The sequence below is a fragment of the Daphnia pulicaria genome, chromosome 8, assembly GCF_021234035.1.
Source record: "Daphnia pulicaria isolate SC F1-1A chromosome 8, SC_F0-13Bv2, whole genome shotgun sequence".
NCBI lineage: Eukaryota > Metazoa > Arthropoda > Branchiopoda > Diplostraca > Daphniidae > Daphnia > Daphnia pulicaria.
In genome coordinates this window covers 6,488,727-6,558,313 of record NC_060920.1, presented here as the reverse complement: position 1 = coordinate 6,558,313, position 69,587 = coordinate 6,488,727, and the positions used below count along the sequence as shown (strand labels likewise).

Sequence of the window (69,587 nt, the reverse complement as noted above, 5' to 3'; positions counted from 1 at the left end):
TGCGTTAACCATTTTATTGTTGGCGACGAGGTTGCTGCATTCGTGAATGGTGTAATTGACGTCCCTGGTTATGTTGTTTTTGGCGTAACGGACTGCCACTAAGCTGCTGGTGTTGTCGCTGAGCTTGGCGTGGTTGTTGTTGGATTCGAAGGGGTCTTGCAACTTGAACTTGTAAGTTACGAGCCCTTGATTCTCTTGATAGTGAATGGTAGAGCAACATTAATTCCACTCTTCTACCACCCCAGCCAGGACCAATAATCAGCGCTTTATGCAAAGATAAGTGAAAAGTGTTAGAAAGTGTTAGAAGATAAATACGAAATAAGTAGATAGCATTTTAGACACAACGACGAAAAGCGTCAGGTTTTGTGTACAACTGTGGTGTTTAATTTTACTTCTACTCCAGTGGTGAATGTTGGGTCGATTTTCTTCAATTGTTTCTGTATTTCGCGATGAGCTTTGAATTGTTGCGTAAGAAGGGGTTAGTGGAAAAGTAAACCATAAAGAAATCGTGAATACGACGATGGTGGTATTGATTACCCGTTACAGCCCTAGCCCTATAGTTATATCTATTACAGGTAAACCATTATTAAGTCAAATTTATGTCTGGAAAATTCAAGAACCAATACCAAATCCAGACAACTAACAACCGAAAACTAAGTGTTAAAGCAAGAACAACACTTTCCGTGTCGCGTGTCAAATGAGCAGACTGACGCTAGCCTTGTAAAAAATAGCGTAACCGTGGGAACGAAGGTGATTTCAAAATAAGATTGCACTTCAATTATGGCTACTCAAAAAATTCTGTGACTACATTTTGTCTGTGTTACAATGCATTGCAAAGAATGCAAGTTACAGGAGAAAATGAATTTTTACAAAAAAGAACTGAAGTTACATTAAATTTGGGACATCCAGCCACCGCACTGCTTTCAACATTTTGATTTTGATTTCATGATTAACGTTGTTGACCATCAAAGACGTTGCTTACCACGTTGTTGACGACGTTGATTCCTATGCCTCTGTCCACGCTGACGATTATTAATTTGTTGTGGTTTCGTGGTGCTGGTTAAGATCTTTTGAAACTTGGTGGCATCTTGGTTCTCTAAGAAGTGAGTGGAACATAAAAAAAAGCTGTACACTTCTTCCTCTCTAGCCAGGACCAACTATCGTAGGTTGCTGCAAAGAAGTAAGTAACAAGAGTGCAGTAATAGAAATACCAAGAGGGGAGATAGTTAAAGCGACATACCGATACGAAAAACCATGTGTTGTGCACGACGAAGTTGTTGAATTTATATTAGATTCCATAAGCGGTTTATCTTCTTCATACTTTTTTACATTTGACGTTGAGCGTTGCACTGATGGGCGAAAGAGAGATTTGTGGCAGCATCCCAGGAGCATTGTGACATTCTATCCCAATGGTGAACGTTGGATCGATTTTTTATCAAACTTCTCTGTATTTCGCGATGAGCGTTGAATTGTTGCGTGAAACTAGGATTAGTGGTCAAATAAGCCAAGACATCTAGGATACGGCGTTGATGATATCCATTACCCGTTACAGCCCTCAACGTCGTCAACCAAATATTGTTGTTGGCGACGAGGTTACTGTATTCGACGTGTCAGCTTATGTTGTTATTGGCGTAACGGAATGTTTTGTTACTTGTACGGTACTTGATGTTGACTGGAACGTGGTTGTTGGTGTTGTTGTTGAGTTTGGCGTAGTAGTTGTATTATTTGAAGTGGTTTTGCAACTTCAACTTAGTTCTCTCAAATGTGGTTAATTTTTGTCGAAGGCTTAAAGCTTTGGTAGTATACACATCTTTAGATTTCCGCTACGAAAAAGAGACTGAATCAATACCATTTTATCTTCTTTTGTTTCTTTTTTGGGTTTTCGTATTCTACTTTTTAATAAAAATTAGCTATTGAATTTACTAAGTATTGATACTTGTTACTTTGTTCCTGTATTTTAAGAAAAATTGGAATGTCACGATCCAAAATTTTAATTTTTGTTAAAAAAATGTGTTTCTTAGAATTCTGAATCGAAGACTAATATCCCTTTCAACTTCGTCCAGTGTCTTCCAATCTGCAATTGTGGAATTACATTACAGAAATTTATTTTTAATGCTAGAGATGAGGCAACATTAAAGAAGAGCTTCCATATAACCATGGAACATTGGTTTTTCTATTGCCATAGATTACCGTTAATAATTTTCTATTGCCATAGAACATGAATTGAGAATAAGAATAAAATATTTCAACTTGTTAAGAAACTAAAAGATATTTTGTTTAAATTGATATTTCATCTTGTGGTCAATCCCGTTAAATCCAGAGTTTAATTTTTCTTGGTTAGCTAACATGGAAACTACATAATATAGCTATATTACTCAAACGTAATTGTATCATCCTGCTGATTTTAAAAAATTTGGCTTTATGTTTATTCTACCAATTTTGCTTTAGTGAGTATGCGACAGAGGCAGTTGTTACACCCAATCAGCCTGAAAAGAAATCCATGGGAAAAAGGATCGTCGTGATGAAACGAGTTGCACGCCAAAAGAAATCATCTGCCACACTCATTTATCCTAACTCGATCAACAACCAAGTTTTCAAGGGAATGAGAAATAGGGCATATCAAAGTATTTAAACGTATAGATTGCTTTAATAACTTTCTATCAAAATTAATAAAGATATTTTTTGTTCAGCCCAAGAAGATGAAACTAATTGATGTATGGAAGGCCAGAAAATGTTTCGTTTTAAACTTCGTTTTAACTTCTCGTCTTTTACTATCCAATCACGTCAACAATAGTCATTCAAATTCTAGTATATTTTTTTAATTTAAATTTTAAACGAACTGTTTTTTTTCCAATTCCCATGTTATGTTTGTGGTAATATATTCACAACTAGAGAAATACTGAGAATACACAAAACACGTCTTCACGAAGGTAAATTTCAGTAAATACATTTTATTCGTTTCTAGCCTAAAATCTCTTTAATTGCACTTTTTTAGTTGATGAAAAATGTTGTGATTTGTGTAGTAGGGTGTACAGAAATAGCTTCTGTTTAAAATTACACGGAAAGTAGTTCACCATTGCAATTATAATTATTTCATTTAATGTGTGAAATCTTTAATTAGTTATAAATTTACTTATCCTTAGATGATTAAGTTACTTGTGACGAGGATGAAAGTTATAGGAATCTATGACTTTTAAAGGAGCATAGAATTCGAGTACACCAAGGTTATATAAAAAATTCAATTTGTTTCACATGTTAGAAGAATCTAATAACTATTTATTTTTGAAAGTCACGAAAGTTATTTGTGATGCTTGTCTAAATATTTTTAACAATATTCAAAATTAAAATAGTCACAAAAAATTCGTTCATGAAGGTTAATAGTAATATTTCTTTTGCTTGCTACTTTATGTCTGATCATAATTGAAATTTCAATTAATTAGTTGGGAATGCTGTTTGTGGCGAATGTGGGAAAACGTTCAAGACAAATAAATATTTAAGGAGTCATAAAATTAACGTTCATGGAAGTTAGTAATATTTGTTTCGCTTGCTATTTTATGTCTGATCGTAATTGAAATTTTACTAGTTGAGAATGCTGTTTGTGGTGGAAGTGGGAAAAACTTCAAAAATATTCATTGTTTGAAAGCTCATAAATGCAATGCCCGAGGCGACAAGTCGGTAAGATCTCCTTTCTCTTCGCTTTTGACCACTGATCTCTCAAAACATTCAAGAGAAAACGTACATTATGGTGAGAAACCTCAACGTTGCTAATGTTCCTTTGTCTTGTAGAGAATACCGTATGGTGGCTGCGAAGAGGGCTTGCTTGGCAAATAAATTCCTGTACTGTTGCCTGGCTAACTCAAGGTCACTGTTCACAAATCAGACTGTCATACAGAAACACATCATTGAATCTGATCTAGACCTTATTGCCATCACCTTAACCTGGCTGACCCCTGAACACGGCGAGGAGATCCTCCGATCTGTCTGCCTTGACGACTTCAGTGCAGTCAACATTACAAAACCTGGGAAAAGGGATGGTGGCCTGGCTATCATCCATCGAGACACCATCCGTGTAAGTTCGCTTCCGATGGAAGCTCACACAGTCACTTTTGAACAGCTGGCTCTCTCCCTCCAGTTCAACTCAAACGGCTTCAACCTTGTTGTTTTTTACCGCCCACCTGCTAGCAAAACTGACGTCTTTCTGAGTGAATATTCTAACTTGTTGTAGGTTCTTCTTGCCCTCCCTGGCCGTTCGCGGATTGTGGGTGATTTCAACATCCACATAGACAACGCGTCCTGTTCCATTTGGTAGGGGATTTCTCTACATGGTCAAATTATTTGGTCTATATTCTGCATGGATGAAGCTGGCCCCCGCCCCCGATCTAACCCAGCTGTCCACACGATGAGCTTAGCTAAGGATCGTCTTACACAATAGCAAAACCAGCAAAAAAATACTTGATTAACACCTTGGGAAACTCAGTAACCTATAATTATGAAAAGCGAAGCATGCAACCATAAATTATCAATAGAAAAGTCTTCTCAGATCGTGTAACAGCTAGGCATACTATACAACCAAAACTGCGACAAAGAAAACTCTAGAATGGGAAACAACAACAAACAGCGGCAAGTGACCACCCCTCAATTAACAAGAAATAAAACGCAAAGCCCTAGCCTAAATCTACTCTTGATTAATAAAAGCACAACTTGAATCAATGACGATCCCGACTCGTTACAAACAGAATCTCTGGGAACCAGAAAACATGCAAAAGGTGGCAACAGAACGCATCGAGGCCTCACACACTCAAAAACAAGCCAAACCTATATAGCGTTAGGCATAATAACATACCGATTATAGAAGGGCACTAAAATGGACGCTGATGAAAACCTTCCTTAAATAAGTACACAGGTTTTTTTTAATAAGTTTAATTGATAATTTTTTAATTGTGATATAATTAAACGATTGAAAGTGATAAGGTCAAGCAATGCAATAATATAATTAACTCTTGTTATTTTTTTTCATAATCTACGTGGATAAAAAGTGATTAATAGTTCACGATTTCTTTGATTACTCTCCAGCTTTATGATGCAGCATTTCATCAACGTCTTTCTCTCCTTCTCTCTAACAACCATTTTATTTGAATCTCTGTGGGAATTGCGATGTGTATACTTCTGTGTTGTGTTTTTTTTTATTTCTAAATTGTTTGGGAGTCTTTCTTTGCTTTGATTTTGGAATATTATTACTTTTTCATGGAGGGCCCGTAGTATGGACAAGTCAGAGACCAACATGCACTCCCTTTTTAACCACAGAGGAAGAATATGTAACCGGATGTGAGTTATAAAAAGAAGCCAGATGGATAAACCGTCTACTATAAGATAGAAGGCAGGATAAAACTTTTCTGGGATTCTGACGGAAAGCCTGAAGATTAGTGGAGCAAAAATGGCACCCTAGCTGGCAATCGGGCGGATGAGAAACAAGTTTTTTAAGCAGACAACTTAATTGAATCGTTAAAGGAGACAATGAAAGCATGAATGTGACGAGTAGAGCTGATACAATGGATTGCGTTGGGGCTAAGAATTTTACAAAAAACCCCTGCAGATTTGAAAGAAAAATTGGTTTGTAATACAGTTAAGGAGAGAAGGAAGGCAAAAAGCTGTGTGAGCCAAAAAACACAGTAACCATACGCCACGCAGAATGAAATAAAGGGGTGGTGGATAGCACCGGATATACTTAATAGAGCCAATAATTTAGCCTCTGTCATCGAAACGGAGCCACCCACAAAATAAATATTAACAAACCACGAATCAAAGGGTTTATGAGAAAGTAAATCAGTATTCATCCCAAGTAGAACACGATACATTAAATATCTTGTAGATTTAAAATTTTCTTTCTGTCTTTAAGTTTGCTTAGAAAAAAGGTATCATTGGAAATTGTCTCAGGTACTTCGCCAAGACAATGATTAATATAAATTGTGAATCAGATATTAATTAGCCATTACAAAACAAAGTTTTGTTTAAAAATTTACAAAATTTCTCGACCTAATGGATCTTTGAACAGAATTTATAAGTCGATCATTTTTTGTAGATAAGTTGATTAAACTCAGTTTTATTAATGAATTGATGACTTATATTACTTAATTTTTAACTAATACAAATTCAAGCAGTAACTGAAACATAGTCATTGTAACATAAAATTGACTCGTACAAAATAGTCCATTTTAAACGGCAGGTACATAAACTGCAGCAACAGTTCGTGAGCTGTCTCATTCTGCAAATCAGTTACATATATCCTCAGACCAGACGCTGGAAGCAGATATATGATGGTCTCTTAAAACCGTAGACAAAAGTCTATCAATTGGATAAGATGATGAAGATTCCATGCTGTTTTAAGCTATTTAAGGAGCGCATTACCTTTTAAGCTAATTTGACTAGAATTATCATTAAAATGCTAGGATAATAAGATGCGAAGAGCCTTTCTGGGTTTTTTGCAATATGGCAACTCTGAAATGTGTTCTTAGATTATTTGTGTTGAGTGATGCGCACAAATGTTCGGTAGAGGGCACCAAAGGCGAAGGAAGAAGGTCTCATTCCGTCTAACACCGTTATGTAGAGAGGTTCTCTTTCATGTCCGTGCATGTTTAATTCCTGACGTATGTAACCAGATATCATACTGGTTCTTTAGTCGCTTATTTTTATGAATCCTATTCCCGTGATGAAATAGTTTACTTGCTCTTTTTTGCCTTTACGAAGAATTTTTTCTATTTAGTAGTTTGAAATAATATGTCAGGGCTATGCCGCTAGGAACTAGTTTTCTCTACAGGGTTCCCATTTCCACCCTTTTTTAATTCCTGTATTCGAACTTCCTGCTATTCGATCTTGGGCGACAGGGCCTTGGCGACGGTGGTTAGGTAAACTGGGCGGAAGAGGGTTATAATCACCGTCGCCATCGCAATGATTCGAATTGCGGTGAAAATGAGTTTTTGTCCTTGAGTTTCCTAACACCACGCCATGGCTTTCGATACCGCGCCATACTTCCCAACATCTAAATATTCATGCCCAATACTTCTTTTTTCAATTATATCCCAATTTACATGAAATTAATCATTAAAAAAATAATCACATCCGGAGAATCCTGAAGAATATTTCGGAACTAGTAGACTACCGAGTTTGCAACCCAACGCCATAAGCGTTTAACACCACGCAATGACTTCCAACACCGCGCTTTTAGTACAGTTCTGATAACATGGATCCAAAGGTCTTTCAAGAAAACTCAGTGACGACCCCGTTGTTGATTACGACCACCCCGTTGTTGACCACGACGTTGACCACGACCCCGTTGTTGGGCAACTCGTTGTTGACGCTGAGGACGAGGACGTTGATGTTGGCGGCGTTGACGGCGTTGTTGGCCAGCTTGTTGTTGTTGTTGTTGTGGTTGTTGTGGAAAGGGTGGGCCAGCTCGTACTTGTTGACCACCTTGATGTGGTTGAACTCTAGGCTCTCGCTGGAAAGATAAGTACATAAGCATGAGTTGGGCCCTCCCTCCTCCCCAGCCAGGACCAATGATCGGAGCTTCCTGCAAAAAGGTAAGTGAAAAGGTATGGTTAGAAAAATACCAATACGGGTAAGTCCAACAAAGAATATAACAAGATAATTAAAGAAACTTACATGTACGAAAAGCCAGTTATTGTGTGTCACACAATTGTTGAACTTGTACTCAGTATCATTGGTGAAGGTATGATTGACCTTCTTAAGACTCCTTTGGATCTCACGATGGGCGTTACATTGGATGATGAATGAATGGTTTCCAGAAGCCAAAAACCTCATTGCTTGACGAATTCGGCGCTCATGATACCCATTTCCAGTGACCGAATTGGCCCTGGTTTAATCAATCTCACGAATTACCATCTTTGAATCCGAGAGTGTCGAATAATCAGAGCGCGTGCGAGAGAGCAAGGCGAACAAGAGCGAGCGAGCGTGGGAAAAAAGCAAGCAAGCGTGGGAAAACAGCAGACTGGTTCAAAATGGCGGCTCTTTAGGTAATCTGTATATGTCCCGTTTCTCACATCCGGAGAATCCTGAAGAATATTTTGAACTAGCAGGCTACCGAGTTTGCAACACTACGCCGAGCTATACTGTTTGAATTAAAAACACAATTTGCCACAAATTTTCGTCAAATTCTTAAAAAAACACATTCAGAATTGGATACAATAAACGCTTTCTGCTTGAATGTTCCTAAAAAAACAATTTTTTCTCTTATAAAATTCCTGGAAAGAAAAAAGAATCATCTTCGCTTTGACTCGAATCTTCTGATTCACTGCTATCATGTCGTCTTGTTCTGTATGTGACATTTTCTAGCTCAGGGTCCTATAATTTACATAAGAAATTAAATGTTGGATTGTCATTATCCTCGCAAAAAGTTAGCAAAAATAATTAGCATTTTTAACGATTTCATCCGCTCGAAATGATGGGTCAATAAAACAGTGATCTTTTCGGAGATGACAATCCACTTCAATCTGTCTCCTTCAAGATCCTGCTTATCGGGATGATAGTGAAGCAACGCTGTCTTGTACCGAGATCGCATTAAAGGCTCAGTCGACTTGGTTCCTCGCTTCGGCGGATGTTTGTCGTATATATGATTAAACAGCTCCTGGTCCAATATCTTGGATGCTTCTTTTAGTTCATCCAGGGCTTGTTTCAACTCGATAAGAATAGTTTCTCTTTCGTCCATGTGGCGGCTTGGCGACGAATTCGGCTCGTTGCGGTCAGCTCTCGCAGTACAATATGGTATATGTTGCATATAATTAGTTTTACTTCCGTTACTAATTATCAAGTATACCAGGCAATGTTTACACTGTGCCTTCTAGAATTGAAAATACCTACTCATTCATACAACTTATTTTTATCTTCTTACACCGGTCTCACCCACCACAGAATTTTTTTTCGACACCACATTATGGCTTTCAAACACCAAGCCATGATCTCCAACACCACGCCGGGACGTGTAACCTCCCGTCATGCCCTATATTTACTCAACAAACAAGTTTACGATATATTAGGTCGAATCCTTATGTATTTTTCACCTTCTTCCAAATTTCAATCGACAACACATGGCGTCCAAGGTTTTCCAACCACAAATTAACATTAGTCAACTTCAATCTCGATGCCGGACTCCCCATTGCCATTACCTATATAAACATGCTTATTTAAATAAAACAAACTTTCAAATTAAAACAAATAATACAATTAACAGCTTGATAAACAATCTCGACTTCGGATCCGCTCGATTCCTCACTTGAATCTTCATCCTCGAATGTGGTATCCATCTCCTGCTCCAATTGGGCCAAATAAATATATGTAATGTACGTATTTATATGGCGCCTTTCCATTATATATCATGGGATTTGGTTAAGGTCTACCACGTCCGCCATCGCCATCAATCCCCTTCCCGCCTATTCCAACTGGGCCACAAGATTCCATAAGATTTTCCTAAGAAGGGAAAATAATAGTTTTTAATATTTAGTTAATATTTTAATTTTTTAAAACTTACCAATAGAAATGCCCACGGGTGGTGGACAACAATGTTGTTAAGACGCCGTTCCTGCCCCAACTGATAAATAAACTATTTAAAAAGAGATTATACTGTGATTACACTTCAATGCATGATAATGTATGAAATATTTACATTGAAATATTTTATAAAAGAATTCTTGTTAATTTGTTGAATCTCTTTGTGAGTGAAACTTTCCGTGAATCCATGGTTGTTGCAAAACTGGGACACATTCTTATCCATTCCCAATATACAGTTAATATCTGGTGGCGGACTTTCAGGAGCCCGAATCTCATAACTAGTCTTTATATTTTTACGACCAGTCATGTTTTTTTTGTTTCTTTCAGAAAAACAAGACAAGATATGATGGGTGTGAATTACGAGAATAAGTTGACGCTCAACTAGGTGTGAACAACTTAACGTTTAAGAGAGACTACGTGCGATATCTAGGGATGTATGATGTATGGCAATCCGTTTAACCACAATTTTGTCTGCTCTTGTCTGCACCCTCTTTTTCCTTTTTTTGCGACACCTTGCCATTTAGCGCTCATCACTGAAACCCCCTATTTTTGTCTTGCAGACTTCTTCGATTCATGTTTATGGGGGCTGGGGGTGGCGGAGGGATTGGTGGCTGGCGATGGTGGTTACGACGTCGTGGGGGGTTGGGAGGACTGGGCGGAAGGGGTTTGTTGCGACGGCGACGGCGGTTCTGTGGGCGTTGGTCTACCGCATCTGCTATAAACATCAACTCTTCTTCCCGCCCATTCCAACCGGGCCCTTCAATAGGATGTTAAAAAATAATAATAATTTTTAAATTTTAATTTATATTTAAATTTGTTTTTTAAAACTTACCAGTAGAAATACCCACGGGTGGTGGGCAACAATGTGGTTAAACTGCCTTTCTTGCCCCACCACCAGTTCGGGAAAGATGATTTTGAGGTTCTTCTGGAGCTCCCGATGGTATATACACTGTACCGTGAAATTTGTTACCCGAGGAAAGGAATGGAGGATATCCCGAACCTGCCTTTCCGCGAAAGTGACACCGGTCACCGATTGGGCAGCCGCCATTTGGTCAGCAGCAACAATTTACGATACCACATCACACTTACAGCCAATATTATGCCAATGATAGTGTGATGTGGTTAAATTTAGGGCTCTAAACTAGACTTTTATTTAACAAAGAAAAAATTCACGGAACCACGACCGGGAACATCCTCTGTACATACATAGATACAACTTAACTACACGCATTGCATACACACTTTTATGAATGAGCACTACCCCAGACGGAGTCTGGATGCTCATACCAATACAAAAAAAATCATGAGCACAACCCCAGACTCCGTCTGGATGCTCAGACCAATACATTAAATGCAAAACAATTACATCATAATATAAAAATTACTCACAGTACACACTTAATCCAACGAAATTTAAAAATCCATCACAAAAGAGTGTTAAAAGTCACACAAAAGAGCGCTTTACACCTCTTCTTCCGTAATTGGACCGAATAGGTCTTCGGGTAAAAATGTTTTCCGAAAAAGCTTTGCGGTTTCAACTAATTGGATCGTCACTTTGGGCGATTGTCTAGCGGAAGTCACCACCCGCACTGTTGGTGGATTGCCTCGAGTTCCACTTCCTTCACAGCGTCATAAGCGAAAAGTTAGCTTGTTTTTATGAATATTGAATGTCTAACCTTAAAGATAAACCTTATTGGTTTCGGCAACCAATTATTGTTTTCCTTTCCAACACCTCCTCTGAAACATATTGGTTAAATAGAGATAGGATGAACGCGATCATGATAGAAAACAAAAACCGACAAAAATATTACAAGGGGTACACACTTATTTGTTTCTGGGGCTGATTGAATCCCGGAGTCGGAAGAGGTTTCGTAAACAAGTCAGCAAGTTTATTTTTTATTGGAGTGTGGATGATCCCGATTTCCTTATCATGATGTTTTTCGCAAAGTTCGTTGGTGGAACTCGGGGTTTTTCACCAGACGAATTGCACCTTCATTGTCACATAGGAGTGGGGTTGAACCGTTTTTTACGCAAAGAATTTCAGATAACGGCGAGCGTAGCCAGACTGCTTCTTTTGTTGACTCACAAGCAGCAATAAACTCAGCTTCCGTAGTGAACAGGGACATACAACGTTGTAGCATGCTTTACTAGGAGATTCAGCAGCCACAGAGCATGAAGAAACGACGATTATCAATATTGCATAGTCTGAATCAAAATAACTGATCAGTTTTTCTTGTTTGTTGCCATCAAAGAGAAGACCAAAATGTGACGTTCCAGTGAGATAAGCCAGGATCATTTTGACTCCATTCCAGTGTCCTTTTCCGGGATTCTCGAAAAATTGAGAAGCTTGGCTTACCGAAAAAGCGATATCTGGGCGAGTCATTGTCATCACGTAGATGAGACTTCCGATGGCTTCACAATACAGCACTGGAGGCGCATTTTGGTGGTCATTGACTAAATCTGCAGGAGCATTTGGTTCTACTGGTTTAACTTTTGGGAGACAGGATTGCATGTTGAAACTTTCCGGAATTTTTTAGATGAAGTCAGGCTGTGAGAGGTGGAGTTAGCGTTTTCCATGTTCTCTGTTGATGTCTAGTCCTAGGAAACGATTGGCTGGAAAAAATCGTACTTCAAAAAAGTTTTAGATGTTCAAGTATGTCAGTTAGTGTGTTTGCCCTGTTACTGCAGACTAAACCATCCTCAAAAACAATGAGAACAAAGGTGTTCCTCCTTTTGACGGTGATAGTAAACACAGTGATCGGACGAGCAGCGAAACAGACCAAACTTGACTAAAAACGCACTGAATCTCTTCTCTTCCCTGAATCTCTTGGTAATTCAATCCACATTTTTTAGTGAAGCCCTTGCCCCTTGGCCACAAGTCTGGCTATGTAACGGATTAGAGTATCCTTAGAGCCAAGTCTTATCTTGAAAATCCACTTATCTCGTATCGGAACTTGAGGTTGAAGAGCCCAGGTCTCATTTGTCTTTAAATGTGAGTAATCGTCATCTATGGCAGCTTTCCAGAGGAGTGAGTCATCAGAGGCCAGTGCTTCGGTGTATGTCTGCGGTTCCTGAGGATCGACTAGTGATATCAATCCTAGTGACTCTTTCCATCCTCTTTATTTTTCTGTGGGGACGGGGTACTCGTAGTGAACGCCTTGGTTCCAGTCTGGATTGTTCTTGAACGACTGCTGGGACGTCCGAAGCAATGTTAGGGACTGGAGCGATCTCACTTGGTCTGGTTTCTTCGATGGGGTTGGTACTAGATTCCGTTTAAGTGTCCATCTGCTCTGGTGAAAGCATCGGTGATGAGAATTCGGTTGTAGCTTGGGTAAAGACACATGTGTTGTTTTTGCCGGTTCAGGAAGTGTTAATTCAGGTTGTGTCTGAAACGGGGAAAACGTGTTTAAGAACCTGTATTGTATGTGGCAGGAAAAATTGTGTTAGTTTCATCAATGAACACATCGCGACTGGTAACAACTTTTTGTATACTGGGAATCCACTTTCTAAATGCTTTTGAAGGTTCATAATAACCTACAAATACACCTTCACGACTTTTTGGATCTAACTTCTTGCGAAGTGATTCTGGGATGTGTACAAGTGTCCGTGAGCCAAATATGCGTACATGAGATACATCTGGTCTTTTCTTGTACCATAATTCATATGGAGTTACTTCGGCTGTGCTTGAGAGGACTCTATAGTCGTCCTTAAATGTAAAAAAGTATCTTTCCCCAGATGGCGATAGGTGTTCCATGGGACCGCAGACGTCGGAGTGGACTAAGTTGCCTACCGTGGTTGCTCTTAGTCTACCAATGGGGAAAGGAAGACGAGTCATTTTTCCAAGTTTACAGCCAACACAAAGACTATGGGACGGGGTAATGTTTTTGAGATTCAGCCCGTCTGTAAGACTTAGAGCCGACATTCTTAAGATGGTGTTGTCGGATCTATGAGCGAACCTCTCGTGCCAGGTTAGCACGAGAGAATGGATAAGTGAAGATGGATAAGAGAATGATATGAGAATCCGATAATGGACAGGAATGTTTTGCAGCCATAGCATCATTGGTCTCCTCCATATCTATTGAGATGTTGAGGCAGTATATGGTGCTTCTTGTTCGCTTTCTAAACAGATGAAGTTTTCCATCACTGTAGAGGTGTACTTCGTCGTTCGTGAAAGTAGCCTTTACGCCTTGTGATGTTGCAGCGCAAATTAAAATAGATTGGTTCATGATTTTGGGATATAGAGTACATTTGGAATTGGTATTACAGTTGTAGTACCATTGATGGTTGACTTTGATTCTATGTCTCCTTTTCCTCTCACACGTAAACGTGTGTTGCCAATTCCAGTGAAAAACCATGACTCATGTTCAACGGGAATGAAATTCTTGAGTACTGATTTCAGATGAGTCATACTTTGTGTCGCTCCGGAGTAGGCGAACCATAGCTTGTCTTTATCGTGAATTTGAGCAGTTGATGGGAGAAAGGACTGGTAGCTGAAGTCAGCAAGGTCTTGGTTGTTGTTTGTCTCTGAACGGGGTTGTTGTATGTCGGTAGCGATGTTTGAGATTTCTCTCTTCTTGGCTTCTTCCTTTTCGGCTTTGATTCGCTCACGACTCGTTGCGATGAAGCGGCTCGTCCCTCCACAAAAATTGGCATTTTCGATTGGGCTGGGACAGATGTCCACTTCTTCTGGCTCCAAAACCTCCTCTGCTTCGTTAGCGTTGTCCTCTGAATAACGGCCTTTGAGGTTGACTTGAGAAACCTGGATAATTGGTTGAACTAGATTTGATATCCAGACAAAGCTTGCTAAAATTCTCTTCTTTAAAAAGACACTTAGTAAACAGAACTTTTTTTTGGTCTGACGGTACATTGTCCCAAACTGACAGAAAGTATCTGAAGCTAGACGGAATAGTGATAAGGATTTTTTTAGAAGTTGGGATTCAGATATAGGTTCTTTGAGATCATTCAGTTGTGAAGCCAGTTGTTCAATGGTTGATATGTGTGTCATAACATCATGTTCTAGAGAGAAGAAAAGGGAAAGGAGTTAAAGAAAAATTTATACACGAAGCAAAGAAATGTCACTGATACCTGGTTGGTATTTGTACTAAAAAAATTCCCGCAGAAAAAGATGCTTGTTTTCTACTGCACTCTGTGCTTAAACTGTCATCTATGTCAAAACGAAAAATCGTTGCCTCATGTCATGTGAGGTTCTGCATCCAAACAGTGTACTCTGTTGCTTCCTCGCGATGAGGGAAAATAAATAATTCCTGGCATTGAAATCTTTCGACTTCCACTCATCAATCATTTTCTGCTTGGTAACAGCTCTCTTGACTATAACCTTATATAGTGAAGGAAAAAATACACGAGTAAGAAAAACTTTTACTTTTAACTTCCAAACATGTGACTTACTTCACCCAGGGATCTTCTAGATACCATAAATGACATCAATTAAGCCACGTGTCTCAAGAAGTAGCCTGCATCCAAATTTCAATTCATGAAAATTATTTCCATCACATTTCACCAAGTGGCTAATGTCTTTTAGTGTTGAGCTGACCATTCTGACGAGTCAAAGGGCAATTTGTCTGATAGGTTTACATACACAAAAGAATATATTATTTTCGGAATTCTGACCCGTAACCTGTTAGAATGAATAAACCGAAGAGTGTTTTCTTGATGGTCGTTTTGCCGGATTGCAACAGTTTGTACACAGTCATTGAAGTCCAATTCCAGGGTCGTCACCAACAGTTATAACTGATCCTAATTGGGGTAGTTGTCGAATTTTTCTTGATGTAATGCTACAGGTTTTCAGTCCGTGAAGCAGGCACTATTTCAATGAATTGATTGTCCAATAGGTCTTGAATCGACTTGCTGAAAATTTGAAGAGGGTGGGTTCTTTTTCCAGACTCGGAAGAATACCCTGAGTAATGGTGAAACCATTTTGAAATTTGATGGGAGCTGTGGATGCTCTTTCTTCGAGGAAAATTTAACAACATATCTCCTGTCTTGATAGCTGACGTTTTTTTTGGCGTATTCAGCCACCTCCTCCATTTTTTCGGTTGGTGGGTTAATTTCCAGGGATTCAAGACTCCATAAACAAGAAACGTCTACTTCTTCGACAACTGTGATGTGGAGAAAAGAAATTTGGACTGATGACTGGTGTTCAAACAGTTCATACACATTTTGTTTTTTTATGACAAAGTTCATGCGTTCTTCGGGTGTTGAATACTTGAAGTTGTGTAGTTGAAGGGTGTTGAGTACATTGAAAGGTTAAATGCTCAACGCGGAAAATACTTGCAGCTGAGTTTCATCGCACTGTTGAAAAGGGACGTAGTCTGATGCGGAGATGGTTGAAATGGAGTTGATGATCTATGGCCGGCTTCGAGCACTTTCGAGCCATAAGTTTGGGAACGATCCGTAGATTTATATGTGAAATAGAGAACTTAAAGGAATAGAATTATAGAATAAGTTAAGCTAAAACGACGCGGATATCTAAAAAAATGTACAGTTTCACAACCTCTACAACACTTTTAATTTTCAGATTTTTCACATTGTTTCAATTGTAAGTTGAAAAAAAAACGAATTTACTTTTTTCCAAGGTCCAGTCCCTTTCTTCCCCCTCATCCCCTCGCGCCTTTTACTCTGTTAAAAAGAGAAAAAGCAAAAAAGGCGTGATAATCAGGCGGTGATAAATCCACGTGTGTGGAAATGGGGGGGGGGGGGGAGAAGGGACTATAACAAGCAAAAACAATTCTGACGCAAACTTTTGGCTCGTCCAAAAACATACTCTTCCCGTTACTGGAAAAATCTAAAAAAAGTTTAATCCATACCCCAATGTCTACGTAAAAAAAAATCGTCGCGTTCCGACGAAAATTGGATTTTTGGGAACTCCAAGAAAAACGCCTTTTTCCATAAGGTTCTCTCGCACTTTCCCAAACTATCGTGAGTACTGTATTTATGATGATTTTAGAAAATCCAAACGTTTGACGTCACCCGTCACATATATTGCTGATCCCTAAAGTACTTTTTCACTTCATTGATTGGAATCTATCCCCGCTTGTTATATTTGTCCGGAAAAAAACTTTTTTTGTTGGGTGAAAATAAATTAGTTGTATCTGCAGAAATACTCTGCAAAAAAAAATTCTTAATTGTGGGAGAATTCGAGTAGAACGGAAAAAAAAGACGAAAACCACTTACCCAGACCTAGTCACCTTCAAACGACGGACAGCTTCCTGAAGTAATTTGATAAACTCAGTTCTATAATTGTCCTCCACTTAAATAATCTTGAACATGGGGACGGAAACTAAAGCAATTATCCCGTGATATTTATTCTTTCAGCGGTGATATTTTGCGTTCTACACTCTAAGAATTGCAAATTCAAGAAGCATACAATGCATGATTGTTGAATTCTTGGAAAGTTCTAACATTTCCTTATTTTAGTCCTTAGTCTAGTGCTTCAGTAAAAGGTTCCATTATTCGGGCATATTCTTGCAAAATTTCTTTTTTCTGATTTACTAAGAGACTGAACTTTTAAGTGAAGAAAAGATTCTTACAACTCCATCTGTTTCGTCTTGCCAAAGAAAAGGACACAACTCAAGGCATCAAAACGAATTTCACCTAGTTTGGTGGTGCAGTACGAAAAGAGAGACATTTTTTTCTTAATATAGTCTGATGCCAAAAATCTCTGACCTTGTTAATTCCCTATGCTTTGCAGTTTACCATCCATCAGTACATTTTCCAGTTTTGCGAAGATTTTATTGGTACGTCAGCAGCTGCCATAACATTCGAAGGGTGACAATGACATTTTCCACAATAAGATTATTTAATCCGTTCACACCGTTAAATTTCTGGTTCAGAATCATATTCAATATCTTCCGTTGCCAGAGTCTGCGTTTCATCATGTTCTTCAAAGATTGCATCTAAGTCAATCTAAATAAATTTGTATCTTTCTGTATCACCGGTTCATCGGGTTCCTCGTCTTCATCTTGTGAACTGTCTGGATCCTAAGGCAGTTCATTTGGGCTGGATACTCTAAAATTTTTGAGAAAGTTAGATCCGTTGTCAGTAATCATAACGTTAAATTTGCCGAGAATCTTGTGGACTTCCTTATGGATTTCGTAAATTGCGTTTGAATTGCCGTCGAAGTGTGGCTGTCTTTTAAACGGTGGATCGTAAAAACGAATTGCGTCTCTTAAAATTGTCAGTTTGCCAGTACCCAATCATCCCGATAAAGTTTTTAAAATGAACTGTTAAAATTCATTTCTGTGACGAAACAAAGTGAATTTAGTCGACACACGATAATACGGCCACTGAAATCTTTTATTTTCTTCAAGACGTACACAGACGAGAAAAAGAATTCAAGAAATAGGGGGTTATTTTGGCTAAGGTTTCTTCCGCCGCCACCTCATTTTTGACACCTTGGCTCCCACGGTTTCGGCATGATTTTATTGCGGCCAGCAATCTAGTCCAAAAAAATGTCAGCAGTTGTGCAAATATTATTTGCTTTTGAAAGGGTCAGGAATAGTACTTTTTTGCAACTAGAATAACACAACAATTTCTGGTGACCACCGTAGGTTTTTTAAATGATAAAAAAAAAATAAAAACTATAAAATTACGGATTTTATCACCATTTGATTTTCCGGTAAAACAGTTTATTTGGCTCTAATGTCTAGTCTTCGTTTCACAAAAAGTGAATTTCCCCCAAACCCCCAAATCTGTTCTTTTTGAGTGGTGGACTCGATATTAAATTGTTGTCCAAAATTATCATGATTTTGTCATTCAAGTTTTTTATTCGATGGATTTTTTAAATTAATCAAATGATAATAAAATATTCTACAATACCTATTATACAATCCCTTTGCCCTCCAGCAAATGAAGTTTTTAATTCAATCAATTAATCTTTCTGATAGCCTTGAAAAGCAAATTTTTTCAATGTATAAAATCGTAGAAAGTTGTAGAAGAAGACAGACAAGGACAAAGCTGAGGCTTCCATTTTCAAAACATCTCGTAGCCTGGTTAAAAGTCGTCTTTGTAAGAATGATCAAACAAACCAAATTCTTTTTTAGGATGAAAAAGAAAATAAAGAAAGAAAAAGCTGGAGCGGTCTTTAAAACAATTTGTAGCCTCCCATCCTTGTAAGTCTTATGAACCTTTTTTTTTATTTTTAAATATCATATTCAATCTTAAATATAGATGACTACAACGAAAAATAAGACAGCGAGACCAACATCAAAGACATAAAAATAAAATGTAGTAAGCAGCGTGACCATTGGGGGTAATTTTTTCTGTAGCTCGTTTCCTCATAGTAGGCTTGTTGTTGGTCAACTAGAATTTCTTACAACATGTCCTTATTCACTGTGTATTTGCTTATCAGTTCTATAAAGGACTAGGCATAAATTCAATAAAACCAACCCGATTCTTATTTGGTTTAAAACTTAAACAATTCTTTACATTCCCTCTAAAAAAGAATTTTTAGTTTTTCTTTGTGATAACTCAAACGAGAGTTATTGCGAAAAAAGGGAACACTTTGGCCCGTAAGCCGCCGTTTTAAAAGCGCGGAAACACTCGTCGTGTTTCCAAACTTAGGGTGGTTACTGTACAAGTGTGTGATAAGGTTCCACATTAAAAAAACATGCCAAGATTGGGTTCCTCTTCATCTTCAAGAAATTGTGTCTCGTCATAGCGCTGCTCGAGGTAATTAGAATTTGAAATTTAATTTGGGTAGTCGCTAATTAGCTTCTTATCCATTTTTAGATTCAATGGATCTGTCATGATTTCACAACCATGACAAGAACTTTCAATAACGGTCAAGAGTGATTTGTTCTTGAAATTGAATGTTTTCTTCAGATGTCTATTGGTGAATCTCAATAAAGAAATCATTGAAACAAATATTACTCGAAATATATTGATTCCTATATGGGTGTATAATCAAGCTCTCTTTGTTATTTACTTTTTTTTTAAACCCATTTAAAACTTAAACCCGCTCGAAAACTACAGTCTCTGATGTGCGAATTAGTAATAATAACGACATGGTAATATCATGATTTTTCCAACCATGGATCAGGAAAATTTGTCTAATAATTGATGTTCAAAATTGAATAACATTACTCTTATTAGGTCTTTTTTGTGAGTCTCCGCAAAGTCATTATAATTTTTGTGATAGTGTTGCATATGTATGTTTAAAATTTTTGCCTTTTTAAATAGCGTTTTGTTGTTGATCAAATTCTGAATTGCAACAAAAAAATAATGAATTTCCAATTCAACATTAGCAAAAATGCCATTCGAAATAACCAGGATAAATCTGGATACGTGTCACCCGACTATTTCTTTTCCCTCTCCCTCCATCGTTTTTTTCATTGAACAAAGAAAAACGTTTTCTCGCCCATGCCGATGTTCCTCTTCTTCTCGAAATTTTGTGCCGTAATTTCACCATTCGTATTGCTCATATTGCTGAAATTTCTCCACAATAGTTTTCGATCCAATGCTCTCGTAGCAAGATTCTTTTTTTAAGTCATCCATTTTATGTAAATTGCTACTTTGCAGAAATTTCTCCAAAGTCTCTGAAGTACATTTATTTCCAGTTCATTTATTGACCGATTTATTCCATAGCAACGAGGAAGGTGAAGCCCCTTTGACGGTGGCCCTGACAAGGGAAAAATGTTCATTTATTTTTTTAATTAATATCGTTCTTATCAGAACATGGTTTTAGTTTGTATAAAGAGATACTATAAATGTATGAGAGTGCCTTTAAATCAACTTGCTCAAGAAGTTCCAATTGTGGTATTTATTGATAATTTTGTTCCATGTGGTTTTATCCGGGACATATAAAAGGCCACCCAGTTGGCTTGGACCTCATAACTTATTCTGGTCAGCAAACCAAATTATGTCAAACACCACACCCAAAACCTACTGAAAATTCCAACTCAACACCAAATATCAATGGAAACGGTGATGTGCTTTACACAACCATGCACAGATAATAAAACCCCTACTTGAGTTCCCTGGGGGAAAACACTTTTGGGTTGAACTCTTGACTTGAGGTGGAATCTTAATTCTGGCTAATGGAATCATTGTCAGTTTTGAAGGAACTCTACTATTTCACAAATGTCTTAAGGGGAGAGGCCAGACACGGCCCTGGTCGACCGATGTGAAATTTCAACATGTTGTGAAAGGATTTTTTACAAGAAAAATGTGCTAACAAATTGTATTTCAGAACGGGACACAACACAGTTACATCTCAAACGATTGCGCAACGGGCTGTCGTTGCCCTCGTGTCGTTGACTGTGCATTGATCTCAGTGTTAGTTTGCTGTGATGATTTATATTTTGAAAGAGTTAGGGAAAACCTGGTTGATTATAGTTTTGTCCTTGATGCCAAATAATTAATAATTAAAGTTTTGTCAAAATTGTGCAAATAATTAATCAATGTCTGCAAAACATTGATCCAGACACATCTGTAACATCCTATAGACTTACATTTCCTAAGGATTGTTTCTAACAGGTACTATATTATTTTTTATTAGTATAAATATTTTCATGTTTTATGGTAAGTTTACATACTAAACCATGGTTCTTCCGGATCAGCAGCTTAAGGAGGCATTCGCTGTTACAGGCCATGGTTATCACGCCGAACGGATTCGATCTTTTCTATCCAACTGGCCATCCATCGTTCGGTTAGTGGATAAGTGTAACATGCACCGTTCAGCGTTCGCTTAATTCGCCCCAATATGGTTACTGGATACGAATACCGTATCAATAATGAGATCTCCCATAACTTCATTTATTTAATTACGGTAAATTGCACGCGTTCATTACTCCCTTTATATATTATTAATAATTACCACACATTTGCAAACCCCCATAACTGGTTGCCGGATGAAACGGGCGCACGGAAAGTTTGGAAGCAATAATTGATACGATGCCCAGAAAACCCAGAGTCAGAGCAAAACGAGCAAGATTCGTAGAAAGGGAAATAACAAAGAGAAGACATAACGCCATGCGCCGACATCTTCGAAAAAAAAAGAAGTTGGGCTAGGCAGCAACATTTGGCTCGTCATTCTCTTCACTTGTCCACAGTTCAAAATTAATTATTAAATTCATTTCACATTCATCTTCATTGCATTAAATAATTCATCATTATTTCACTTCTAAATGCATGATCACATGTACAGTTTGGAAATAAAGACTGCGAATAATTGTACCTGTAAATTTTTCTTTTAATATCAACCACACACAGTAAACATCACTACATCGATATGACTTAACAAATAATAAATAATTTTATCAATGGCAAATATCTTATTAACCGAATAAACACTCGTGGTCTTAATTTTGGTCCTTGGCTCGTGCGACTGGCCTTCAAACACACGAGTAGCACACGCCATTATTTCCGGTCACATTTAAATCCGTTGAGATCTTAGACATCCTTTGCTGGAAATTTAAAATCCAATTTCGAAAGATAACAAATTGTATTTTTCCTTAGAAATAGTTTTAACGTGTAAGATATGATTTTATTAGGTACAAAATGGTGATTCCGGTCGTTGAGCTTAACGCTGCAATGGCAATTGTTGGTAATTGTTACCATTCGGACAGGATTTGATTTCACTTAGCTTATTGGCCTTACATTACCCGATTGGTCGACGAGTTCAACTTGCATAAGTGCAAAGATCATTGAAAAACATTGATCTCGACCTCGACACGCGACACGCCCATGAACTGTCGGTGTGCTGTGAGTTTTTGGTTTTGATATTTCTTTTCTGAAAATGGTTTTACCTATATCAGATCTTGTTAAGGCTAGAGTAGTAAGGGGTAATAGTTATCATCAAAGGCGAATCCAAGATGCCATGCGTTTTTTGACGACCAAAACTAGTTTCACTAAGCAGTGCAGTGCTAACCGTGAAATTCAAAAGAGCTTGAAGCATTTAAACCCAACTTATCGCCATGGCATTGAATATCGATTCAAAAATGGTGTCGTACACAACCAATGGCGTTTCAATACAGTGTGTATTTGTGTATAAAAATGTATAAACCTTATTTTAAATTCATTTTATCCTACTTACATTACAGCAAACCCCGATTGTTGGACCTGGCTGGGGTGGGAGAAAAGTAGAGTTAATGTTACTATTCCATTCTCTTCCAAAAGAACCACGGAACCGCAACCGTCAAAACCATAAACGTGTGCATCAAAGAAACCAGCAACAAATACTGCAACAACCACAGCAACCAATACCTTAACAGCCTCAGCAACGAATTCCCCTGCGTCAAAGAAAACAGCAACATATTATTCAACAACCAGAGTAAAAAATCCCCCAACAACCACAACAACAACAATAACCACAAAATCAGGTATGTAAATTGAAGTTTCATTAAAGTTCATCAAATTAATGAAAACATTTAATTAATTAGAATCCACCACGACGTCGTCAGGCACGCCAACGCCAGAGATACCAGCAAAAACAGCAACAACATCAGGCATGTATATTACATCATCATTAAAGTACATCAAATTAAGTAAAAATTTAATCTATTAGTGTCCACACCAACGTCGTCAGACACGCCAACGCCACCAACCACCAGTTCTCCAACAACCACATCAGCAACAAAATCAGGTATATATATTGAGCGTCGTTAAAGACCATGAAATTAATTTAAACATTTCATCACTTAGAAGATACCCCAACGTCGTCGTCGTCGTCAGCGTTGGAACAGAGGATAACCTAATGGAGAATATTTAAATTTAAAACATGTTCACTGGCTTAATCACATTTATCGAAATTAAACACAAAAATATACATTTTGTATACATTGCCATATAGTCTTTGTCTATTATGTATTATTACTAAGCTAAGAAAAATGTTCTTGATACTGATTTACTTATTACTTACTTGCGATCTCCCCTGAGTAAAGATTGAACATGATTGCACACTATCCGTGGTGTTTTATTTTGGTAGGTATTTATATTTAAAATCCTTCATAGGAAATGCCCATTATTGAGCCTGGATGGGGAGGGAGTCAGGAGAATTGGCGAGATTATCTCAGCAAACGTAAGTTTTAATTTGATTAAGTTTTAACATTTTAATTTAATTGTTTTTTTGAACTTGATTTCACCATCAAATGTCTCTATCACTACGAGATTCAAGTTTCACTCCGGATTCTCCAAATCGGCCAGGAGCATTGGGTTAACAACATTGTTGCCCATAATTCATGGTTGTTCAATTTTGTAAGTACTTATATTCTAAATATCAAACCATACCTTTGGGCCCGGTTTGAATGGATCAGAAGCCTCTGTAATGTTACTGGCAGACGCAATTGATCGCAACTATTAACCATAACGCCTAACAAACCCTGCTCGACCCCACCACCCCTTTTCCACAAGGAAGAGTAAATAGACGAACTAGACGACGCCTGTGACATCGTGTACAGCGTCTAATGAGGCAAGTCTGACTTGTTTGCTGATCTGTTTGCTGTTTTTATGTTTGCATAACATTAAAATTTGCAACAATTTAGTGCACACGAAAATAAAGCACAGTGTACAGATCAGTATGGATCACATTCCATGTGTGAAAAGGAAACATGAAATCTTGCATCTTGAAATGGTGAAGTGCATTCTAAAATAAGGTTCACACTTCTTCATGAAATTTCTAATTAAATCCTAAAAAGTCTGAATTACTTAGTAAAAATAAAGGGGTTGGATTTCAAGGTTACTGGCAAATTTATGCTGAAAATGGAAATCAGCTTGAAAACAATCTCAAGATTTAAAAAAAGGAATGAGGAAAGCAGAAGAATGTTTTGTTCTACCTTGTCAAAGAGAACATCTGTGTCGATGTTCTTTAGCTATTTGGCACAGCTTTGTTTTTAGTTTTAGAAAATACTGGCTACTGCTCCCCTCAACAATGTTGCGCAATTTCATTTAAAAATAAAATATTAAATCGTGCAACATATCTATTTACTAGCACGAAAACACGAACTAGTGGTGCCACCTTTTGCGCCGCCGACGACCAAAGCAGTGAAACACGTTTGTTGACATTAAAAACATAAATCATATCGTCGGCTGCGTATCCTAAATTAGTAATTATTTACTAATGGTATTCTTAGTAATTTTTCCAGTGAGATCCAATGGATAAACATTTTTACACATCGATAAACACATTTTAATGGGACTTTTGCTACCTGAAACCGATGGTTAACGGGTTGTCTAAAATTTGATGACCTAAAAGAAATTAACAGATAGAAAAAAATAAATCCCGGTTATTATCGGTGTTTTTTTTTTTTGTTTTTTTTTTCAAAATCAGTGAAAACCCATGAGAACCTTCGGTAGATGTATATATATCTTCAGGGATAAAACATATATGAAAGGCATCAACTCACCATTGGCCATCTCGTATAGGTAGATGACTGTTGTTGGTTGTATCCCACAGAGTGTCACGTTGTCTTTGATGGCGGTGAGAAAATCTTGCCATAAAAGAACTGTCTCATATTTCTTAGACTTGGAGTAAGTGGAGTCTAAACAATGAAAGTTTATTCACAATGTGTCTCGAGGTATTTCGCGCAAAAATAGGTCTTATATAAATGATTCCTACACACAAAAAAAATGAACAATTAGCTTTACGATGATATTTTCCCAACTACATATCCTCCACTCAATGGCTAAACCTCTTGCCCAAATAATCATACTTACCATGTGTTGTAGAGATAGAGAAAAGCTTACTGGTTGTGTTAATAAAATCACTTAAGTGTACCCAGGACGGAAGTGAGGAATAACGTAATTGGGAAAACGGTAAATTGCTGGACAATCTGATTTTGTCCGCTTGTTTTTTCTGACATTGCGCTAATTGCCGCTGTAGCTGTCGCATGTGTGGTAAATGTTCCCTCGATTTGAAGTGGAGTTGGGAATCAGGTCTGTTTTTCCCCAAATGGATCACCGTTACTGCATCACAACAAAGGTAACGCCGAAATACTAACCAAAAAAGAGTTTTCACCAATTAATGTAGGTTTCTTTTCTCCTGGTTTTCTTGGAGGAAGTTCCCCATCTTTTGAGGTGATTGAATCCGTCTTGGATGTCGACAACTTTGTGGTGACTAAATGGAAGAAGCCAGTTTGATAATGTTTGCAATTTGTTGAGGAATTGAGATTAAAGTTTCTTCAAAGAGGTACAGCTGTGACAATCAAATCCGGTTTGCTTTTTGAGGTCCACATCTCTAGCAATTGAAAATTTTGGTTATTCTATAGTTTCAATTTGTTCTTATTGTTTGTAAAACAGTAATTACAAATTGTTGTTGAGGTTTCAAGTGGCTGTTGTTTTATCACCAAGAATTCTGGTTACAGGTGATGGAACGTTTCTACTATTTGAAAAACGCTACTTACCTATGATATTATATTTTCAAAATTAGTAGATTGACAGAAATAATTTATTTGATAGCGATGGATAGGTGCGTCTAATGTAGCACGACTAAAGTTAATGTAGCAATGTAGCAATTACCTGTTACAGATTAATGTTACGGGTCCGTTTTACATACCTGTAAAACAAGAATGTTGCAGTTCCATTTCACAGAAAATTTTCCTCAAATTTGACAGATTTCGGTAAAAATATGTTTTACAGACATGGGTACTATCTGTTTTATCTCTATAAAACAAAATTCTGGTTTCTAACATAGAAACCTCTTCCAGATATGTTTTCTCCCTGTTAAATTGAAAACTGGTTTTACCCTGTACCCCAGCTTTTTCACAAATCTGTTTTTACCATGTAAACATTAATGCTGTTTTCTATCGAGATCCCAGCATTATACAGTTCTCTGTTTTATCATGTGAAACTTAATGCCATTTTTTTTTGTAATCTAGGTCTGTCCTAGGTCTGTTTTTACCCCTTTTCCCATAATGATGTGATTATTGGTTTTTACAAAAAAAAACAGTTCTGGTGAATGAATTCAATTAATGTGAATGGTTTGAAGGTAACTTTTAGTTAAAGGTTCGAGGTGACTTCCAACAAAGCGACCTAGCTAAGCCTGGTCAATACATTTCTCGTTTACGGAGAAATGGGTTTTATAAGCCTTTCCTCAGTCAAAAACATCTTCGCATTGTTTCTTGTCAGACCGGCTGTAGGGGATGCAATTTTATACCATGGTGTCATAAGAACGTTTAAGGAGTAGTGCATAAGAAGGAGTGCATGTGCATCTCTTTCTCAGTTCTTTTTTGTGTTTTACCTGATCATAACCAAATAAGCCTTAGACACCTAAAAAGGATGTGACAATATTTACTTGAGAATGTAATTGTTTAAGTTTGAATACTCGAACTGGGCAAAACAACATTTTTACTTGAAATCTTGAAATGATTTAAATAATACGGACTTGTCAAATTTTTGGTTAAACTAATTTTCATCTGATCTTTCAATTATCAACCCAAACTGCTGTCAAAGAGATACAAACAACGAGATTTTAAAAAAGGAAGACGCATAGCACTACAAGGGAGAAAACAGCTCTACTGTCCGCCGTCTCCGTAACACTGTAGAAAATCAGCACGTTTTGCAACACAAATTCTTCTTCTTCATGCCGCACATTACAGAAGTTAAGACCATGACATCAATGTTGAGTGACGTCTAGGCCTCTGTCAACGATATTCAAATTATGACAAAGATCCTATGCTACCACCAAACTACCGCAGTTTTACCACCAGCATTGGGCAGCGTGCCAGCTGCTGAGAAAACCACGCCCCACCCATTGAGTTTCCGACTTTTAAAGGAAGAAAACATGGCGAAAAGGTAGACAAGGGAGCAGCAAATGCCGTTTGATTTGCTCAAAATGTCCCTGAAACAACTACTACGTGGTGGAAGGTAAGTTAGACAACCCAAACATCAGGATTCTACAAGCACTTGATGTATGAATTAGGATGATTAGGATGACACACGTCTCCAGGACCACTGTGATAGCAATGTTGTTTTAAAATTAACAGTGGATGCATAAACACTCACTCAGTATCCGTCTTAATGGTACTTTATATTTCAGGTGTTGGGACAAATCTCCTGTTGATCGACGCTGTAACCGAAGTTGTTATCACGGTTCATTTCACAGAGTCATGTATCACTTTTGCATAAATATCGCATTACAATGATTTTGACAACCAAAGCTGTGCTTATTGGAAAACGAATAGGCCGAGCGCTCTACCATTTAGAAATTACAGCAACGAAATCAGAAGATGAATTGGTTTATTTCAACACCTGAAGCGGCATTTATTGCCGTTTGGCATTAACGTTTTGCTAATGTTTTAGCTCTAAGAAAATAGAAATATGGCAGCAGAACAACTAGCCGATGAACTCGTCCTTCCAGCCAATATGTTATTCCTTTACAGCCCAGCCTGCTCTGGTTGCATATCCGACAAGATTGAAATATCTCCTTTTCTAACTGGATGAACACGAGAAGTTGAAGTCGGCTAACTGATTACCTTGGAAGTGTTTTGACCAATGAACATTGAGAAATCTAGTGGTGTCAAATTCCTCGTTCTATTAGCCAACGACTACATTGGATATCGCACGGTCTACATTCTTAATAAAAAATCCTGATTGGCTGAGAATTTTTTCAGAGAATACGCAGACTACCTTCACAACGAGACTGGCCAACAAAATCAAACATTCCGAGCAGACAACACTCGGAGGGAATTTATGGGCCACTCATTCAGATGTCTAAACGAGGTATAAGAGCTGAAACATCTGAACAACACACGCCCGTGCGAAACGGAGAGTACGAAAGGACAAACAAGACAATCGTAGAAGGTGCCCTATACCTACTTCATATAAATTATCTCCCATTGGACCAGGAAGCTATTTCGGTTGCTGTTCACACCCTAAATCGTGTCATCACCAAGACAGCACCAAACACTCCGTTTCAGAATGAGTATGGTTTAAAAAAAATTCTATTCTACGTATTTTTGGATCTAAGAGGAGAAAAGTGGATTCAAAGAGTCTGAAGTGCTTCTTCGTTCGGTACTGCGGCATTAAAAAAGTCTACCATTTTTGGAAGCCAATACCACAAAGGACCAAAACCTGCTGAGCTTTTTTACGAGCAGACATCCATGCACCTAGATCAACGCCTTTACATTCTATTGACGATCCATTAAGAACAAATTATTCCTAAACAATCAACTCCTTAACCAAAATAAGGGAGAACAACCAGCATCGATCCATTACTACCACAGGAGAATATAGTGAATGACAAAGCTCCTCCAAACTCTCATATTGTTCTAGATCGCAAAAAAAAATATCTTCAGACCATGCATCAACAGACTGGCTCCTGCCACGGCATCAACTAAGTGAATTCCAAGGCCAGTTACATTTTTTCAACGTCCCCGAAAATTATTTTTTTGGCCGAAAAACTTGTGCTGGCCGAAAAAAAAGGATGGCCGAATCATATAAATTTTTATGTGTAATTCGGCCACTGGCCGAAACATACAAATTTTTGTGTAACATTCGGACAGCGGCCGAATCATACAAATAATTTTTGTTGCATTCGGCCAAATATTTTCTGGCCGAATCGTACTGTATTCATTAGAATATCCGATAATTATTTATTTTTGAAAGTTACGGAAGTTATTTGTGATGTTTGTTTAAATATTTTCAAGAATATTCAAAATTTAAATAGTCAAAATAGTCAAAAAGATGAATTCATATAAAAGTAAATACCATTTTTTTTTCGCTTGCTATTTTATGTCTGATCATAATTGAAATTTCAATTAATTATTTAAAATGCTGTTTGTGGTGAATGTGGGAAAACATACAAGAATGCTAAATATTTGAAGAGTGACAAAATTAACGTTCATGGAAGTTAGTAATATTTGTTTAGCTTGCTATTGTATGTCTGATCGTAATTGAAATTTCACTAGTTGAGAATGCTGTTTGTAGTGAATGTGGGAAAAACTTCAAGAATATTCATTGTTTGAATGCTCATCAATGCAATACCCGAGGCGACAAGTCGGCGGGATCTCCTCTCTCTTCGCTTTTCATTGATCTCTTAACGCTTTCCGGAGAAAACATACAGCATGATGAGAAACCTCAACGTTGCTAATTTTCCTTCGTCTCGAAGGGGATACCGTGGTGGCCTGACTGCGAAGAGGGTTTGCTTGGCAAAGAAATTTCTGTACTGTAGCCTGGCTAAATCAAGGTCACTGTTCAAATATCAGACTGTCACATCAACACATCATTGAATCCGATTGACCTAGATCTTCTTACCATCACCGAGTTCTGGCTGACCCCTGAACACGGCGAGGAGATCCTCCGATCTGTCTGCCCTGACGGCTTCCGTGCAGTCAAAATTACAAGACCTGGGAAAAGAGGGGGTGGCCTAGCTGTCATCCATCGAGATCCCATCCGTGCACGTTCGATTCTTCTGGAAGCTCGTCCAGCTACTTTTGAAAAGCTAGCTCTCTCCCTCCAGTTCAACTCAACCGGCTTCAACCTTGTTGGTATTTACCGCCCACCTGCTAGCAAAACTGACGTCTTTATGAGTGAATTGTCCACATTGACAGCTTGTCTTGTTCCATTGGTAAGAGATTTCTCTCCATGGTCGATTCATTCGGCTTTCTTCAGCAAGTCAACCAGTCAACCAGTCCTCACGGTTACACTCAGGACCTTGTGATTTCAAAAGAATCAGATAATCTCTTTTTTGACTGCTGGGTTCTGACCTTTTGACTGATCACTTTTTAGTGCACTGGTTTTCAAGAACTCGCCGACCACTACATCCGGGATTTTGGAGCTGACCTGACCAAACTACCTCTCTTCACGAATACTGCCGATGACGTCAAGTCATTTTTGAACCAGTACAACTCTGGTTTGAGGGCTTTGTTGGATCATCATGCACCACTTTCCAGAAGAACGTTCGCCATCCGAGGTGGTTCCCAATGACAGTGTTAAATTTCCCATAAGGGGATTCGACGGGAAGCTACTTTTTTACTAACGACTTTTACATGGAGGCATAGGGAGGTCTCTCCGACGGTGACGCTATCTAGGCTCTCGCGGCATACGGACATACCGAGAGACCTTTTAGTAAAAAAAGCGGACAACCCCTTATGGGAAATTTAACATGGAGATTGGAGAAAGAGGTAAAGGACAAGGAAAATAGTCACTCAAAATAAAAACTTATTAAGCGGGTAAAATTCTATGGAAACCATCTCTCCATGCCCATGGTCAGAGTGAGAAGAGGCTTTGTAATACTTGCAGAAGTAAACACAATAAAAATTTCAAGTTGAAAAAACCCCTAGTTTTCCAATCCGGGAAGATTTCCCCATATTTGTAAGTACATGCTGTAAGTTAAGTTTTTTGTTTTTTTACATCACTATGAATGCCAAAAACTTCACCGCATTTGCCACGAGGAAGAGAATTCGAGAAAGAGATAATTCCCCCGACATGTTTGCTGCTGCCGATGAAGATGAGGATGTCATTTCTTCTGATAAAGAAACTAAACAAGACTCCAAGAAATCGTTAATTTGCAAAACTCCTTCTAAAGATTTAACAAAATTGCGCCCTTCATCCAAATCCTATCTTCAATCCCAACAATCTTCTAGAGAGCAGAGCCCAAAACAGAACATTTTGTTGTCTTCCTCAGTGCAACATCATGTCAACAACAATCAATCTATGCTATCAAGTGACTCAAAAGTTTTAGGTGATTGCTCCATGAGTTCATTAAGGAGTACATTAAACACCAACCATTTTGGGTTAAATAGTCGATTGAAAGAAGCTCTACACTATGGTGGACTGAATAATACAAGAATTGGGTGTTCCAGCCGTTCCTCATCTGGTGAAACTCCTCCTATTTATACATTAAATAATAGCAATATCCTCCCTTCCCAAACATCAATTCACTGTGGACCTCACTATGGGCTTTCAGTTGGGGTATGGCAAGCAATCCAGCAAACAAAAGGAATCAACAGTTTATACGACTGGCAAGATAAATGTTTAAACAAAGCAATCAAAACCAATCAGAACTTGCTCTATTCTTTGCCAACTTCTGGTGGTAAAACTCTTGTTGCAGAAATATTGATGGTCCGTGAACTGTTATGCAATCAAAAACATTGTCTATTCGTCATGCCTTACGTCAGCATTGTTCAAGAGAAAATTCGGACACTGTCATCTCTTGCCATAGCCTTGAATTTTGCCGTGGAAGAGTATGCCGGAAATCGGGGCTCGTATCCACCTCGGAAACGGAAATCGAAACGCGTCATTTACATCGCTACATTAGAAAAAGCTAATGGAATCGTCAACAGTTTGCTGGAGCTTGGAAGATTGAATGAAATTGGTATTAATTGATATTTAATTTAAATTTATTCAAATTAATGTTGTTTATTTTTATCAGGATTGGTTGTAGTGGATGAGATTCACATAGTCGGCGAAGGTAAACGTGGAGCAACGCTCGAAACTTTACTCTGCAAACTTCTTTTGGCTCCTGTAGGTCCTCGTTTGGTCGCCATGAGTGCAACCATTGGAAACATCGATGAATTGAGTAATTTTCTCAAGGTAAATGAATTGAAATGAACTCGTATAGTTAGTATAACTTTCATTTTCGTGTTTAATTAGGCTGAAATTTACACGGAGGACTTTCGACCAGTCCAACTTAGAGAGTTCATCAAAACTGGAGATCAGGTACTTGAAGTGAGTGGCAGACAGCGTGGATTCCAGGAGAATTTCAAGCATTGCCGTTCGGTGTCATCCCAATCGGCAGAATCTCGTAAAAACGATCCTGATGGCATAAGTGTCCTGGTTTCAGAAGTTGCTCCAGAACATTGTTGTCTAGTCTTTTGCTCAACCAAAAAGAATTGTGAAAGTGTGGCCAAACTCATCAGTAGCAATTTGTCGCCTAACCTACTGCAATGGAAAACGGCCGAGAAGTTAAAACTACGAAGAGCTTTAGAGGTAAAATCTATTTCGGCTGTTATACCTCGGGTTTTCCTTTTTCTAGTTAAACTAATGCTTATTTGTACTTTGTAGCAAGAAAGCGGCAGACTTTGTCCAATTTTGAAATCTACTTTACCTTTTGGAATTGCTTATCACCATTCCGGACTCACTGCGGATGAAAGACAGTTAATCGAAGAAGCATTTTCATCCGGAACACTTTGTTGTCTATGTTGTACCTCGACACTTGCTGCTGGAGTCAATTTGCCAGCAAGAAGGGTTGGTGTTTTAAATAATTTTTTCTTTCCAAAATTCAACTAAAAGGAGCTTTGTCGAATAGGTTATATTGAGATCGCCTTACATAGGAAATACCCGTTTAACACGAGCTCGCTATCAGCAGATGATTGGTCGAGCTGGTCGAGCTGGTTTTGATACACACGGCGAAAGTTTCATGATTGTTAAACCAAATGAATTAACTTTTGTAACTAATGACATTCTCATGGCACCGACAAATCGCGTCGATAGCCAGTTGGCTGAAGACAATCTTCGTGGGTTACAGCAGCTGTTGCTAAGTCTTATTTCGCTAGATCTTGGCGGAAGAGACCGTAAAACATTGGCTGAGACTCTTCTTTATTCTACGTTGCTTGGACAACAGGTGCGTCAGAATCTTGCTTCACTTACTAACAAATGTTCGATTTATATGTAAATGCTCGGAATTTCACATGTAGAGTACCCGTCAAACTATTACTGCGACAGAGCTTGTTGACCAAAGTTTGAAAAGCATGGCGGAAAAGAACTTGATATTATTTGGCAAAGACGAAAAGCTGGAGGTAACGAAACTTGGCCGAGCTACACTGAAAGGTATCGTCGATTTGGACCGGTCAAAGCAACTTTATAATGATCTGCGTCTGGCCCAAGCTGGTCTTGTTCTGATGACGAAACTTCATTTGATGTATCTCGTGACCCCGTATGACATGGTCGGTACTGTGATCCCTATAGCATCAACCTACTTCCAGGTATTGGTTGTTTATCTTTTCAAACGAATTTGTTTTCTGTCCAGCTTAAGCTTTATGTTTATTTGATTTTTCATTAGTCATTTAATAAGCTGTCCGCCGAGGAACTTGGTGTAGCCAGAACGATTGGCATCAACGAAACGGTTATGGTTAAACTAATGTCAAACCAACAACCGAAAATAGAACGCTCTGTTTTAGAACGCTTCTATTTAACCCTGATGCTCAACGATCTGTTCAAAGGAGAATCAGTATGGAATGTGAGTGAATTGTATGGCTGTACACGCGGAGACGTCCAGAATTTACTTTCCAGCGCATCAAGTTTCGCTTCATGCGTTTTCCACTTTGTTCAAGAATTGGACGAGTTTTGGGCTTTTTCTGACTTGCTGCTTCCTTTTAGTCGCGAGCTGTCTATGTGTTGTACTGCTGAATTGATCCCATTGATGGAGTTACCTTCAGTTGGCAAAGGTCGAGCGCGAATGTTATTTAAAGCGGGATTTCGAACGCTGACTGACGTTGCCAAGACCAACCCAGAGGAACTGGTATCTCGTGTAGAACACTTGCCGAAACGGAGCGCATTGCAAATGATCGCCGCAGCCAAAGTACTCGTCTACGAAAAAGCCGATGCCTTAAGAGAAGAAGCCGATTCTTTACTGGAATTGGTTCCCAGACCTCAACCACTTGTTCCACTTGACGAAACTTTTCAGACACAAGCAAGCAATGTATCTCTTCTTGATGATTGAAAATTTATCTAGTCCATGAATCATTTTTTCTGTAAAATTTTCTAATGCGCGATTGCCCCTAAAGTTGGCACGTTTGATTTACAAATACAAAATCTTTTGTTTATTATGTTGTCATTTATAGTTGTCATGGTTACTCCTCCATTTGACTAGTTCAGGATGCCTCTATTGGAAAGCCGATCTGTTGTCGCAAGTTGGAATATAGTTCTTCCGGAAGGGGAGTTTCTCATCGAATTTGAACACGGAACAACCTCCGGTAAACGTGTAATATGGATTAATGAAATCGTAAGTTTTACGGATGCCCGCCAGCATCCGCCGAATGATGTAGCATGCTTTGATTCAGGAATACCTTCGAAGGGATTGGATGTTTCGTCTAGTTGGACCTGAACATTTTCGTATTGGACGATTTGATTGCAAACTGGACGTTGAACCGGACGGGACCTTTGGCTTACTTTACTCTTTATTTATAAATGGTCAAAACATAGATGAATTCCAAGAGTTTAACAAAAAGAAATGGATGACTTGGAATGTTGAATTTGGACCAGGAAACCGACACACTGTGTTGTTTGGTAGGAACCACATCATTAAATTTTAATATCTTAAGCTAATCAAAACTTCAATCATTTTCATTTCAAAGAAAAAGACACTACTGATGTTTGGATTAATGGAAGCAAAATTGATTGTGAGGTATGATACCACTTGATTCATTGCTTCTGTGTGTTACTTTGATAAACAAGAGAAAATATTTGCAGGTTCAATTCATTGATGGGGGTAACTTAACTAGATTCTCTGTTAATGGTACTCCAGTGGTAATCAAATCACTATCAAGTGGCAATAAAAAACAAGGAATGATTCACCAATTTATTTTGGGAAATGAAATTTTACAACCTGACATCGACAGCAAATGAGGAATTTGAACTTTTAGTTCCAGAAGAGTAGTTGACTCATTTCTCGGGAGCACATTTTTAGCGAGCATCAAAAACAATCACTGCAAATTTAAAACAAAGTTAATATTTTTTAAACAAAGTTGTAAGTGAGCCAATAAACTTACATCTCTTTGTGCGTTTCTTATACATGATTCCTGAAAAACCAAAACAGAGATTTAAGCACATTTTGAAGACCAGTTTCCAAATAGACAAAACATAACATACGGTAGCCACATTCTCGGCAACGAATTGGATCCCTTGGCTTCAACTCATTTTCACCATGGCAATCTGTAAAATTTATAATTAAATAATAGGTCCAACTTTATACAAGGTTTAAAATGACTTTTCACCTCCACAAATATAAACCATTGGTTGCTTTTTTACAGGCTCTCCTTCTTTGTCCATCTAAAGATAAGAAAAGTGATGAGTAAAATTATCAATATTTTTAGCATGCCCAGCACACATTTCCCAATCAGTTTTAATTGGCTATTGGTTAATGATTCACATGACAATTATTTAGTAATTCAATTCACCTTGAAAAATGTTCAAAAAAGGTTGGCTCTAGTCTTGACTCTTGACTACGTTTTGCTTGCTTTGGCTGATAAAGGGCGAATGCCATAGAAAATGCAGATGCACCAAGGCTACATTCTACACATTATATTTGAATTTGTAAATAAATATAAAATAATAAACCCCTAAAAAAATTGTTTGAAATTGAAAATATGTCAACGGAGAAGTATTATTTTCTAAGTTTCTAACCTAAATTTAAATAATAGGCTATTTTAATTTTAATATTAAATTGATACTAATATACTGTAAATCCAGCTGGCATTAAAATATTTCAAACTGAATCCGACACCGATAAAGTATGCAATATGATATATAGCTCAAGCAATAGCAAATAGCAATAGCAATAAAAAACCGCAGAAAATTATTTAACGTGATATGTCACAACTTTCTAATTTTCTTTCAACTTAACACGTTTTAACAACGTCCAAGAGCGCTTTTCCAAAAATTTTGCATCATTAATCCATAGATAAAGACCACCCACGTCTTCTTTATCTATGATTATTCAATCAGAGTTCACCGCGAGACTTTATTCACAATTCCATTATTTGTTTATTTGCTAATATTTGCGATTTCTATCATATCCTTGGCCGAGTATTCCCATTTCGTCGGTGCTACTTAGCCGTTATTTATGAAACGTAATATAACATATAAGTGTAAAAATCAAAGGATAAAAATGACGTAATCAGATATTGGGGATGGTTCAGCGTAATCAGCGATTATCATGAGCAGAAACAGTTTGTTATTTCAGTCATCGAACTTGTAGATCCCAGTTTTAAGAAATTCGCCACTTTCACCAAATTTCCTTTCTCCATTCACGCAAAAATGTAGGCCAGGTTATTGACTTTTAAGCGAAAGTATGATAACGCATTTGGCAATTGGAAGCTTTATCGATGACGTCGCGCTTCCAAATAAACGGATCTGATGTTCCCTATAGGTTTTTTTTTTTTTTGCTCTCACTACCGCAATAGTTCTGTAAAGGCAAGTTAAATTAGTTTTTGATTCATTCTAGCCTAAGGAGATCTATCGAGAAATTTCATCGCGTAACGTTCGTCCTTTGTTTCAAAAGGAAATTAAGCTACGCTGCCAAGTTTCGAATAAAGGAAATGCGCTTTCTTGGATTGGTGGCGCCTCTCGAATTCAGCCTGGATCGCACACTCTCCGGGCGACAGCGAGAGTGGTGGGTCGACTTCTTCGTTTTTCTATTTTCTAAATGCAAAAAATCACAAAAAAATTGTAATTTTGCCAAAAACCTAAAAAAAAAAAAAAACTAAGAACACTAACTTAATTTAAGTTAGAAAAAAAAATCTCCTTTGGTGAAACAACTGTGCTCTTATTCCATCACAATCTGTTACACTCGGTTTCTACGCCATTTGTCTCGTAAGTACATTTTCAACATGGCAACCATCCCTTCTCACGCGTTCGTATCACATTGCGTCAATTAGTCGTTGACGTCAGTGAAACGTTTCATATCCCTTTTGATAATGTTGCTCTATTTTTTTTACTAATCTTCTCTTTTTATCTGCAGATCAACTAAATATCTTTTGCCATCTTGATAAATTTGACAACTTTCTGAAAAATGAACAACACTGCTGGAGCTAATTACCCAATTGCCTCTCTATACGTTGGTGATCTTCACAATGAGGTCACTGAAGCCATGCTTTTCGAGAAATTTTCCACTGCTGGGCCTGTGGTTTCCATTAGAGTATGCAGAGACATGATCACTCGTCGTTCACTTGGCTATGCCTATGTCAATTTCCAACAACCAGCTGATGGTAAGACACAATTATATTGAGTAAAGACTTTTTCGTTAATCCTTCTCATTGTGCAGCTGAACGAGCCCTAGACAGCATGAACTTTGATGTCCTTCGGGGAAGACCAATTCGTATCATGTGGTCACAGCGTGACCCATCCCTTCGTCGTTCTGGTGTTGGCAACATATTCATCAAGAACCTTGACAAAACAATTGACAACAAAGCTATGTACGATACATTCTCTGCTTTTGGCAACATTTTGAGCTGCAAAGTTGCTCAGGATGAAGCTGGAAACTCAAAAGGATATGGGTTTGTCCACTTTGAAACAGAAGAGTCTGCCGTTAATGCCATTACAAAGGTAAATGGCATGTTGCTCAATGGAAAGAAAGTCTTCGTTGGCCGCTTCATTCCACGTAAGGATCGCGAGCGTGAGTTGGGAGAGAAGGCTAAATATTTCACCAATGTCTATATCAAGAATTTCGGTGATGAGTTTGATGATGAGAAACTCTTCGAATGTTTCTCCAAGTATGGAAAAGTCACATCTCACAAGGTACTACATTGAATTTATCTTGTTGTGTTCTTATGTTAATTATAATGTTTATTTTTCAGGTCATGTCTAGTGACGATGGGAAATCTCGTGGTTTCGGATTTGTTTGCTACGAAGATCCTGATGCTGCTGAGCGTGCTTGTGATGATATGCACGCCAAGGACATGAATGGCAAGACCCTATTTGTTGGACGTGCTCAAAAACGCAATGAACGCCAAACTGAACTCCGACGCAAGTTCGAACAAATGAAAATCGAGCGCCTTAATCGTTATCAAGGTGTCAATCTTTACGTTAAGAACTTGGATGACACTATCGATGATGAACGCCTTCGCAAGGAATTCGCCCCCTACGGAACCATCACCTCAGCTAAGGTTATGACTGAAGGAGGTCGAAACAAGGGAGGTTTCCAGACATCACTTGGTAAGAGATCTTGTTCATTTTCATCAGAATCATTTGTTTATTAACTACTTTTTGGTTGTTTGACTAGGTTTTGGTTTTGTTTGCTTTTCATCACCGGAAGAAGCAACGAAGGCCGTGACCGAGATGAATGGCCGTATCCTCGTTTCCAAGCCTCTGTACGTCGCCTTGGCTCAACGAAAAGAAGACCGCAAGGCACAGCTTGCTTCGCAGTACATGCAGCGAATGGCTGGTATGCGTATGCAACAAATGGGTCAGATGTTCCAACCGGGTGGTCCAGGTTATTTCATGCCCGCTCCCATTCAGCCTCAACGCTTCTACACGCCAGCTCAGATGGCACAATTCCGTGCTACTCCTCGCTGGTCGGCTCAGCCTCAGGTACAGTTTTAATCTGAAATCGAGTGAGACATATGGTATTGCGGCTTGACAAATGGGTGGCCAAATGGCCTGTTTTCTCAATTGTTCTGTTTTCAATTCATTGATTGGTCGACTTGAGAATGGCGTGATGATTAATCTAAAATTGAATACGTATCAGGTTCGCCCGACTGCCCAACTTAACCAACAAGGTGCCGGATATCCCGTTTCAGCTCAGTACCGTGGCGGAGTGCCGCCACGCGGTCAGCCCCCGGTCGTCCGCTCCATGCAGTCAGCTCGTCCCATCACTGGCCAGCAGCCGATGGTGCCGCAAGGAATGCCTGGCCGTTCGATGGGTATGCCCTCAGGCGGACCCGTCATGCCTCAACCCCGCCCCGGATTCAAGTTTACTCCAGCTATGCGAAACCCGCCCAGTCAAGTATGTTTTTCGTAACATTTCATTACGAGTATCGGATACGATATGATGGATGTTTCACCATCTTTACAGGGTTCCTTGCCTTCGAACGCCATGGGTGGATCGGCTGCCGGTGGAATGCAACAAGCCCTTGTCGTCCAAGGACAGGAGCCGTTGACCGCATCCATGTTAGCTTCTGCCGCTCCCAATGATCAGAAGCAAATGCTTGGAGAACGTTTGTTCCCTCTTATTCAGCGCATGTATCCGGATATGGCTGGAAAGATCACCGGCATGTTGTTGGAGATCGACAATTCGGAGCTGTTGCACATGTTGGAACACAACGAATCACTCAAAGCCAAGGTACGTTACTAGAAATAATGTTTTTGTTGAACTGCAATTGAATTTGACTTTATTTGATTAAAGGTGGATGAGGCTGTCGCCGTACTTCAGGCTCATCAAGCTAAACAAGTGGCTGCTGCAGTTGCATCAGTTGTTCAACCGAAGGAGGAATAAAGAAGAAAGAAATTTAAAACAAAAATTCACAAAAAAATGGCAAAACTTCAAAAAATCCACAAAAGTTTTTTTTTCTTCGTCTACGACACGGAGTTATAACGCAACTCTTCTTTTCTGTTCTACTTTTTCTGTCTTAATCTTAATGTCATCGACCACCTTTGAAGAAAACCTCCTGGTCGCCCAGCCTTCTTTATTTTTCGCTTATTCTATCCCTTCTTTTTCTTTATTTTCCGTTTCTTTCTTGATCATTATTTTCCTCTTTTCATTTGTAATCCCATTCAGGTTGTGGGTTATACTTCAAATTACAATTTCTTCTTGTACTGGTATAATTCCGAAATACAAGACATGGGTTTCAGGCTAAAAATTGGTGGCTAACTCACTAGCATTTTTTGTCGATTTGCGTGGAGGATGGCCAGAAAAGAGGCGAGTCAATTGCCGTCGAGGTTAGTAGACGTAAGAGGCGCCGTTTCGGCGCGCTTTTGTTTTAACGCTATGCTAAATAGAGAGAAGGAATTTCTTCCCGCGTGAAGAGCGCTGGTGGGTTTTTTTTTTTACACACCGGTGATTTGCCTTTCGTTCCAGACACCTAAAGGAGGAAGCAGACGTTGAATGCACTAGCAACCAGTTGCTGCTGCGTGTACAAAGTCTGGGTGTCTTTAGGAGCTCTCGAGGACTAGTACAGTACACGGTTCCACTAAAGGGATGGGGAGGAGGAAAAAATAAAAGGGAGAGAAACAGGCTCGTAAATCTCTGTAAATCTTTCATCCCCTTTCTTCTTATTCCTCCCTCTGTAAGAGAAGCTATGTGTTATCTTTGAACAAGTTAAGGAGGGTTTAAATTAAAATTCGAAAAAAAAGTTTTCCCTTTTTTCTTCACGAAACTGCTGTGGACAAGTCGAGAGGACGAGCTTCTTAATTTATTTATCAGCATCGACTTCTCGTCTGCTGCCTCTTTTGGAAGTAGACGGCTAGTAAACAACACACTGAATAAATGTTTACGATCGTTGACGACTGATATCTTTCGTCATCGTTCGAAAGCAAAAAGAGAAAGATGGCTTAGAAGGAAAAAGGGGTTATTCACTCTGTTGTTTGTTGTTGGATCTTGACATGTTTTGTGTCAACGAGCCGTCATTGGAGCTCTGTTGAACAAGTTAACGGAAAGAAGAAAGACACCGGAAAAGGAAGAATTCGCAATATGGCATACAATTAGTAATAAGACATGTTACATTACAAACATCATGAAGTGTCGTTCATTCCCTTTCCTTTTTTTTTTCTTTTTCTTTTTTTTCAAGTTTTCTTTTTCTTTCTGTCGTGGTGGCGCTGCAGTCGGGAGTCAAGTTCCCTCTATTGGCGAGAAAATTCGGTTCGATTAGTCAGTACGTTTCTGGCTGTCGGTCCATCGGGTCCGCAGCGCTGTGTTCAAACCAGTCACGTTTTTCTTTTTTTTTATTTGCTGGAAGAGCACACGAACGAAATTTCATCTGCTTCATTGACTGTTTTCTTTTCTTTTTTTTTTACAAGACTTGAAATTTTTTAAAATATTCGAATGTTTTCTTATTATTGAGAAATATTCGTTTTTGTTTCGTTACGAAATATCTTCTAGACTTGTTCTGAATTTGTTTTCATCAATGTTTGATTTTATCTCGTGAGGCGAAGAATTTGTTATCGAAAAGCGACAGACATAATACGAAAGAAGAAAAACGTGTCATGCTGTTGCTGCCCTGCGTCGAGTTGTTGCTGACCGACTGAATTTCTCTCAGGTAGTGAATTCATTCAATAATCATTATTACCTTGTCGTGTGTGTGTTAATTCCGTGTGATCTTTCGAGTGTCCCGTTTCTCGGCCATTTTTTTTTTCTTCCTGAGGCTGCACGTGTGTCGTCTTCCCATATGTCTATTTATGTGAGCTTGTGACTTGAGAGCTTGAAATGTTTAGACTTATTAATGGAATAATATTAGTTGTTTTTTTCTCAGACCAGTTTCTTTTTCTGTGAAAGGAAGGAGAGACTGTGTCAAACGTAATGGGAGTTGGTGGTGCCACGTTTTGGCAAATGAATAGTTGGTCGTAATGATTAGATTCCAGTGTCATACACAATTCGTTGGGGTTTGGTTGATGAAAAATTAGTTTTTGCTTTAAGATAGTTGGTTCGAGGAAGAAGAAAAGGTCGAAAAAAGAGAAAAGGTGGAAGGGAGTGACAGCCGGGCGACGAGGAGAAACAGAAAGGAATGCCTTTGAGCGGTCACACGAATTCACAAGTTAAAAAAAAAAAGGAAATGAATTACGAGGCATATTTTCTCTCTTGTCTCTTTTTCTTCCACTGTCTGTGTGTGTGTGTGTGTGCGTACAAAAAGGCAAGGTCGTTTGTGTGTGAGCTGTGCTTATTTTTTCGGGAGAGAAGAAGAAAAACGACTGATCTCTTGCCCTCTAGGTAAGACGGGAAGTCTACAAAGAAAAACGATTTTTCTGCCCCTCTTTTTTTTCGTAACCCCCTCGTACAACACAAAGTGAAAAACAACCCAACGATATTCTTTTTCTGCCCTTCTTTATTTTTCTTGTTCTCTCGACTGGTGGATGATATCACGTGTGCCCGTGAGCGGGAAATAAGAGACACACGATCTTGCGGTTCTTTTGAAACAAAAAGACGATACGATACCATCTTTTTCTTTAAAGCTCTTTTGGCTTTTTTTCTTGGGTTTTTAACCAATTATCGTGACGCAAGCAACTCACGGTGGCTGCATTGGCATGGCTATGGATTGGGGCCCATCAAATGTCGAGTGCACTTTGATGAAAGTACATCTATCTATCTATCTATCCTTTTCTTATTTTTCAACTTGTTAACTTGATGACGTCGGGGCTTTGGCCGCCGCTGCCGCCCACTGACGTGAAATAATCCTCAATACACAAAAATACAGGGCAGACAGATTATAGAAAGACGAGATGAAAAAGACACGAAATCTCCCTTCTTCACGAGACCGCAAATGAAGGGAGAGGAGAAAAATTCCCCAAACGAGTTTTTAGGGTTTGATTCCATGCCAGCTGGAACTTGTCAGATGGAAGAGATTCTTTTTCTTCTTCTTGTTTTCGGTTTGGCTTAAATTATCTATTTTATTTCTGGCAAATGTGACGTGAGAGGCGACAATGACCGTCTTTTTAATTTCCGCTTGAGACATTTTTTTTATTGTGAAGGATCTACTTCCTGTTAGTTGAATAATCAAGAGAACTTGACGAGCGACATTTTGTTGAATCGGTCAATCGCCTCCGTCAAGCCGAAGCGAAAAAAAAACACATTCAAAAAGGGAAGGAATTTCAAGTGTTTTTTGGGGCCGAAAAAGGAATGTTTCTTTCTTTCTTTCTCGACTAGTTAGTTTAATAGCTTAAAGAAGTGCTGCGTATAGTATAGACATCTTCTACACACTTTTATTTTTGACTATATCTCTCTATATACGAGGACTACAATCACCTTCTAAATGGGCTGTATACGATGAGGACGAGACGGGGGGTGGTTGGTTAGTTGGAAGGTTTTAAACTTTTTTTTTCTTCTTCAACTCTGAAAGGAAAAGGAAGAAGGAAAAGATGAGAGGAACAACATTCCGGTGACCCACCGGGGTCATTACCGGCCCCACAGCACCAACCAACCGAACCCCATGGGCCACACCACCACCACACACATTTAGTTGCCGGCTTCTTTTTATTCTTCTTCTGCTTCTCTTTATTAAGAGAAATGGAAGGGTATATATTCCGATGGGAGTTTCCGATTTTTTTACATTTTTTTTTTTTAGCTCCGATTCTAAATTGGAATGAACTTGAACGTGTCCTGTCAGGTTTCATCCCGTCCGTGGTTCATTTAAGTAAAAGAAAAAGGATTGAGAAGGCGGTGAAAACTGACACAGGCAAAGGATAAGCCCCGCATGTTTTTTATTTTTGTTTTTCCGATAGAAAAAAAAGTAATAAGTAGCGTTGCCTTGCAAGTATAGTTTTACCAGTATCCAATATTAGAACATAATTATTTCAGATACCTCAAGAGAATTTAGTTTTAAATTGTATAATCAATCGAATGTTATCTTGTTTATGATTTTGTTTAAGGCAAAAAAAAAACAATTCAGCTGATTAAATTTTACTACGTTTCTCGAAAGACAAAATTATTTGATTTAGTTGAATTTAGTTTTTTTTTCCTAAACTAAATTTGCAACGCTAGTAATAAGAGATCGCCCCTGATGCCCAATAATTGAAGAAAAAAAGTTCTTCTATGACACATTCCAAACCTTTTCTTTCTTGAAGAAGAAGAATAAAAAAAACATTTGAGGGTTAAAAAGGGTCGCTGTGAATTGCCATTGTCTCCCAACCCCCCCCCATCGGGTTTTATTTTATTTCGTTTTATACAATGTGCCCCTAGAAGAAGAAAAACGAACACACGCACTACGTGGATTTATTTGAAAGGAGAGACCGACCGACCGACCAACACATTTTTCTTTTCTTACAGTGTCATTCTATGGTGGTGTCGGAGTCATTGTGCGGTTAGGTTTTACTAGAAGAAGAAGAAGAAAGAATTGGTTTTTACGGGTTGAGGAATACATTTTTCGCACCCCCCTCTCACCACCGGTTTCTCTTTTGACACCAACCAAGAAGAACCCTCCACTTGACACCATCCGCCCTCTTCTTCTTCTTCTTCTTAACTTCTTGTTAAAAATGTTGTCGTGTGACGTTGCAAGGACGAAAGAGAGAAAGAAAAAACTGGAATGTGACGACAACGTTGTTTTATTTTTTTTCATATTTCTTGTGGGTGTAATCCCATTTGGCAGTAAGGTTTCGCTCAGCACCAGGAGTTGTTTGATTCTCTGCCGTGTCCAATCGGATCAGAGTTGAACAAGTGGAGGAGGAGGCGATGAGCAGCTGGATGAGGAGGTAGAGGAGGAGGAGAGTCGTAAAAATATCCTCCCAAAAAGAGGAACCCATCACCACCACTACCAGCAGTCGTCCAGCAGCCACTCGAGTGTGAAGGAAGGACGCCGAAATTCTTGGCCAAGAAGAAGAAGGAAGAATGAAGACTCGGACCATCGTTTGGACTTTATGGGCGATGGCCGTCTTTTACGGCGTCGTCAACTGCCAAGCCGTCGATGAAGGTGAACGCCGACCAGGAAGAAAACGCAATCGAGGCAGCGGATCCGGTAGCGTCGGTGGCGGTGGTGGCCCCGGTGTTTCGGCTTTTCGTCCTGATCAGAGTGGCGGCGACGGTCGTAACTTACCTCTGCCCGTCGACCCGCTCTTTACCGACCAGCGTGAAATCCGGCTCTCCTTCATGAAGGTAACACTAATCAACTTATTGCACTCACTAGAGACGATTTAATGAATTGGCCGTTTACAGGAGCGATTGTGGAGCCCCGGTGGGCCAGCGGAATCTTCTTCCAGGAAGAAGACGACGACGACTGGGAGTCACAACAACAAGAAGAAGCCGTCCAAGTCTGGTGGTGGTGGTGGTGGTGGTGGCCAGTCATCGGATAATTACTCTGCTGGCTCGAGAAAGTCCGGCCCATCTCCAGCGAACGGCAAGAAGCCCAACATCATCTTGATAGTGACAGACGACCAGGACGTTGAACTCGGCTCGCTCGAGTACATGCCCAAAACGCGAGCCATTCTCAAGGAGGGCGGAGCATTCTTCCCAAACTCTTTCGTGTCGACGCCCATGTGCTGTCCGTCAAGGAGTTCTATGCTCACCGGTTTATTCGTCCACAATCACGGAGTCCTAACAAACAACGAGAATTGCTCATCAGGTCAGTTGTCTTGTCGTTTCCGGCCTTGCCCCGCCCATTTTTTCGTTCTCCGTGTCCTGTCCAACTAAAAAATGGCCTTTTTTCTCTTTCTCTTTCTTCCTTGTCTTGTTTTGTTTCTCAAATATAATTAGCCTATTGGCAAGCGGAGCACGAGCCGAGGACGTTTGGCGCTTACTTGGCCAGCGCTGGATATCGGACGGGCTATTTTGGTAAATACCTCAACAAATACAACGGCAGGTATGTCGAGAGAGACGTTTACATTCGTGGTTTTTGCAGCGCCAAATTATTTATTTATTTTTTCTCAAACAAAAAGAAAAAAAAGGGAAAAAAAAAAAGATTTTTCCTTTAACGCACGCGCGTGACGCCTTGCCGATCCATTCTGGCCTATATCAACATCCGTCTTCATTACTATCCTGACCGACTTTGTTTTGTTTTTTTGTTGTTGTTTTTTCTCTCTTCTCCTCACTGAATAGTTACGTCCCGCCTGGATGGAGAGTCTGGGCCGGTCAAGTCATGAATTCACGATACTACAACTACACCATCAACTTCAACGGACAAAAGGTACGAAAATATTTTCCTTCCCCTTTTTCTTTTCTTGGCTCGACGGCGGCGCGACCCATTAAGACCCACGTCGACAGGAATTTTGTTGAAATTAACATTTTTCTTTCTTTTTCTTTCTTTTCGTGGAGAGAGAGAGTCTGGCACCTTCTTTCTCTTTTTTAATAACGATAATGTTTTTAATAATGCGCTTCTCGACAGATTAAGCACGGCGCCGACTACCAGACGGATTATTACCCGGATTTGATCACGAACGATTCGATTAGTTTCCTCCGCGAGTCTAAGCAGCACTACGACCACCAGCCGTTCCATTTGGTGATGAGTTTCCCGTCGCCGCACGGCCCCGAGGACTCTGCTCCGCAATATTCGGACATGTTTTTCAACGTGACGCGACACCGGACGCCCAGCTACGATTTCGCCCCCAATCCGGACAAGCAATGGATTTTGCGTTGGCTGGGCAAAATGAAGCCGGTCCATCATCGTTTTACGGATTTGCTCATGACAAAACGGCTCCAGACGCTGCAGAGCGTCGACGAAGCTGTCGAGAAAATCTTTAGCGAATTGGTGGCTCTCGGCCAACTGGAAAATACCTACATCTTTTACACGTCCGATCACGGCTATCATCTCGGACAGTTTGGACTGATCAAAGGTAAAGAATTTCTTTCTTTTCTTTCTTATCATTTTCCGCTTGTCATTTTTTTTTCTCCCCCTTTAAAGCGACTGTCATCTTTTCATTTTGTTTGAAAATTGTCAACGTTTGTGCCTTACCTTTTCTGGGGGGCTTTACTTTTGTCAATCAACTGTCAAAAGAATCGTCTGATGGATTTCTTTTTTTTTTAAATATTTCTTCTCTCTGCTGATCGATTTGCATTCGGGGCAAGAGACTGAAATAGTTCACAACAACCTTCGACGAGTGGGAGAGAGAAGAAAAAACATGAAATAATAAAATGAAATGTTGTAGGCAAGTCGTTCCCGTTCGAGTCTGACATTCGAGTGCCATTTTTGGTGCGCGGTCCGGGCGTCGGACGCGGTCGGGTGGTCCAGAGTCTGATTGGCAACGTGGATCTGGCGCCGACGTTTTTGGAGATTGCCGGCGTTCCCGTGCCACCGCACATGGACGGCGCCTCCATTTTCCGTTTCTTTCAGAAGGAGAAGGTCAAAAGCCGGGCGCCCTGGAGGGACACGTACTTGATCGAGCGAGGCAAAATGCCACCCGCGCACTTTCCAAAACTCAACGTCGTCGAAGATGTTCCTAATAACAATGAAGGTACGTTACGTGTGTGTGTGCAAGAACAACATCCATCCATCCCCCCCACCTCGACTAGACTCGGGTGATTATATTTGCTGAATGTTGTGGATAATAATTTAATGATTGGGGTCGTCGATGTTAAAAGGAGCTGAAGGCGACGATGCTGACGGAGTGTCGGTCGAGTACACACCGCCCAGGGGCAAATTCGAACGCTGGGCCGTCGAGTGCCGCAAGCCGCAATACCAGAGCCCGTGCAGTGGCTTCCAAAAATACGAGTGCCTCTTTGTGGACGAGCGCTGGCGGATGAAAAAGTGCCGGCCCACCGTTCACAAAGTGGCCAAGAAGAAATGGTGCCAATGCAAGGCCCTCTCCAAGTATCGGCTCAGCAAATTGGAGCCGGAAGAGAGGAGGATGCAAAGGGCCTTTCTCAAGGAGCACACGCGGCACGTGGATTGGCGCGGGTACCGGCCTCGATTCCTCAAGACGGTGGCCGGCAAGAAGAAATTCCACAACAGGAATAACAGCCGACACAAACGCGAGGAATCGCCAGTCACGAACGTGTCCACGGAGACGGCGGCCGCATCGGCGGAAGGCAGTGTGTTGCGCGATGTTGCAGAAGACGAGCTGGAACAGGTCGAACTCATCATGGAGGACATTTCCGATGAGATTTCCGATCTCGAGGTGAATTTAATTAATTTTTTACTTTTCTACTTTTTTCCGTTTTTCAACTCTTTTAATTTTGTTTTCAGGCTCTGACGGAAGCGAGAAACGTTTCCAGCAGCACGGAACCCACAAGCCCGGTCACGATTGCCCCGTCTACCGTTGCTGGATTGCAAAGCGGTAGCCAGAGTAGCAGTGCACCGCAGCTGAACAACAGCGACGGAAAGCTCAACTGTCAAATTGTTGGCCAGTCGCGAATCAATTGCAGCAGCGAAGTGTACAGCGATCCGGCTACTTGGCGGCTGAGCCGAGATTTCCTGGAGCAGCAAATCCGCATCTTGCGCGTCCAATTGGACGAACTCAAAGTCATCCGCAAGCACCTGCGGGCCATGCGTCCGGATAAATCTCATGCGACCATCAGCAAGAAACGGACGAATTCGAAATCCAAATCGAAAATTTCGAGTTCTCAGTCGCTGTTTGACTGGTCGTCGCCGCCGAAGCGAACGGCAATCAACAGCAGTGACACATCGGACCCAGGGCCCGGCGGAAGAAAACATCGTCCCAAGATGCCGCAAGTTGATGCGGACGACGTTGAAGAAGAAGAAGACGAAGGCGAGTTGATTGACGAAGAAGAGATGGATCATGAGGACGAAGATGAATCGACAGTCGCCGGTCCAGTCGAGAGCACGATCGAAGTGACCATCTACGACAATCGAAAAATCAAGTGAGTAAAGAAACTAAAAAAGAAACTAAAAAAGATTTATTTTTATTTATATTTTCTGTGGGGGGGAAGAAGAAGAAGGAAGAAAGTCTATTGAAATTCTAATCCGCACGCATTCCCTATCACCCTGGCCGTTGCCATGTATGGTTTTGTGCGTCTGTCGATCCATTAAGAATGTGGCACACTGCCACGACGAAGCAAAGAAAGAAACTATGCGAGAGAAGAAAGAGATGATACCACGTTGATAATCCCGACCGACCGCCTTACCTTTTACCCCAGTCTCTGTTGTAGTACAAGTAGATTTCGGGGAGGAGGAGGGGGAACTGGAAGGAGATAAGAAAAACGGAAAAAAAAAGAACTTCTTTTTTCTCTCTCTCTCTGTCTTCTTTTTCTGTTTGGTGTGTGGTTTTCTGTTGGGTGTAGTAGTGGAAGTAGTAATAGTAGCGGTTCTTTTTCTGGAAGGGAGGTCGAATCGGTGGCAGGGTCACGGAGATATATCCGCGGACTGCTTGGTGGATGAATGGATGGCTTTTTTCCCTTTTGGGAACAAAAGAAACGCACATACGTACGGTCGTTTGAATAGCCGAGTAGATGGGCGATAGGAAAATGTGTATACAAAGAACAAAAGAGGAACAAACTCGGGGGCTGACTCCTTGTTGTTTCTGTGGAGGAATTCTTCGAGACGTGTTCGAATGTGGCGACCTTGAAGATGGATCTGCTGTCGGTATCCATTGGGCTAGAACCAGGGCCTCTGTGACTCTCCTTTGGCTTCTATTTCATTCCTCCCCTTCCACGGAAAAAGAAAATAAAAAATAAAAAGTGTGTTGAGGCGATGAGGAGGGTAGTCTACGTCATTAGGCAAATCAGCTGTTTCTACCTGTGTGTGTGTTTTCTTCTTCTTCTTTCGAATCATCACACAAACATATCCACGACGACTCCGCCTTCCGCTGGCCGCTTCAAAAGAATATATTCTATTCAATTAGGGACTGTGAATTGGAAATGCTAATTCCCATTGACCTTAATGATCCCGTCTTGTTGTGTAGGCGCATGTATCGCTTTTGACCATCTTTTCTTCTGCTGAGGTTTCCCCTCTAATTGCTCCTTTGTTCTCCTTCATTCATTCATTCATTGATTCATTGTGTTTTTCGTTAGGCCGTCGAATAACGCCGGACGGATTGGGATGTGCCCTTGTGTGGACATGAATTGGTCTCCCCGGAGTCGCGAGGCCCGGAACGAGGAGCGTCTGGTGCGTCAGGCGAATCGCCGCAAGATCAAGGAGGAGCGACAGAAGCGACGCCAAAAGAAGTTGAGCCGCAAACGGGCCATGGTCGAGTCTCACAACGGCCAGTGCAACTACGAGAAGATGAATTGCTTCAGCCACGACAAGGATCATTGGCGGACGGCCCCGTTGTGGAACGACGGCCCCTTCTGCGTCTGCATGAACGCCAACAACAATACGTACTGGTGCGTCCGCACGCTCAACACGACCCACAACTCGCTCTACTGCGAATTCATCACCGGATTCGTCACCTACTACGACATGCGCATCGACCCCTACCAGCTGCGCAACATCGCCCACACCTTGTCTGAAAATCAATTGGCCTTCTTCCATCAGACGCTCGAACGGTTGCGCGTCTGCAAAGGAGCCGACTGTTTCGTCAACACTCATCCCTCCGCCGCCAAATTACTGGCGGCTAATGGGCCCGCAAAGTCGGATCCCGAAGAGGGCAAAAACGCCAGTTATCACCTACAAAGTAGTCACCTGCTCGACAATGGGTAACGATGAATCTCAAGCTGCTCGTCTATTTGCAATTAAAGTTAAAAACGTGTCCGTTCTTCTTTTCAAAAAAAAAAAAAAAAAAACAGGAGGTTGGCTAAAGTCAAACCGAGACGTGACGGATACTGGCGCCGGTCGAAGCGGCGAGAAAGGCAGACGCCAGATGTTGTTGTTGCGTCATCCAGCGCCGCCGCGTGATTGATCTCCGTCGTCCCTCACGGCTTCCCTTTCTTTTTCACTCCGCCTTCCCTCCTCGACAAAGTTCACTAACTACCCCCGAGAGATTATTATAGGACACAGATGGATATAAAAGAGCAGCCAGACTCGGTCAATGTTTATATCCCCCTTCCCCTTTTTTTTTGTTTTTAGGAAAAATTCTTCGCCTTTTTTTAAAAATCGTTTTGATTTTGTTATTTTCGCCGGATCGTTTATATCCCCTAGATGTTTATCGTTCGCGGTTTTCTGTAAAACAGATGAAGGATTCACATTCTCAGTCGTGTCCCGACTTTTCGTATTAGAGCGGGAGCAAAGTGCCAAAACGTCACATTTTCTTGCCGACGAATGGGAATCGGATCTTGACAAAATTATTGACTTCTTTCTCTCCCGTTTCTTTTTTTAATTATTATTCTACACACAAACTTGGATGTTTTTTCCTTTTTTTTTGCTTTATTAATTTTTTATTAAAAACTCAGAAAGAAAAACGAGAAAAAAGAAAAAAAAAATGTTGAATTTTGTTATCGAATATTTTTTTGCCATCAAATGTTTTGACTGTGGCCTCGACTTTGACTCGCGGCCACACACGAAAAATTTCTCGATATTTTTTCCCCTCTATATTTTCCTTCGTTACGCCCCGTTGTATTTTGTATATATTATACTGAACTGCCAGAGATGTACTCCCGGATGTCGTTAGGTGGCTCTACCATCTGGAATTTTGTTTTTGATTTCACGTTGCTTACCTTTTCCGTGTGTGTATAAACACCCGACAGTTCCACGGCGAGGAACAAGGTGAAAAGAAAAACAACGGAGACGAGCAATGTCCTAAATTGCCGTTTCAAAATTGTTCCATGGATTTCTTCTCTTTGAATGTTAAAATCTTAAAAAAGGCTGTGTTCATTATTTCTGAGCTGGTTTCTGTTGACTATAAGTGTGTAGCCATTTGTTTGTGTATTTGTTGATTCTCTCTACGTTCAAATGATGTGAATACTCCGTCATCTCTATTTGCCATTTCAAACTGTTCATTTTTTTTGTCGTAAAGTGTTTTTTTATGTCGTTGATTAAACACGGAAAATCACGGAAAATACATTGACTATTTATTCGCGTTATGCTGGAAAAAAAACTATATTTGAACATGGGTTTGGAAAGATGGTTGTCAATGACCATTTTGGCAAATTAAAAAAAAAAAACCTGTTACCTTTTGCTGGATTGGGCTTGATTGGGCTTGATTGGCGTTAGTCTTTCGGTTGATTTTCTTACCCGTCCTTATTACCTGACGGACAACAGCTGTTCACGGGCGCCCAATCGTTTGTGCTTTCTCAATCGTTTCTTGGGGCTAGCCGCTAGCGCTTTATCTCAACTTTTTCGATATTTAAAAATTTAAATCGGTCAGTTGAAAGGTCCTTGGTTTAATGGAACCCAGCGAAGATCTTGCCATTCGACTGTCGTCTGCTGCTGTGACATTGCGATCAGCTCTGGATGACTGTTAAGTTCAACGCCGAGCAATTTCTTCCGTTTCTAGAACAGTAGAACGCTCTTTCTCATTGTTATTCACTCTTTTGAAAGAGACTGAAGAATGTGAAACCAAAGTTTGTTACACCAAACGATCAATACGTTTGTTTTTCATTGTTATCTTTTTGCCTTATAGATGAATGTGTTAAATGTGATGTCGCTTCTCATCGAATTACTGGGGAACCAAATGAAGCCTTTTCTCGGTACGTTGCTGCAAATCCTTCCCGCTTTATGGGATGCTTCTGAGGAACACAATCTTCTACGGTGCGCTATTATTAGCACCCTCGTTCATGTTGTTAAGGTAAATTGTTTTTTTTTAAACTATGTATTGGCCTGTTTAATCACTTTATTACTATTAAACAACCAGGGAGTAGGAAGTAATACTGAAGATCTGCTTCATTGTCTGCTACCAGTTGTTTTCCTTATTTGTTTAGAACTAGGATCTGAAAATCTCATTATATGCTGTGATATTCTTATAATCGTAATTTTTCACTAGTAGATGGAACAAGGATTCCTTAACCTTATTTCCTAGATGGGGAATTTATTTTAGCGATGCGGTCGTTTTCCATGTGTTTTTATGGAATTTAATGTCAGAATATGTTTCTTTGTGTCTCCCATCAGTCTAATATGGAGTTTAAAAATTTTTTAAATGTTCAAGCTGCAATATGTAACAAATCAATACTAAATGAGAACTCGGAAAATTGTAGCCTTTTTTCTGCTGAGTTCATCGTTTTACCTGTGTCTTATTTTTTTTCTAGGTAAAATTACAGTTGAGTTTTACAGTACATAAGTAACGTAACGTTAACTTAAGCTCTCTGCAAACAGGAGTTCTGGAGAAGTACGTGATACCGAGGTAATAACTAATAAAGGAGACGCTAGACGAACGAACACATTTCCGCGTTGATATCGTGCTTCGTAGAAATTTCACTCCTGTCGAGTTGCTCTCTATTTGGCTATTCGAACGTAGTATTATTTTCAAATAATACTTACAATGATTGCCGGAAGTGGAATCACGGACGACGGACAAGCTCGACACACTGGATCACGTCATCACCGCCACTAAGACCGTCATATCCGTATCCGACGCACCGGTTCGGGTTTACCAATCCGTGTTTTAATTAGTCTGTTTGAATGTTTGGCAACTCAAGCTCATCAGATTTATTTGTATCCGATTCATTTCTCGTGATGTTAACATTCGATCCTTCGAAAAGCAATCTATCCGTTCCGTTCAGTCGTTCTTGGCAAGCGTGAATAAACCTAATATTGGCTGTTAGTAGGTGGCTAAAGTTACGAGGTGTATTCGTGAAATTCCACCATTTAATTTAGAGATACTGATTCAAAATGTTTTCCTAATCCACGACAGATTTACGATATCTTATATATTGAGTAAAAAAATATGGTCCTTGTAGTTAACTACATCTTTTTTCTTTTCTGCCTATACGTTTTAAAACACGAGTTAAAAATAATCCGGCAAGCAAATAAGCTGATTACACAGTTAAGCATTTGTATTGGTTTACATCATAAAACCTGTCGACAGAAACTAAAGTTTGTATCCCCAATTTAAACATTTCGAACAATCTGACAGATCATGAAAGCAAATTACTCAAATAAAATCTTGTGAACCAACTTGTTTCTGTTCTTACTCCAAACTTTCCGGTACGCCAAATTAATACCTGGGAACAATCAACTTTCCATTTGAGATGGCACCAATATTTCAGCCAGTTCGCTCAAAAACCTGGATAATTTAATTGAAAAAAGTTACATGTCTACATAATAATAATGATTTTAATTGTACGCTGTACGGCATTAAGTATCAGACTGCAAGGAGTTTTTAAATCAGTTGTTCATACAATTTTTAGCGAACCATCTTGTTTTCATCACATTCTAAACATACCATATAAATTAGATGAAACATGCAATACCTAATATCCGAACGTGTGTTACACCAATGTCGCCTTTAATTCAGCCAACCATCATGTGTGTTCCACATTTTAGTCCGCCAACTTCAGATGGCCAGGATTCCGAAGCATTCATCCTTTTGTTACTGCCAGAAAGCACAATGATGCCCTAGCGGAGAGGCCAAAGCCAACACCAGCAATGCAGTCTTACTTGTTCAGGAAGAAACGATCTGGACAGTATCATACCATCAAAGTGTCTGTCCCCTGAAATGTTATAGAAACACACCAAGCACATTTAGAAAATCCGCCATTCAAACGCAAATGACGTTTTTACTTGAAATCCAGAAGGTGCTAAGTAGACACAGAGATGAACTAACCTGATTTTAAGTAAAAGACCGGACAGCCCGCCATCAAACCGTTGATAACTACCAATGACAGTGAATCCTGACAACATAAATGAATGTTAAGTATGTTTTTTAAAAAGAAAAACCCATTCAACATCAGTAAGAAGTATTGTCCACACAGAATATTTTCAGGTTTCAAATGTCTAAAAGCATCATAGCATAAAAATAGTCAAGGATAATTATAAATCGCTTACAATTCAAAAGAACACGGAAACATACAGATGAAACCCAGGTCGGCGGATACTGGTTGTAGAGTTTTGCGATACTTAACCGCCGAATCCTGCAAATACAAGCATAAAAACCACATGTGTAGTTACACTGAATACCATATTTCATTTCATGCTTGAATTAATCAATCAGATAAAAATTTCCACATGATATGGTACACTTCTCGGCAGGAACCATTGAATTAATATTTACATCACTTGCGAAATTGCTGATCACGAATAACAAAGATATATGCTTACCATCCACGCAGACCCACACTATGCCGCGTAGTTTCCCTCGAAATTGCCAACTAGCGAACAGCCTGTATTGACTAAAAATTTAATTTAAACGATTACACCAAACTTCAGGGTTATCAGACATCGAACTTACAGAGGTCAGTACCAAAAGTCCCTTTCGTTACATAAATTCAATGACAATGTCTAGTTTATTTGTCCTCATTCTTAAAAAAAAAAAAAGTAACAAAAAAATACTCACATAAACCAAGCAATGAAGCCACCATCAACAACCAGACCTGCACCAGACCTGGTTGAAACATGACAAGAAAAAAGTATTTAAGACTAATTTCCAAACCCCAATCACTAGACAATTCAAAATTAGTTTTCAGACTGCAAGGAGTTTAGAAATCACAGTTGCTCATTCACAATTTAGCGAACCATCCTATTTTCATCAAATAACAATACATAAAATTAAAAATTAAAAGAGCATTACTTGACTTACTCGTGGTTTCATCCCAGCTGCCATATCAAGTCAGTGACCCTATACTCAAATTAAAGAACAATAACAGTTAAATAGGGTATGAATAGCAAGATGGGTTTCACATCTTAAATATTAACACTCTAGATTGGATATCATTTCGCCCTAGTTCAAGCAAATTCTTTCTTCACGCTAATTAAGCTCAGGAACCATGAAATAATCATTTGACCAATTTAATCAACATATTATTAAGCATCCATTGCTGGAATTAAAAAAAAGCGATATAAACTTTAAAAATAGACCTACATTTACCCAATTTACATCGCCACGTGAGAGTGACATCAGATTTCTGTAGGATGAAGGAACAACCACTACCTGAATCAAACAGCAGCTGAGACAAGAATGATTATTTAAGTTTTTCTTTCCTTATAAGAAAACAAGAAAACCATTGGTTTAAACAACGTTGCCAAAAAGGTGTTGCTTCTCCTGGCGTGCTGGACTGCTGGCAATTAAGAAAATAAATTTAAATTGTAAAATGTTAATTGTAAATAAAAGATAAGAAACCAAGGCCTACAAAATCTAAATTACATTTCTAACAGGACTAGTCTTCCCATGGTCTTCCTACGAAATTAGGAATTTCTGAGGTGCTAAGAAGTAGAACCAGAGATCAGCCAGGCCCATGGTTGTAGATATAATGGTTCCCACTGTCTGTGTTATAAGGTCTCATAAGAAAAAAATTGAAAGTTCTCCGTCAATGATCTTTCCTCAGGGCATGGTTGCTACGAAAGTGCTGCCATCTGCCCACACAATCTCTAACTGAATGGCTTACTGCAGAAACGAAGAATTCACGTTTTAATGGCGGAAATGCAGATTAATGTAAAATTTCACGCAAACCATGTTTCGTTTTTAATTGTAAATCTTCTTATAACAAAGAAAATGAAAGTCTTGCGTTTTTCCATCCACCGAAGTTGTGTCTAAATTCCTGGCAGGAAATTATTAAAAAGCCAGGACTCACTTGCCAGTCCAGAATTTGCAGTATTCATTTTGAAGAGAACGACATACTCAAAGGGAGAGAAATTCAAGGCGTGTTTTACAGTTATCCGAAATGGAAATTAAAATCAGGTGCTCGGCCCAGTAAATTGCTAGGTATTCTCAAATTTTAATTATCCATGACAATGTTAAGTTATACTAATACTGCTAATTCTGTATGTTTCTAACAGGAAATGATTTCAGCGTACTCGAAAGACCTGCTGCAAAGAAGTATGTTCACAGTGATAGGTTTAAGTCACCATATCGAAATATAACAGCAAAGTCTAAAGCTGCTAATCCTAAGCTGCAGTTGGACAATCAATCATTTTTGTCGAATAACAACACCAATGTATTGATCCCATCACATGCAAAGAAGTCAACGTCAAATAGCATAGGTAAATTAAAAACTAAGTGTAATAAGATATTTTTTAAAAACATGACATGTTATGTTACAGCTATACACCAACTTGACGCTGAAAAAGGAAAAGTAAATGATATGGAAGCAGCTGAACCTGTGGCATTACCATGTGTAACAACAGAAGACATGTTCCAGGAACCTACTACTGAAACACTCCTACACATTCCACCTGAAAAAGAACTACAATCTGAATCTGAATCTCAATTGAGAGTAGAATTTGAAACAGAAACAGAAACAGAAAAAGAAACAGTTGTTTGTGAGGAGGCTGATTTGCCAGACGATTTCACTGCAAAGCAGTACACAGCTTTTCGCAATAGAGGAGGACTAATTTTTGTTACAATCCCAGTCTTTCAATCAATACGGGAAGTGGAAAAGATTATTTCGTCTCAATTTGAAGATGACGGTCATTATTTAGTGAGAGATAGTTACGAAATTTGTATGTCAAAAATCAAAGTACTCAATCTTTGTCCTTTTTTTTGTGACACACACCGTGCTGACTCGTATCCTTATTTAATAATGGAATTCGTACAAGTTAGATATCATTTTGAATCAAAGCGTTTTCAAGAACGTAATTTGGCAGAAGTTGATAGTAACGTGCGACAAAATTTCAAGATGGCAAAACTTGCTTAATTTTTTTTTTCTAAATGTAAATTGTATGTATGTTAATACACATTACAAGTTATAAATTGAACCAATGAAATCTATTGTTATCATCTGAAATTAATCTTAATTAGAAAATCGTCAATCAATCTGTTTAACGGATGCGCAAAGCCGCAAAGTACGCATAGCTCTGATTTGTTTACGAGGGACTTAGAAAATTTCTGTGTTGTTTCAGTGTAAGCTTCCACCCTTCCAACACCAGGTCGCGGGGCTGTCGCAGCAACCAAAGATCACAAAAAAATCAGCTGCCTTATGGGACCTTATAACACAGACAGTGGGAACCATTATATCAACAACCATGGCCAGGCCAGAGCAGAGACTTGGGAGTAGTTCAATCTGAGTTCACTGATTTTAGAGCGCGCTCAAAGATTCAACACCACAGAGGTGCCAACCATGAAGCACGATAATGTCCTTGACTCGTGTCAGAGCTATAGAATACTTTTAAACTACTTTACTTTTTTTACTGTTTAAATTTTCTTTTATCTTGGTTCTCAATATTCTGATCAGGCAACGCAGGAGGTTGCAGCAGACGACTTTTCGATATACGAGTTGTGCACATTCACACGTGCTCTCAATCGAATGTCAGATTTTCGGTTGATTTGAATTATTTTCATATTCTTTACCTTGTTCGAAAATGGGGTTGACAAAGCAATATCTTCGTTATATTCCCGGCCCAATATTCAATGTGATTGCAAGCTTAAAGTCCAATGCCGTGTTTGTCGAATTGAGAGCTCAAGTTGGTCGATATGTGGCTGCCGGAGCTTGCGAAAATGTCATCATCTGGGACTCGAAAACTGGAGAAAAGGTCTATAAACATTTCTTTATAATTTGTAGATAAAACTCACACTCTTTTATTTTTGTTTGCAGATTAACACTTTGTTGGGTGAGAAGCATTGTGTCACTATGTTGAAAACGAGCCCCAATAACAGACAAATTGCTGTTGGATACGAAGATGGTGTTGTCAGACTATTTGATCTTAACAGTGGAGAATGTTTGGTTACTTTTAGTGGACATAAAAGTGCTGCTACATGTTTGTCATTTGACATAGAAGGCATGAGGCTTGTGTCTGGAGCAAAAGACACAAACATCATTGTCTGGGACACTGTGGCGGAAGCTGGCCTTTTCCGATTGAGTGGGCACAAGGGCCCCATTACTAAATGCTGTTTTCTTGAGAGCCAAAACATTTTGGTTAGTAGTTCACTGGACACGTTGGTCAAATTCTGGGACCTCGACACCCAGCACTGTTTCAAAACCCTGGTGGGTCACAGATCTGAGGTATGGGATATGGTCGTCATGAAAAACGATCGCTACTTGGTCACTGGATGCGGCGACAGTGAACTCAGAGTGTGGAAAATACGCTTCCCTGACTCTGAGGAAGATGACGAGAAGCAGAAAGCCACTCCTAAGAAAACCCGGAGAGATTCCGACGATGAAGAAGAAAAGAATGAAGATGGCAACGAAGAAGAGGATGATGACAACAGCATTCTTCAGTGCACCAAAATTGGAACAATTTTGAGACAGGGTCGCGATCGAGTCCTTAGCATGGTGACGGACCCGAGTCGTACTATTTTGTCGTGCCACGGAATGGATTCCATCGTGGAACTGTTTCGTTTCCACGACGAAGAAGAAATTCAAAAAATATTCAGCAAACGCCAACGGAAATTCAAAAAGCAAAATCCCGAATCGACGGAAGAATTGACTGTTGCCCTGCAAGATGAGGTGCTGCGAATCAAATCCGTCCAGGCTTCCGGCAAAGTCAAAGCTATCGACGTCCACGTTTCTACCAAAGGAGAGCTCAGGTTGTTGGCATTGTTACGCGGCAATTCGTTTGAGATCCACGTTGTGGATACCAAAGTCTCCAACAAAAATGACGCAACTAAAGTCGGGGCTCTGTCCATCCCCGGACATCGCACAGATGTACGAGCCCTTTGTTTCAGCTCGGACAAGATTGCATTGGCATCAGCCAGTGGCGAGTCATTGAAAATCTGGAACCGAGGCTCCCAGAATTGTATCCGAACAATGGCGTGTGATTACGCCCTGTCGATTCTCTTCGCCACTGGCGACCGCAACGTGATCGTCGCCACGAAGACGGGCAAGCTTCAAATCTTCGACATTGCAGCCGGACGACTGCTGGAAGAAATTCGAGCTCACGAGGGCGAAGCCTGGACTGTGGCCATGAGCCCAGATCTTCGAGGAATAGCCAGTGGAGGCGCCGACAAGAGCGTGAAATTTTGGCAATTTGAATTGGTGGTGGACAAGGCAGTGGAGGAAGAAGATGAGGACGGCCAGATGAGAGGACACGGCGGTAAAAGAATGAGTCTGACCCACACGAAGACGTTACAGTTGGAAGAAGATGTCCTTTGCGTTCGATTTAGCCCCGACCAACGTCTCATTGCGGTTTCTCTGCTCGATTCGACCGTGAAAATTTTCTTTGCCGACACGCTCAAATTCTTTTTGTCACTCTACGGTCACAAGTTCCCCGTTCTCTGTATGGATATTTCTTACGATTCCACTACCATCATCACCGGTGGTGCCGACCGCAACATCAAAATTTGGGGGTCAGTTGAGACACAACAGATGATCAGCGATCTTAAAAATTAATCCCTATTGAATTCTATTAATAGGTTGGACTTTGGCGATTGTCATCGGTCCATTTTCGCTCACGAGGACAGCATCCTGGGATTGCAGTTCGTCTCCAAGACGCATCTCTTTTTCTCCTGCGGCAAGGACGGCAAGCTGAAGCAGTGGGACGCGGACAATTTCGAGAACATCACCACCTTATCGGGTCATCACGGACAAGTGTGGACGCTGGCCGTTAGTGAGGATGGCAAATACGTCAGCACGGCTGGACACGATCGCTCTATTCGTTTATGGGAGCGCACCCAGGAACCGCTGGTGCTCGAGGATGAACGCGAGACTCAGCGTGAAGCTGAAGCCGACCAGGTTTTTCTTTCTTTCTTTTTGGTCTTGTTTTCTTTCTTTTCTTTTTTTCCCCTCCCGATTTGCCGCTAGAAAAAACTTGCTCCCATTCCACTTGAATTATTCCAATTGGCGTTTGGGGGCAACCTTCATTTAACAAATCGGTTAATAATATTCGCAACATTCCCCCATAGCCTCGAGCCTTTCAAATTGCACGAACCATAGAAACATTCAATTCCGCCTCTTCTTCTTGAACAACAACAAAAAAAGAAAGAAAATAATTGAGACCGAGGAGTTATTTTTGGCCCCGCCGGCAAAGAGAAAGGCTGGGCCATTGCTCTCGTGTTTCTTGTGAAATAATAAACTACCATCATGATTTCGCCCCCTATTTTCATTGATTTGTATTCATTTGTCCTTTTGTTATTTTTATCTGCGATTTTGTCAGGCATTGGCTCTTGGCGAGGATCGGGTGATGCCCGGCATCAAGGCGGGCGAGGAAGCCTCCTTGCCCGGCCGCAAAACGGTGGAGACTGAACGGGCAGCCGAGAGGATCATGGAAGCTGTCGAAGTTCACAAGGAAGTCTCGCAGCAGTTGGCCGAGTACCGTGAAAAAATCGATCTTCATCAGCAATCCGGCCGGAATGCCAGTGAAGCTCCCGCCGCTCCTCAACTCCATCCACTGATGGTGGCGTACGACACGACCGATCCCGACAGGTATTTGTTGAAGGTGTTGCGCCAGGTGAAATCCAGCGAAGTGGAGGAAGCCCTTCTGGTGCTGCCCTTCCATTACGTCGGCAGCCTGTTGTCACTGCTGGATCAGTTGCTAGAAAAAGGCTGGGAAACGGAATTGGTGATGAGGATCCTGCTCTTCCTCGTTCGTCTCCACCACGGCCCCCTGTCCAACACTCCTTCCTTGCTGCCGATCCTGAACCGACTGCAAGGAGTGGCCCGCAAACGCGTGGATCAAGTCCGCGATCGCATCGGTTTCAACTTGGCTGGACTTCAGTACCTGCACCGAGAACTGGAAGAACGCGAGGCCGTACAGTTATTCGCCGACGCTTCCGACCGTGTCAAGCAGAAACGCAAGCAACGCCGCAACAAAGACAAAGCCAAACAAAGAGCCATTCTGACACTGTAAAATTATGGAAAAGAAATAATGACAGAAAAAAAAGAGAAAATTCCAATAAAAAAAAAGTTAATGAAATGAAAAGAAATCATTTTTGTAGGGAAAAGTAACAGAAAAAGGGGATGGAGAACATTAGTCATTTTGGGTCGGTTGGTAAGAAAAAAGGGGAAAATTCCCTTGGAAAGAAACGATAAATTTAAGGCAACAAAAAACTGTCACGAAGAAATGTGTCAGCGTCTCAGCGACTTGGGAAAGAAAAAATAAAGTTGGAAATGTTAACGACCCGGTTGACGACGTCTATCGTCTTGATCAAGTCAAGAAAAATTTTGTCGAGTGTAAAATAATTGAATTTTTGTGACGATTAATTTGTGTTTCTCTGTTGAAAAAGTAGCGTTGGTTGCTCATCATTTTCATCATTAATGTGACTGACGACATCAAACTTTGTTTGTGTTTAACGAAGTGTGTAGCCAGCAGAGAGAGAGGAGAGAAGATGTGGGTCTTTTGCAGGTACTAACTAGGAGAAAACGTCCCAGAGACTGGGGGATTGAGAAAATGAGGCGGCGTCGACTGACCTGTTGACCTACTGAGACTTCAAATATCAAAAGGCAACCAGGAGAAGAGTAGTGGACAGACGGGATTGTAGCCCCGGATGTCTGCCTGCGCACTGCCCTATGCTTGCCTTTAACTTACATTTTATATCTCCCTCCTCTCTATATATACCGTATCTTCCTTGGTTTATGAATTGTAGTAGAACAGCTACTTTAGTTTGTCGTTTTATCTTGTTCTAACCCCCTAAAAAAAGAAACTCGAGGTCTTCTGCGTCGTCGTGTCTTCTCTTTCCTTCATTTCTCCCCCGTTTTTTTCCCCCTTTATTTGGTTTCGTTTTGTTTTCTCGTATTATTATTATTCCCTCTCTTTTGAGACTCGTTTCTTCGAAGGTAAAGGTGATTGGAGTTGTGTACGGTACGGCATTCCCGGAAATGAGCACACACACCGGTTCTTCTCGCGCTTCTAATAGGAAAAAGAGCTAGGTTGATAGTTACCAACATTTAACTTTGTCAATGTTTTATTTTCGTGTTCAGATAAATTGTCGAATCATCTTTTCCTTCATGTGAGAAAAACAAATAATAAATCTTGGCCAGCCGAGAGAAAACCTGGTGGACCCGATACCGAATCAACAGCACAAGGTGTTGTAGACACACCAGGTAGAAGACAAAGAAATCACCGCTACACACAAGAAGAGTTAAGCAGCGCGTGTATTATATACAAAGGTAAGGTTACTACTAACAACCCAGTGCCCGGTGTTTCGATCCTCTTATGCACATTCAAGTCAGTTAGTCCATATATATATTTTTTATTTTAACAACCTTCTTTTTTCTTTTTCGTTTCCATGTGTTTGTATATGCTGACCACACGGACCACCTGTCTTTCTAGCTCTTGGGTTGTGCGCCAGCGTGTTCCCCTTTTCTCTTCCATCTCCTTTTTATTATCTCTCTATCTCTCTCTCTCTCTCTCTTCATTCTCCTTCTCGTAGTGTAGTGGTGGTTTTCTTTTTTTCCGAGTTTTTCGCCCATCCATTCGGGGGTCCGTCCTGTTGGTTGGCGTACGCGCCCCTTAAACTATCTCGTCGACGAGTACCGCTCTGCCGACACTCAGTCCACGTTGAGCCGTGGGGCACTTCACAACTCCCCACAACCGCTCCTCTCTTCTCGTTTCCTTCCTCTCGACAACAATATCACTCGCTTTGATTTATTTTCTTCGAGGTGGGTGAGACGACGCTTCTTCGTGGTTCGTCGCTGCTGTGTGGACAGAAAACTAGAGTCAGGAAACGGACGGAAAACCTCAAATCCTAATTTGTTCCTCCCTTTTTCCTTGTGTGTAAATAATCCAGTCGATCGTCCGGCAAGGGTTGATCCGCGGTGCGTGCGTTCCAGTCACCCCCATTTGTTTTGTAAACAAAAGGAAACACACAACAACAACAAAAAAACAGTCCCGAACAATCAGTCGTGAGATTTCAATGTGCGATCCCCACTTTCTTTCCGTCGCTGATTTGGAAATGGCAACAGGAAATTGAATCGAAAAACAACAAAAACACAACAACCATGTGCCCAGACACGCTACCGTCCATGTTATATTAAGTTTCTTTTCTTTTCCCTCCGTACCAACGACCAATCCTCTTCTCTTTCTTCCACTTCCGCCTGCAATAAAATCATCACCCGAATTGTAACGACGACCGGAAAGGACTTCTTCCATTTAGCCACCACCAAGTTGTCGACATCCAAGACGGATTCAATCACCCCAAAATCAGGTAAGACCCCAAATCGATTATTATTAGAAAGTTGAGTTCAGTTTTGGACGGTATTTAGGGTGTGAGTCACGTTGACTCGTATTTCTTGGGTTGTCAGCCAAATTGGCAAAGAAGTAGGAAGAAGAAAAAAAAGCTCAGGTGAAAAGAAGAAGAAGAAGAAACTCTTAAAAGAGGACGCGCCTTTCACGGCACACCGGGGGGATTTGTTTTTTGTGTTGTTTGTTGTTGTGTTCAACGAACCGGCGATTGGCGCTCTAACCTCGATTTCTTTTTATTCCACCAACGAGTAAAGTTGTTGCAACCCGCCTTCGTGGTTCTCGTTGTTTAGTCCGATGATTTTCGGTGGACGACTTTGTCCGACGACGACCGACGTCCTTTCTTTATTGTTTCCTCATGTCGGTCGATTATTCAATTCAAACGACCAAGTCGATTATCCGTCATCGCGCGTCGTCAAAAAACTTTCACGTCCTCACCTATTGTTCCGCTTTCAAATCCGGTGTTGGGTCGCGTGCTGTCATTTCTCAATTCTTTGGCAGCGGTCGTACTCTCTCTCTCTCTCTCCTCCGCCGAACCGCAGTTGCTAATGTTTTCGTCATTTCATCGCTCACCAACACAAATTTACGGTAGTTGACGATTGTCATTCGGGTTGCAATTTTTTTGTTTTTCATTTTCTCTTCCTCGACCGCGATTTCAATGAAATAAAAGAAACCCGTGGCCGCATGCCATTGACGGAGAAACTCGCATCTATGCAGCATCTTTTTTCCTTTGCGGGCGGCCGCGGTTTCCATCGTTCGTGAGTAGGGGAGACCAGATCTCTACAATCTGAGGATCAGTTTTTTGGAACTTTTTTTTTATTGATAAATCTGATCACGTAACGGCGGTTTTGGTTGCTGAGCCTATTTTCACGATCGCTGTTTTTGGTTTGACCATACGGTCCACACGATCATCTGGGCTGTTGTTGTTGCTGGTCATGAAAGAAGAAGCACGTGCCGATTCCTTGATCTTCTCGGCCCGCAAATGTTCATCGAGGATTACGACTTTTGATGTCCCCATCTTGGGATCCGTAGAATCCGTTATGTGCGCCTCCTCTCTTGTGCTTTTTTGAGAGCACAGCTGATTGCACTTTTGTGAACTAGCGCAGCCCCTCGAAAAGTTTCAAGTTTCTTCTTCTTCTTCTTGGTAGTAGCCACAAGGCCAACAGCTTCGCCAGTAATTCCATAACTCGCTTGGTGTTGTTATTATGACGACCTTATTCATTGCAGTAGGGAACCCTTGGCCACTGTAGAATTTCCAGTGGACTATTTTTGTTTTGTTTTTGTTTGACCGATTGAAATGAGGTTGTTGTTTTTTTTCTTTTTCTTTTTTTTATCGTTGAACTTTTGGAAGTAAATCGGACAAGTGCTGACGGATGGGTTGACCGGAATTCTTGCACACACCTCCCAATGGGGTTGAATTCTAGTTGTATAGAATTAAAAATGGATGTAGTCTATATAATCCCCGATTGAAGAAATAACTCTGTTGGATCCCATCGTGTGACACGAGGAAAAAAGACAATGCTTGCAGCTGGAGCATTCCTCTTATCGGACGGATGGGAAAATCCGTCAGTGTCGTCGACAATGCCAAGATGAGAAACAAAAGAAATTTGGAAACATTATTTAGACGGGGAGGAGGGAATGATGGATTTTGTTTTTTGAAGGGAGGAAAAAATCCGTTTCGGCGATACCGACGAATCACGTTTTTTTCTCTCTCTCTCTCATCACCTGCCTCTTATCTTTTTGTTCGTCACTAGGACGCGACCTTGTTTTCTTGTATTTTTTGGAACCTTTTTTTTTTTTCTTTATAAGCGATGGACGAGCCCTGAGCAATGGCGTGAATATCTCGGCCACTAGTCGAATTGAATTCGAATCCTATAGAATTGATACGATTTACAGCCGTTTTCTCGCCTGAATGGACGTTGAATAGTGCCACTATTAGAATTATTAAGAAATCTCTTTTTCTTTTTTTCTGAATGGGTTGTTGCTTTTCTTGTCAGCTCCAAAGTGCTCTAGTAGATTTAATGGGGTCGTCCGGTGAAACACATTTTCTCGTTCAAATGTCGTTCACTCAGTAACAAAAATAAAATGGGTGCAATTCAGTTTTAAGAGCAGGAGGAAGAATTAAGAAGTCTTCTTCGTGAGTGCTCTCAATGTCGAGATCGCCGCCCGGGTTGTATGTGGCTTCTAACCTCAATATTTTCATTCCGGCCCGTCTGCATTGTTGTATTATAGCCGTTTCGCTCGGTAGAGCCCTGCTGACTTACTCACCGAAAACTCACGGTGGTAAAATCGTCTGTGACAATGAAGTTGAGATCGGTTCCATCCATTCATCCGCTACCAAACTCTGTTCCTTTTTTTTAAGTCGCCGTTTGAATCCAACTGGTGTAACGTTCGGCGTGCAGTGGTGCTTGTAACATTGTTGTGGCCCAGCAGCAGCGGCACTTTCTTTAATAGCACAAAGAAGAAGTATGATCCTTTACCCCATAACTTTGGGTGGATGTCGTTTCCACTGAAAAGTCACGGATGAACGAACCCGACCCAGCTGCCAATGAGGCCACACGTCGCAGTTCAATAGGGAAACGATAGAAAATGATCAAATGGGGAAAAAGAAAAAGAAAAAACTTTCTGGGAAAGAAACGATTTTTTTTTTATTCGTCGATATAAATCCGGGATTGGTTGTTTCGATTCGTCTGGTGAATGTATTTTATTCACGAGATTCAACCTACCTTTGGAATACTAAAAGATCGAAAATTCCCATTTTCGGATGGGGAAAACAACAGCAATATAAATATTTCGTGATTCTCTCTGTCCTGGTCTTTTTTATTAATATCAAAGAAAAAGTAGGATCTCATCGAGAAAGAGAGAGATGATTTACAGTACTGCATGTAAGACTACCTGGTACTGTAAAAGTGATTCGGCGGATGCATTAGTGGGATAGACCCTTATGCTTCTTTATTTCCCTTTGTTGAGACACGCAACCGTCTGCAGGTCACTAACCCCCTGCCTACCGAGACGGTCCAAGACAATCAAATGAGGCGGAGCCACAGGCAGAGAAAAGTTAACTTAGATACACCGGAAGGTCTTGTCTTTATCTCGTTCGCGCTATCAGATAAACACACGCACGTATAGGCTGCAATTCTGCGGGTCATTGAAAGTGATGATCGTCGCTCGGAATCTTTTTACACATTCTGGGACACCATTTTCTCTTTGCTGGCCTTGTTCTTTTCTTTTCAAAATCGGAGAAATGGAACGTGACAAACGGCATTTTAAGTTTGAAAAAAAAAACTCCAAACCAACACGCACAATTTTGAAGAAGACAAAACAAACGGATCTTTTCTTTCTTTTTTCATCCGTCAGCCGTTGGGATCATTTTCAAATGGCACCTGTCACGGAGATAATTCGGAGACAAAACTGCCAAGTCCAGTTATAACATCGTCAGCCTTTTATCAACAAACTTGCCGTGGACGGTTATTTCCTATCGTAAAACGGAGAAGAATGAAAAATAAAAAGGCAATTTTCATACATAAAATTGTGTGAGTCTTTTCGTTGCCGCCGATCATTGGAGCATCGGGACAAATGCCACTCGGCCCACAAAAATTTCTTTTGGCTCAGGAGGAACACTTTGCGTGTTTTGTCCGATTGGCGCTAGATTTTATGTGCCGCAATCGACTTCCTCCTTCTGACTGAATTCGTGAGGCTGCATTTAACTCGTCCCAAATCAGAAAAAAGAGAAATGCGGAGAAATGCAACTGCAATTGCACCGTGTCTGGATGAATAACTCACGCTCTCAATAGTCTAGGCACTTGTTTTGGCTCATTATTTTGTGAGTAGCGCGTGAAGAGAAAAAAAAAAAAGAATGGAGGAAGGCGTGGATCGTCTGCGAAAATCCGGAGCGAACTGATGAATGAGCTGCTTATTCACTTTGATGTAGGTTGTCTGTGTCAGAGAATGAAAGAGCATTGCATAATCGTGAGCATATATTGTAGTGGCCGGAGTACCCGCAGTGGCCGTTTGGCATTTTTCTAGTTTGAATTTCACCGCCCAGAATTGTGTTGTTTTCCCCCCTCCATTGAAACTATTTGAGGCTGGTTCGGCAAATCTGCCATCAACCAGTTGCCGAAATAAATTAGCTAGTCGAACAAGTCCAACAACATCTTTTTGGTTTACTGCTCAAAACCCCCCAGTCTCCTCTTTGTGTCTATTTGGCTGAAACTATACGAGGAAAAAGAAGAAGAAGAAGACCAGAGGCTCGGTCGTCACACTGGTTACTCCGTTAGATCGCGTATAGAGCCAAAGGGCTATAAGAAACACAACAAGAGGCTATCAGCAAAACCGGTTTTCCCGTCTTTTTTTAGTTCTTCTTCTTCTCACTATTTATTCTCGTCTCCTTTTCGCCGCACCATTCTTTCGACTGGCCGCCACTATAACTCACGGCTCGTCGTCACCACCTTTGAATACGAAATGATTTCTTCGTTCAACTTGGACGGCGACGACTGAAAAAAAAAGAAAAGACTGGTTTCCGTTTTTCTCTTTCCCTGTTGTGAGCATTTTGGAGGTGACGGATCTAGGCCGATGTTGTGTGAGATATTCATCCAGATTTGGAGTTGTTTCGTGTTTTGATTTGGTAATTATTGGGCAATCAAACAGCAAGCGGAAGTTGGTCTGCTCTCCTTAGCTCTCACTTCCTGGTCCAAACAAAAAAGAGAGAAAATTTCATTTAAATGGCGATTAACCTCTTCGCGGCCAACATTTCGGGTTTGACACGGCGGCGCCCTTTTTAAAATTGGCACGCGAGCCGTTTTTCTTGTTTCCACTTGAAATCGTTTTTAAGGTCGCCAGGTTATTATTTAATCTTGAACCAGAAAAAGCCAAAAACAAACTGGTTTACATCTTCTTCTCCCCGAGATGCAAATTTAGTAAAGAGAAATAACACATAACAGAGACGGGGGGCCCCGCTTCGTTCACGCAGCCAAAAGTGGACGCTCCTCGTTTTAATAGGTCAACCCCAGCTGATCCTTTATGTGTTATTGTCTCTCGTTCAATTCCCTATAAAAATCTGGTCCTTTCAGAAGTTGATTCAGTTGGTTGTTGTTTTTTTTTTCTTGTTTTGTTTTTTCTTAAAACAGGAGTTTTGGGTGGGAAGTGAACTAATTTGGTTGTCGCTGACCACTTTTTAGCCATATTGAGAGGAGGAAAAAGAACCACAAAAAGGAGAACAGAAATGTAGGTGCACACACGGATGGAGGAGGATAGGATAACGTCATCATCTTTCACGGGCGAGCGGGGGGGAATGTGGGTCGACTTCTTTCTCTCTCCAACCATTTTTCGAACGATTCTTTTTGGCGTTTTCTCTAAACGCACGCGCGGTACAGGGCCGAAAGAGAAAACCCGCCCACTCAAACGAGGACTTAAAAGTAGAAAATGGGAGGAATGATTGCCCGCGCATTATGCATATTATCAGAGAGAGAGGTATGCACGTGAGCAGCAGGAGTAGTAGTAGTAGTAGTAGTGGTAGTAGCAAGTTGCTTATTGTCCATCCATCACACACCTGTGGTGCTTTGCTTTCTCCATTACTACACGACTTACTCGCCTGACATCCAACTCTCTTTCTCTTCTTCTTCTTGGGGGTATACATAGTCTCTGGGGGTACACGACGGGCACCGGCATCTGGGCGGACCGACCGTGCAGGTTCCTTTTATCTCTCAATCTCGTTGGTGGTGCTCGTTACGCCAACACAATTCTAACCAG

The 69,587-nt window shown here is 40.2% G+C and overlaps 7 protein-coding genes and 2 long non-coding RNA genes across 30 annotated transcripts in view; 8 read left to right on the top strand and 1 right to left on the bottom strand.

Annotated features, from left to right (window-relative positions):
* Positions 1-30,691: 30,691 nt before the first annotated feature.
* LOC124311823 (helicase POLQ-like) lies at positions 30,692-34,280 on the top strand. Its single transcript, XM_046776185.1, has 7 exons — positions 30,692-31,828; positions 31,886-32,046; positions 32,107-32,442; positions 32,518-32,700; positions 32,762-33,076; positions 33,150-33,437; positions 33,515-34,280. Exons 1-7 carry the CDS (start codon positions 30,871-30,873, stop codon positions 34,172-34,174), a joined length of 2,901 nt encoding a protein of 966 aa, XP_046632141.1. The 5' UTR covers positions 30,692-30,870; the 3' UTR covers positions 34,175-34,280.
* An 11-nt stretch (positions 34,281-34,291) lies between these two features.
* LOC124311841 (fas apoptotic inhibitory molecule 1-like) lies at positions 34,292-35,140 on the top strand. The gene is made up of 4 exons (XM_046776219.1): positions 34,292-34,456; positions 34,515-34,740; positions 34,809-34,858; positions 34,924-35,140. Exons 1-4 carry the CDS (start codon positions 34,331-34,333, stop codon positions 35,077-35,079), a joined length of 558 nt encoding a protein of 185 aa, XP_046632175.1. The 5' UTR covers positions 34,292-34,330; the 3' UTR covers positions 35,080-35,140.
* A 1,665-nt stretch (positions 35,141-36,805) lies between these two features.
* Positions 36,806-40,028, top strand: LOC124311829 (polyadenylate-binding protein 4-like). Its single transcript, XM_046776194.1, has 8 exons — positions 36,806-37,044; positions 37,193-37,439; positions 37,496-37,968; positions 38,028-38,385; positions 38,453-38,760; positions 38,918-39,175; positions 39,245-39,511; positions 39,575-40,028. The coding sequence occupies exons 2-8, from the start codon at positions 37,244-37,246 to the stop codon at positions 39,662-39,664; spliced, it is 1,950 nt and encodes a 649-aa protein (XP_046632150.1). The 5' UTR covers positions 36,806-37,044; positions 37,193-37,243; the 3' UTR covers positions 39,665-40,028.
* A 1,001-nt stretch (positions 40,029-41,029) lies between these two features.
* On the top strand, positions 41,030-51,716 carry LOC124311821 (extracellular sulfatase Sulf-1-like). Its single transcript, XM_046776180.1, has 11 exons — positions 41,030-41,423; positions 44,463-44,965; positions 45,026-45,431; positions 45,563-45,668; positions 45,905-45,992; positions 46,191-46,638; positions 46,951-47,256; positions 47,384-47,919; positions 47,988-48,622; positions 49,772-50,395; positions 50,486-51,716. The coding sequence occupies exons 2-11, from the start codon at positions 44,702-44,704 to the stop codon at positions 50,592-50,594; spliced, it is 3,522 nt and encodes a 1,173-aa protein (XP_046632136.1). The 5' UTR covers positions 41,030-41,423; positions 44,463-44,701; the 3' UTR covers positions 50,595-51,716.
* A 388-nt stretch (positions 51,717-52,104) lies between these two features.
* Positions 52,105-53,844, top strand: LOC124311849. Of its 4 annotated transcripts, none has more exons than XR_006910267.1 (3): positions 52,106-52,198; positions 52,258-52,422; positions 52,947-53,844. It is a non-coding gene; the product is annotated as an uncharacterized LOC124311849 (long non-coding RNA). The 4 variants fall into 4 exon arrangements; XR_006910268.1 differs by lacking the exon at positions 52,947-53,844 and adding an exon at positions 52,880-52,894; XR_006910266.1 differs by lacking the exon at positions 52,947-53,844 and adding an exon at positions 52,489-52,817.
* On the bottom strand, positions 53,609-56,028 carry LOC124311846. Of its 17 annotated transcripts, none has more exons than XR_006910251.1 (9): positions 55,933-56,028; positions 55,657-55,838; positions 55,360-55,407; positions 55,126-55,173; positions 54,891-54,961; positions 54,618-54,703; positions 54,397-54,463; positions 54,044-54,283; positions 53,609-53,856 (listed from the first exon to the last, which is right to left on the bottom strand). It is a non-coding gene; the product is annotated as an uncharacterized LOC124311846 (long non-coding RNA). The 17 variants fall into 17 exon arrangements; XR_006910248.1 differs by having other exon boundaries at positions 54,044-54,188; positions 54,266-54,283; positions 55,657-55,953; XR_006910252.1 differs by having other exon boundaries at positions 55,657-55,846; positions 55,933-55,947.
* A 192-nt stretch (positions 56,029-56,220) lies between these two features.
* On the top strand, positions 56,221-57,482 carry LOC124311844. Its single transcript, XM_046776222.1, has 3 exons — positions 56,221-56,490; positions 56,565-56,768; positions 56,829-57,482. The coding sequence occupies exon 3, from the start codon at positions 56,870-56,872 to the stop codon at positions 57,419-57,421; it is 552 nt and encodes a 183-aa protein (XP_046632178.1). The 5' UTR covers positions 56,221-56,490; positions 56,565-56,768; positions 56,829-56,869; the 3' UTR covers positions 57,422-57,482.
* Positions 57,483-57,772: 290 nt separating this feature from the next.
* LOC124311824 (WD repeat-containing protein 3-like) lies at positions 57,773-61,563 on the top strand. Its single transcript, XM_046776186.1, has 4 exons — positions 57,773-58,256; positions 58,319-60,009; positions 60,076-60,394; positions 60,816-61,563. Exons 1-4 carry the CDS (start codon positions 58,086-58,088, stop codon positions 61,506-61,508), a joined length of 2,874 nt encoding a protein of 957 aa, XP_046632142.1. The 5' UTR covers positions 57,773-58,085; the 3' UTR covers positions 61,509-61,563.
* Positions 61,564-63,061: 1,498 nt separating this feature from the next.
* The window catches only part of LOC124311832 (serine proteinase stubble-like), a 12,498-nt gene continuing 5,972 nt past the window's right edge, over positions 63,062-69,587 (top strand). The window contains exon 1 of one of the 3 annotated variants that reach the window (XM_046776199.1): positions 63,062-63,804. The gene's annotated coding sequence lies outside the window, so the exon portion shown is untranslated. The remainder of the gene's footprint in view (positions 63,805-69,587) is intronic. The other 2 variants (XM_046776198.1, XM_046776200.1) reach the window with 2 other exon arrangements.

Bases quoted from the DNA above. Each gene is read 5' to 3' on its own strand.
- LOC124311829 (XM_046776194.1), top strand. From the start codon at position 37,244: ATGAACAACACTGCTGGAGCTAATTACCCAATTGCCTCTCTATACGTT. The intron at 38,386-38,452 runs GTAAGAGATCTT...TTGTTTGACTAG, and splicing joins AGGTTTCCAGACATCACTTG to GTTTTGGTTTTGTTTGCTTT. The intron at 38,761-38,917 runs GTACAGTTTTAA...AATACGTATCAG, and splicing joins GCTGGTCGGCTCAGCCTCAG to GTTCGCCCGACTGCCCAACT.
- LOC124311823 (XM_046776185.1), top strand. From the start codon at position 30,871: ATGAATGCCAAAAACTTCACCGCATTTGCCACGAGGAAGAGAATTCGA. The intron at 32,047-32,106 runs GTAAATGAATTG...GTGTTTAATTAG, and splicing joins AATTGAGTAATTTTCTCAAG to GCTGAAATTTACACGGAGGA. The intron at 32,443-32,517 runs GTAAAATCTATT...TGTACTTTGTAG, and splicing joins AACTACGAAGAGCTTTAGAG to CAAGAAAGCGGCAGACTTTG.
- LOC124311844 (XM_046776222.1), top strand. From the start codon at position 56,870: ATGGAAGCAGCTGAACCTGTGGCATTACCATGTGTAACAACAGAAGAC.
- LOC124311841 (XM_046776219.1), top strand. From the start codon at position 34,331: ATGCCTCTATTGGAAAGCCGATCTGTTGTCGCAAGTTGGAATATAGTT. The intron at 34,741-34,808 runs GTAGGAACCACA...TTCATTTCAAAG, and splicing joins CCGACACACTGTGTTGTTTG to AAAAAGACACTACTGATGTT. The intron at 34,859-34,923 runs GTATGATACCAC...AAATATTTGCAG, and splicing joins GAAGCAAAATTGATTGTGAG to GTTCAATTCATTGATGGGGG.
- LOC124311824 (XM_046776186.1), top strand. From the start codon at position 58,086: ATGGGGTTGACAAAGCAATATCTTCGTTATATTCCCGGCCCAATATTC. The intron at 60,010-60,075 runs GTCAGTTGAGAC...TTCTATTAATAG, and splicing joins CGCAACATCAAAATTTGGGG to GTTGGACTTTGGCGATTGTC. The intron at 60,395-60,815 runs GTTTTTCTTTCT...CGATTTTGTCAG, and splicing joins GTGAAGCTGAAGCCGACCAG to GCATTGGCTCTTGGCGAGGA.
- LOC124311821 (XM_046776180.1), top strand. From the start codon at position 44,702: ATGAAGACTCGGACCATCGTTTGGACTTTATGGGCGATGGCCGTCTTT. The intron at 45,432-45,562 runs GTCAGTTGTCTT...AAATATAATTAG, and splicing joins CAACGAGAATTGCTCATCAG to CCTATTGGCAAGCGGAGCAC. The intron at 48,623-49,771 runs GTGAGTAAAGAA...GTTTTTCGTTAG, and splicing joins TACGACAATCGAAAAATCAA to GCCGTCGAATAACGCCGGAC.